This window comes from Hyla sarda, chromosome 9 (genome assembly GCF_029499605.1).
Source record: "Hyla sarda isolate aHylSar1 chromosome 9, aHylSar1.hap1, whole genome shotgun sequence".
Classification (NCBI taxonomy): Eukaryota; Metazoa; Chordata; class Amphibia; order Anura; family Hylidae; genus Hyla; species Hyla sarda.
Window position 1 is genome coordinate 86,340,891 of NC_079197.1, and position 70,128 is coordinate 86,411,018.

At 43.4% G+C, this 70,128-nt stretch overlaps 2 protein-coding genes across 4 annotated transcripts; both read right to left on the reverse strand.

Moving 5' to 3' along the window:
• Positions 1–16,101: 16,101 nt before the first annotated feature.
• LOC130292063 (ankyrin repeat and SOCS box protein 12-like) lies at positions 16,102–43,842 on the reverse strand. 3 transcript variants are annotated; one of them, XM_056541524.1, is made up of 5 exons: positions 43,652–43,730; positions 34,442–34,583; positions 34,036–34,324; positions 31,393–32,237; positions 16,102–16,975 (listed from the first exon to the last, which is right to left on the reverse strand). In XM_056541524.1, exons 4-5 carry the CDS (start codon positions 32,204–32,206, stop codon positions 16,842–16,844), a joined length of 948 nt encoding a protein of 315 aa, XP_056397499.1. In that variant the 5' UTR covers positions 32,207–32,237; positions 34,036–34,324; positions 34,442–34,583; positions 43,652–43,730; the 3' UTR covers positions 16,102–16,841. The 3 variants fall into 3 exon arrangements, with proteins under 3 accessions (XP_056397499.1, XP_056397498.1, XP_056397497.1); XM_056541523.1 differs by lacking the exon at positions 34,442–34,583 and having other exon boundaries at positions 43,698–43,842; XM_056541522.1 differs by lacking the exons at positions 34,036–34,324; positions 34,442–34,583; positions 43,652–43,730 and adding an exon at positions 32,794–32,934 and having other exon boundaries at positions 16,104–16,975.
• Positions 43,843–59,600: 15,758 nt separating this feature from the next.
• LOC130292062 (protein spinster homolog 1-like) lies at positions 59,601–62,431 on the reverse strand. Its single transcript, XM_056541520.1, has 2 exons — positions 62,309–62,431; positions 59,601–61,217 (listed from the first exon to the last, which is right to left on the reverse strand). The coding sequence occupies exon 2, from the start codon at positions 61,190–61,192 to the stop codon at positions 59,678–59,680; it is 1,515 nt and encodes a 504-aa protein (XP_056397495.1). The 5' UTR covers positions 61,193–61,217; positions 62,309–62,431; the 3' UTR covers positions 59,601–59,677.
• Between the last annotated feature and the right edge of the window lie 7,697 nt (positions 62,432–70,128).

Here is a 70,128-nt window from a genome sequence, read left to right on the forward strand (position 1 = left end):
AGTGTCCCCACTTGAGAATCCCGAGACGCTGGCGTGGAGAAACGAAGGTCTTCCCTGGAGGAGTTTGCCTGATGGAAGCTGGAGAAGTGGAGATCAGACAGTCCGGAGGAATGATGTGTTGCGGAGAGGCCTCTACTTCAGAGGCATCAGAAGAACGAGAGAGGGCATCGGCCCTAATGTTTTTGTCAGCAGGGCGAAAATGGATTTCAAAGTTAAAACGGGCAAAGAACAACGACCACCTAGCCTGGCGAGGGTTCAGTCGTTGGGCAGACTGGAGATAGGAGAGATTCTTGTGATTAGTGTATATAGTAACTGGATATTTTGATCCCTCCAGCAGGTGCCTCCATTCCTCAAGCGCCAATTTAATGGCTAGTAGTTCTCGATCACCAATGGAATAGTTTTTCTCCGCCGGAGAGAAGGTCCTAGAAAAAGAACCACAAGTAACAGCATGCCCGGAAGAATTTTTTTGTAGAAGAACTGCTCCAGCTCCCACTGAGGAGACATCTACCTCCAATAGGAAGGGTTTAGATTGGTCAGGTCTGGAGAGCACGGGAGCAGAAGAAAAGGCAGACTTGAGATGTTTAAATGCGTCTTCCGCTTGGGGAGACCAGGACTTAGGATTGGCATTTTTCTTGGTTAGAGCCACGATAGGGGCCACAATAGTGGAGAAGTGTGGAATGAATTGTCTGTAATAATTGGCAAACCCCAAAAAACGTTGGATAGCACGGAGTCCGGAGGGGCGTGGCCAATCTAACACGGCAGATAGTTTATCTGGATCCATTTGTAGTCCCTGGCCAGAGACCAAGTATCCTAGGAAAGGAAGAGATTGACATTCAAAGAGACATTTTTCCATTTTGGCATAAAGTTGATTGTCCCGAAGTCTCTGAAGAACCATGCGGACATGCTGGCGGTGTTCTTCTAAGTTGGCAGAGAAAATCAGAATATCGTCCAGGTAAACCACAACACAGGTATATAGGAGATCACGAAAAATTTAATTAACGAAGTCTTGGAAGACGGCAGGGGCGTTGCACAGGCCAAAGGGCATGACCAGATACTCAAAGTGTCCATCTCTGGTGTTAAATGCAGTCTTCCATTCGTCCCCCTCCCTGATGCGGATGAGATTATAAGCACCTCTTAAGTCCAGCTTGGTAAAGATGTGGGCGCCTTGTAGGCGATCAAAGAGTTCCGAGATAAGAGGTAAGGGGTAGCGTTTTTTTACCGTGATTTTATTAAGTCCGCGGTAATCAATGCAAGGGCGTAGGGAGCCATCTTTTTTGGACACAAAAAAAAATCCAGCTCCGGCAGGAGAGGAGGACTTGCGGATAAACCCCTTTTTTAAATTCTCCTGGATGTACTCCGACATGGCTTGGGTTTCTGGAGCAGACAGAGGATAGATTCTGCCCCGGGGTGGAGTGGTACCCGGGAGGAGGTCAATAGGACAGTCATAAGGCCTGTGAGGAGGTAAAGTCTCTGCTTGTTTTTTGCAAAAAACATCAGCATAGTCCAGATAGGCCTTAGGAAGACCAGATACTGGGGGAACCACAGGGTCACGACTGTGAGTACTGGGAACCGGTTTAAGACAGTCCTTGTGACAAGAAGTACCCCAGTTCTTGATTTCTCCTGTGGACCAATCAAGGGTTGGGGAATGGCGTTGAAGCCACGGTAATCCAAGAAGAATTTCTGAAGTGCAGTTAGAGAGGACCAAAAATTCTATTTTTTCGTGATGGGGTCCGATGCACATTAGGAGAGGTTCCGTGCGGTAACGCACGGTACAGTCCAATCTTTCATTGTTAACAGAATTGATGTAGAGGGGTCTGGCGAGACTGGTCACCGGGATGTTGAACCTGTTGATGAGAGAGGCCAAAATAAAATTTCCTGCAGATCCGGAATCCAAGAAGGCCATGACAGAGAAGGAGAAGGTAGAAGAAGATATCCGCACAGGCACAGTAAGGCGTGGAGAAGCAGAGTTCACATCAAGAGCTGTCTCACCTTTGTGCGGAGTCAGCGTACGTCTTTCCTGGCGGGGAGGATGGATAGGACAATCCTTCAAGAAATGTTCGGTACGGCACAGTACAGGCAAAGATTCTCCATGCGGCGTCGTGTCCTCTCTTGAGGTGTCAAGCAAGACCGGTCAACTTGCATAGCCTCCACGGCGGGAGGCACAGGAACGGATTGCAGAGGACCAGAGGAGAGAGGAGCCGGGGAGAGAAGCCGCCTGGTGCGAACAAAGTCCATATCCTGGCGGAGCTCTTGACGCCTTTCAGAAAAACGCATGTCAATGCGGGTGGCAAGATTAATAAGTTCATGCAGGTTAGCAGGAATTTCTCGTGTGGCCAGCACATCTTTAATGTGACTGGATAGGCCTTTTTTAAAGGTCGCGCAGAGGGCCTCGTTATTCCAGGATAACTCGGAGGCAAGAGTACGGAATTGGATGGCGTACTCGCCGACAGAAGAATTACCCTGGACCAGGTTCAGCAGGGCAGTCTCAGCAGAAGAAGCTCGGGCAGGTTCCTCAAAGACACTTCGAATCTCCGTGAAGAAGGAGTGTACAGAGGCAGTGACAGGGTCATTGCGGTCCCAGAGCGGTGTGGCCCATGACAGAGCTTTCCCAGACAGAAGGCTGACTACGAAAGCCACCTTAGACCTTTCAGTAGGAAACTGGTTCGACATCATCTCCAAGTGCAGGGAACATTGCGAAAGGAAACCACGGCAAAACTTAGAGTCCCCATCAAATTTATCCGGCAAGGATAATCGAAGGCTGGAAGCGGCCACTCGCTGCGGAGGTGGTGCAGGAGCTGGCGGAGAAGAAGCTTGCTGGAGCTGTGGTAATAGCTGCTGTAGCATCACGGTCAGTTGGGATAGCTGGTGGCCTTGTTGCGCTATCTGTTGCGACTGCTGGGCGACCACCGTGGTGAGGTTGGCGACAACTGGCAGTGGGACTTCAGCGGGATCCATGGCCGGATCTACTGTCACGATTCGGCTGGCTGGAGGTGGATCCTCTGTGCCAGAGAGGGATTGGCGTGGACCGTGTTGTGGACCGGTTCTAAGTTGCTACTGGTATTCACCAGAGCCCGCCGCAAAGCGGGATGGTCTTGCAGCGGCGGTAGCAACCAGGACGTATCCACCAGCAACGGCTCAACCTCTCTGACTGCTGAAGATAGGCGCGGTACAAGGGAGTAGACAAGAGCAAGGTCGGACGTAGCAGAAGGTCAGGGCAGGCAGCAAGGATCGTAGTCAGGGGCAACGGCAGGAGGTCTGGAACACAGGCTAGGAACACACAAGGGAACGCTTTCACTGGCACAATGGCAACAAGATCCGGCGAGGGAGTGCAGGGGAAGTGAGGTATAAGTAAGGAGTGCACAGATGATAACACTGATTAGGCCTGCTGCGCCAATCAGTGGCGCAGTGGCCCTTTAAATTGCAGAGACCCGGCGCGCGCGCGCCCTAAGGAGCGGGGCCGCGCGCACCGGGACAAGACAGACGGGGAACGGGTCAGGTACGGGAGCCGGGACGCGCATCGCGAGCGGGCGCCTCCCGCGTCGCGAATCGCATCCCGGCTGGGAGAGATATTGCAGCGCACCCGGTCAGCAGGTCTGACCGGGGCGCTGCGAATGAGAGGATGCTGCGAGCGCTCCGTGGAGGAGCGGGGACCCGGAGCGCTCGGCGTAACACATACACGAAGATTAATACATTTAAAATTGTCCTCTTCTGACCCCTATAAGTTTTTAATTTTTTCACGTACAGGGCTGTATGTGGCTCATATTTTGCGCCGTGATCTGAAGTGTTTATCGGTACCATTTTTGTTTTGATCGGACTTCTTGATCGCTTTTTATTCCTTTTTTATTGTGTAAAAAGTGACCAAAAATTTGCTATTTTGGACTTTGGAATTTTTTTGTGATTATGCGATTGGCTGTACGGTTTGATTAACAATATATTTTTATAGTTTGGACATTTATACACATGGCAATACCACATATGTTTATTTTTATTATGTTTATATATTTTTTATATGGAATTTAGGAAAAGGGGGGTGAATTAAACTTTTAATATGGAAGAGGTTAATATGTGTGTTTTTAAACTTTTTTTTTTTTTTACACTTTTAGTCCCCTTAGGGGAGTTTTAGGAGGAATCATTTGATTCCTCATACAGATCAATGTGGTTCCATAAAACCACATTGATCTGTGTGTTCTGCGCTCGATTGATAAAGCCTGGTCCTGCCGGAGGATGTTAACTTCAGAGTAGTTGCCGTAATGGGCAACCAGCCCCCAGACATAGATACTAGGAGCCAGCCATTCAGTTGGGAGAGTATGTACTTAGCGGGCAGGGAGTGATTGTAACTAATTTGACAGATAAGGGGTCTGCTGAGTTTATATTGGGGATGAACATTATGAAAAACTGCTTTGTTGAAATAGTAAATGCTTTGCACGCCTCTCTTCCCCATATGTCCCCTTCAGGCCAGCGGGCTGCGCAGCACCACTTGAAGGTTCTACAAGCGGAGCGGAAGTTTGCCAAAAAGCAAGGTGAAATCAGCAGGTTGGTGACCTTGCAACCCAACACAGACTTTCACCAACAAGCAAGGTGAAATCAGCAGGTTGGTGACCTTGCAACCCAACACAGAGACCATCATCTGGTGTCGTGCATGACTCGGAGTCAAGAATAGAGACTATCAAGCTCTGTTGGAGCCTCTGCAACTAGAAAACCACCCTCTTGTCCAAGCTGCGAGAAGCTTTGTCACTGTTACCAATTGGAGAGTTCCAGTCCAGTTAGTCAACTTGTCTGATGTTGCTACTGTGTTACCCAAATACTCCCCAGTAGCCCAGTTCTATCTCAAGGAGTCGAAGGACATCTTAATGGAATGTATGGTGGCCCGACAGCGTGCAGTCCAAGTGGCTGAAGGATCCAGTACCAGTCCTCCCGAGCCCTGGTGGCTCAAGTTGGAGACGACACTACCCCAAGGGATCAAATTCAAGGGAGTCTTCAATGCCGCCAAAAGCTACCATGAAGCTTTTAGTAAACACCCCACAGATTTCGGGCATACGTCCATGATCCAACACCGAATCCTCACAGGCGACAGCTCACCTATCAAAGAAAGACACCACCCGGTCGTGCCAGGCATGTATAAGACTGTTAAGAAGATGCTGGCTGACATAAACGAGGCAGACGTCATCCATGAAAGTCAGAGTCCCTGGGCGGTGCCACTTGTCCATCAAGAAGATGGAACTATCCGCTTTTGTGTCGATTACAGGAAACTGAACAATGTCACACATAAGGACGCTTATCCTCTGCCATGGATTGAGGAGTCACTCACAGCCCTCAGGTCTGCTGCTTATTTCTTCGCCCTAGACTTAACCAGCGGATATTGACAAGTGCCCATGGCTGTGGAAGACCAGGAGAAGACCGCCTTCGTGACACCCACGGGACTGTTGGAGTTTAAAGGTATGCCGTTTAGGCGGTGTAATGCCCCTGCTACGTTCCAGCCTTTGATGGAAAGATGTCTGGGCCATCTGCATTTTTTAAGTGTCCTATTGTACCTGGACAATGTCATTGTGTATTCCAAGTCCTACCAGAAGCACCTCAGTCATCTGTCAGACGTCTTCCATGTCCTGATCAAGCATGGGCTGAAGATAAAGCCATCAAAGTTTCACTTGCTTAAACCTCAGGTAGACTACCTGCGTCATGTTGTCAGTGCCGAGGGAGTCCAGCCCAATCCTTAAAAGGTGGAAGTTTTCAAGAACTGACAACGCACGGTGAAAGATGTCAAGAGCTTCCTGGTATTTGCCGGCTACTACCACCGCTTCATTCCCCACTTCGCCCAGATTGCAAAACCCCTTACAGCTCTCTGAAGGAGAACTACAATGGAAGACTACCTGTCGAATGGGCTGAAGAGCATGAGACAGCGTTCTGAGCTCTTAAACGTCTGCTGACAGAGCCACCCATCCTGACGTATCCAGACTACAGTCAACCATTCCGGTTATTTACCGATGCCAGTTTCGAATGTCTGGGAGCCATCCTGTCCCAATTCCAGGAATGACAGGAGCGGGTAGTTGCCTATGCCAGTCGTAACCTGCAAGGAGCTGAAAAGAATGATGCAAACTGCACCCCATTCAAATTGGAACTTCTCGCTTTAGTATGGGCTGTGACTGAAAAGTTCAAAGATTACTTGGCTGCCACACCATTTACTATCTACACAGATAATAACCCGTTGGCCCACCTGAACACCGCCAAATTGGGTGCCATCAAACAACGTTTGGCTTCAAGATTGGCCAATTATAGTTTCACCATCAAGTACAGTAGCGGCAAGTCGAATATCAATGCCGATACTGTCTATACAGACAGATATACTGTCCCGGCGAAGAACCCCCTGTCGAAGACGTGTGGGAAAACGTGGAGATGTCCCCATTTTATCAATGATTCGTGAATCAAAATGTTGTGACCGCCCTCAGGGTCGGCAAGGCCAGGTGCAAAAAGGTTCAAGAAGACGTATACACCTGGAAGACTCTTCAAGTCGAGTCATAAGGGATCTTTTGAAGTACCTGCTGGCAAAAAAGGTACCAACCCATCTATGCCAGACACAGTGTGATTATGAGCTGAAATGTCTGTGGCGACAGAGGAAGCAACTGTTTGTGCACAAGGGACTGTTGTGCCGAAATTCTTTGGATCCGGTCTCTGGTGATCGACTTCATCAGATTCTGGTTCCCCAGAAGAGACGCAACGATGGTCCTCAACGCATACCATGATCAGTCGGGACACTTTGGAGTCCACAAGACAGAAGCTACTGTAAGGAGCAGATTCTACTGGATCAGAATGCGGAACGACATTGAGAAATTGTGCAGTGAATTTGCAGTCTTTAACGTCACCAAGAATGTGCGCAAGGACGCCAGCGCACCCCTCCATTCCATCCAGAGTGAAAGGTCTAACCAGTTAGTCACGCTAGAACATGTCAAGTTATCTCCTACCCGCTCCGGGTACACTTATGCTCTCACTATGGTGGATCACTACTCCAAATGGGTTGTCATTGTACCCATTAAAGACCTCACAGCCAAGACAGCGGCCCAGATGTTCTACTCCAATTGGGTGCAAACCCTTGGGTGTCCGTGGAATGGCCTTTGAGGCCCAACTCTTCCAAGAACTGTGTCAATTCCATGTCTGCAAGAAACTCCGGACTACTGCTTACCACCCCCAGGGGAACAGGCTCTGTGAATGCATCAATCAAGTCTTTATCCTCATGTTGCGAGCAGCTTCTGTGTCTAGACAAGAGTGGCCCCGATTGCTGCCTGAACTATTGGAGATTTATAATAACACAGTCCACTGTTCTACACCCCTTTTTACTTGATGATGGAGCACGATGGAGAGCGGCCTAAGGGCCGAAGATTTGGGCTCCAAGCCCCATTCAACAACTCTCCGCAAGCCTCCCTGGAGTGGGTCTCTGACCACCAGAGAAGAATCCAAGAGGCCAAAGAAATTGTCAGCAAGAAGATGGGCGAGGCCCAGGAGAGACAACAGGAGGATTATCACTGTCATGCTTCTGCCAAACCACTTCAATTGGGTGCTAAAGTGTGGCTGCAGAAGTTTCCAAGAACCCATAAATTGGACTCTATCTGGGAGACTGAACCATACACAGTGATGGCTATACCCTATCCATACTCTGACGTGTACGAAGTACAAAAGCCTGGTATGAGCCACAAGTCATTCATTGCAACCCAATCGAATGTGTCTAAAAGAACATCTGCCAGTGCTCCCCGCACCATCTGCTCCAGCTGTTAGATTTGCAAGAGAGTACGTCCCAGGCAAGGGGATTCATCCATCTATGGACTTCCCTATGTTTTTTTTTAGTCAGTCTGCAGTCTTCTGTGTCTCATCAGCCTTGGGGTCTGTTCCACCAACATTCCTTTCTACTCCAGCACCAGTCCTGTCACCTTTGGTTCCAGTTTATACACCACTTTCCAGAGTGCCAACTCAGTCACCAGTCTCTCCAACACCATAACTAGCGACTCCGAGTCCTGCCAGTCTGGGCCCTGTACCAACTCTAGAATTTGCTGAGGAAGACACCGTCATAGTCCCAACTGTACCGAGATCTCCGGAAGACACAAGTGTTCCAGATTCTCCTGAAGTGGTGTTGCGTAGGTCCCAAAGGTCCACCAAAGAACAACACCCAGCAAGGTACAAATATTAACTCATAAATAAAAGTTAAGTACCACACAGGGTAGTCAGTACACTATTATTACTTTAGTCTAATCCAATGTCAATGATTAGACTGTAGCCTTGTATATTTGTATATTTTCCAGTCCACCCATGTCTATAGTGAGTATGTCTGATGTTTTCTCCTGTCCCAGTGTGCAGGATGCTTTACTGGCCTGAAGGTATTCCTAATAGCTTCACAACACATGTGTAGTGACAAAGTTAACCAAATGTAAATGCAACATGATGTTTGGAGTCTATGTATAGAGTTCTAGGGGGAAGTGTGTTAAACCAAAGGACCCGAGTAGCCAAGGCATTGGGTAGATAGTCTCAGACAGCCCAACCCGAAATGTCTTGTAAAGTTGTTATGTATATAGTTGTTAGAGAGTGTCGATAAAGAGATTACAAGTTCAAAAATCTCCACCCAGGTTTAGAACATGTATGGACTCATTGCTGTTTCCCAGACCTGAAAAGGACATTGTGCAAAAATGCCCCAGGAACTGTCATTGGCCCCAGTGGGTAATTCGGTCTTCCATCCTCCAGGACTGGGCATCAAGGGCGACTGTAATTAAGAGGGCGAGTTTGAGGTGGCCCAGTAAGGGATGGTGTTTCCCCGTACCTTTCCTGCCCTGTCAGGCAGTGTCCCCAGGGCCCCTGCAGTTGTTTCCCTCATGTAAATATGTTGTGTATTATATTGTGTGTTGTATCTTTAATAAATTTACCATGTGATTGTTACCCAGGAGGTACTAGTGACCAGCTGACCCCAAAGGTGACCTATGGGCTTCCTGCTAGTCTCCCCCATATAAACCCTGGGTGAAGCTAGCTACTCTCTCTTGTTCCTGAGGTCCAAGGTAGTCAAGTCGTCTTAGTGTGTGTGTCCAGACCATTGGAGGCCTTCAGCCAAGTCCTGCAGCTACAAGTCAAGTCCTGCAGCCTCAAGTCAAGTCCTGGAGCCACAAGTCAAGTGTAAAGTAAGCTAAAGTCACAGTCCTGTCAAGTCAAGTTTTCTGTCTATCCAGCATGGCCTGCACTAAATTCTCCTGTCTACCACAAGTCCAAGCAAACCTGTGAGGTCTCTGTGTCACTGGTCACCTACTTGGGCCCTGGCTGTACTGCATAGACTGTAACAACTGTCTACCCTCAGTAAAGCTGCCGTTGTCCGTAACTTGGCGTTGGTATCTTCACTGCCCCCGTGCCTAGCCCAGGATATTGTGGTATAACTTTGGGTGGTTAAGTCTAAACCACGCCTTGGCATCACGAACATAAGGGGTTAATACCATCTGCCCCATGGACAACGACATCTGCTCTGCACCACACACCCAAATGCCATTACCACATTACTATGTATGTTGGGGTACATAGGTGTGTGGTTTGAGGCAGCACACATGGCAGGTATATATCTTTTGTTGGGCATTTTTGAGATTTTCTATATATATGTGTATATATATATATATATATATATATATATATATATATATATATAACATGGTATTTTCATAGTCATATACTAACATAGTAACATAGTTCATAAGGTTGAAAAAAGATCAGAGTCCATCTAGTTCAACCTATACCCCTAATAAGTACCTACTGAGTTGATCCAGGGGAAGGCAAAACCCTCATACTAGAGGTAAAAATTCCTTCCCGACTCAAAATATGGCAGTCAGAATAAATCCCTGGATCAATGTTCTGTCCCTTTAAATCTAGTATACATAACAAGCAATGTTATTACTCTTTAAATATGCCTCCAGACCCCTTTAGAACTCTTTTACAGAGTTCACCATGACCACCTCCTCTGGCAGACAGTTCCATAGTCTCACTGCTCTTACAGTAAAGAACCCCCGTCTGTGCTGGTGTAGAAACCTTCTTTCCTCAAGACGTAGAGGATGCCCCCTTGTTATAGATACAGTCCTGGGTATAAATAGATCATGGGAGAGATCTCTGTACGTCCCCTGATATATTTATTCATAGTTATATCTGTGTCCCTTTGTACAGCCATCCTTTTGGACACATTTATTTATTTCTGTGATTTATTTACCTGTATGTTACCATGATGTGTGAATTATCACCATTACCTTATCTTCTGTAAATGTAGTCCTAGTGCCTTATTTTCCGATCATGCCTTTTTATCATCTTTTATTTATTTTTTATGTATGCATAAAGAAAGATTTGTACTATTTTGTATCTTGGTGTCCTTTTTGGTTGACATTGATGTGAATTGTGTCCCAGTTGTAGCTATATTCCGTGCCACTATATTTTGGAGTAATAATTTACAAATATGTTAGAAATCACATGGAGAAAAGATGTTTGTAGTGACATTGCTTATTAAAAGGGGTTCTCCACCCCTAGACATCTTATCCCCTATCCAAAGGATAGGGGATAAGATGTCTGATGGGGGGTCGCTGGGGACCCCCACAATCTCCCTGCTGCACCCAGCATTCGTTTAGAGCTTCGGGTGCAGCTCCGGAGGCTTGTGACATCACGGCCATGCCCCGCTAGTTACTACACGGACACGCCCCCCTCAATGCAAGTCTATGGGATGTCACAAGCCTCATTGCATCACCAGTCATCTGCCAGTCTTCGCTCCGTGCACCGGATGTCTGGGGTGCTGCAGCCGATATCGCAGAGGGACCCCTGCGATTAGACATTTTTTGGCTAAGTTTCCACTTGTTTTTTTTTTATGGCAGTTTTTGGAAAACTGCCACTGCAGTTTTTGAGCCAAAATCAGAAGTGGATCCATAAGGGAGGAGAAGTGTAAGTCCTTCCTTTATATGTCCTATTCCTTATGAATCCATTTCTGGCTTTAGCTCAAAAACTGCAGTGGCAGATATCCAAAAACTGCCAGAGAAAAAACCAAGTGGAAACTTAGCCTTTCTCCTATTCTTTGGATAGGGATAAGATGTCTATAGGCGGAGAACCCCTTTAACATGGTGACTCCTTGCATCGAGGCAGTACGTGACCAGATATTATATCTGTACTATACCAAAGAAAATGCTACTGTGTGTCTAGATGAAAGCTTACCCACCTACATTCAGAAACACGATAATAGAATCTCCTTCCAGCAATCCTCAGGGTAGGGTTATACAGGATTGATATTGCTGCATATTTTCTGCAGCTGATTTTGCTACCCAAATGAAGTCAATGAGTAGGAAAATACGCAGCAGCAAAATACGGCATGTGTGACCCTGTGTTACTCCTATTACTTAACCCCTTAAGGACGCAGGACGTAAATGTACGTCCTGGTGAGGTGGTACTTAACGCACCAGGACGTACATTTACGTCCTGTGCATAACTGTGTCATGCGCGGCTGATCCCGGCTGCTGATCGCAGCAAGGGTCCCACCGGCAATGGCCGACGCCCGCGATCTCGCGGGCGTCCGCCATTAACCCCTCAGGTGCCGGGATCAATACAGATCCCGGCATCTGCGGCAGTGCGCGATTTAGATGAACGATCGGATCACCCGCAGCGCTGCTGCGGGGATCCGATCATTCATAACGCCGGACGGAGGTCCCCTCTCCTTCCTCCGTCCGGCTCCCGGCGTCTCCTGCTCTGGTCTGTGATCGAGCAGACCAGAGCAGAAGATGACCGATAATACTGATCTGTCCTATACAGAGAACAGATCAGTATTAGCAATCATGGTATTGCTATGAATAGTCCCCTATGGGGACTATTCAAGTGTAAAAAAAAATGTAAAAAAATGTAAAAGTAAAAGTAAAAAAAAAGTGAAAAATCCCCTCCCCCAATAAAAAAGTAAAACGTCAGTTTTTTCCTATTTTACCCCCAAAAAGCATAAAAAACATTTTTTATAGACATATTTGGTATCGCCACGTGCGTAAATGTCCGAACTATTAAAATAAAATGTTAATGATCCCGTACGGTGAACGGCGTGAACGGAAAAAAAAAAAAGTCCAAAATTCCTACTTTTTTAATACATTTTATTAAAAAAAAAATTATAAAAAATGTATTAAAAGTTTTTTATATGCAAATGTGGTATCAAAAAAAAGTACAGATCATGGCGCAAAAAATGAGCCCCCATACCGCCGCTTATACGGAAAATTTAAAAAGTTAGAGGTCATCAAAATAAAGGGATTATAAACGTACTAATTTGGTTAAAAAGTTTGTGATTTTTTTTAAGCGCAACAATAATATAAAAGTATACAATAATGGGTATCATTTTAATGGTATTGACCCTCAGAATAAAGAACACACGTCATTTTTACCATAAATTGTACGGCGTGAAAACAAAACCTTCCAAAATTAGCAAAATTGCGTTTTTCGTTTTAATTTCCCCACAAAAATAGTGTTTTTTTGTTGCGCCATACATTTTATGATATAATGAGTGATGTCATTACAAAGGACAACTGGTCGCGCAAAAAACAAGCCCTCATACTAGTCTGTGGATGAAAATATAAAAGAGTTATGATTTTTAGAAGGCGAGGAGGAAAAAATGAAAACGTAAAAATTAAATTGTCTGAGTCCTTAAGGCCAAAATGGGCTGAGTCCTTAAGGGGTTAAAGGACTTAGCCAACATCACAGCCATGTAACAGAAGTCAGACATTGGGTTTGGTCTAAAGAGTGAGAAGAAAGATTGCAGCTGTAGAAACAGCTGCTGTCAAGGATTTCTAGAATTTTTTTGGAATACATTTTTAAAATATCTGGAATACTTTCTTGTGAATTAACAGCCTATGGGCTAAATTTCATTCAAATTGTTCTTGTAACATTCAGATACAATATAGTATAACAATAAGCACATACAGAAGTATTGTTATATTTCATACAAATTAAAGGGAACCTGTCACTAAGTTTTACTCTATATAATGAATGGCGACAAATAATAGAGGTTTACTTGATGTCTGTTGGCACATCTTAAAATGTGAAGTTAACAATTATGTCACACACAGTATGTAAATGAAGCTCAAGTAGGGAGTTGGGTATTCGGCTCCTGTGCCTGCCCCAGGCTATAATCCTATTAACAATAATTGAATTCTGCTGCATCAGAATTTCCAAACGAAATTCTTAAGCAGAATTTTGGTCAGAAATGTAGTAATGTGAACCTAACCTTACTGACAAGTAAGAAGATGCACGGACTTGCAGCAAACATGCCAGGGTGACATCTAAGAAGTTCCTTTGAAAAAGGAGCTGGTACTACAAGTATTGTAGACACTTATAACTAGAATTTAAAATAGTTGGTTTATAAATCATTTAAATTGTGTTGACTTATGCAGGAGACTATTTACCATATAAGTTTGGAGCGTTCTGACTTACAGGGGAAACAAACAACTCAGCATAATATTTCTCAAGGTACCTTCTGAGGAGATTTATATATGGGACTTCCAGCAGTAGCAAGTTTTTGATATGAACTGTAGATATTTTAGTAGTTATGGGAATATATTTAAAGGGGTACTCCGCTGTTAGACATCTTATCCCCTATCCAAAAGATGTCTGATCATGGGGGGCCCGCCGATGGGGCCCCTGCAATCCCCCCTGCAGCAGCCCCGTACTAACTTTTCTCTGAGGCTAATGACGGGCGGTGTAGGGGACGAGGCATTGTGACATCACGGCCCCGCCCCCCTCGTGACATCACATCTGCCTCCCTCAATGCAAGTCTATGGAAGGGGCAACGCCCATCATCAGCCTGAGAGAAAACTTAGCTACGGGCTACTGCAGGGGGGATCACGGGGGTCCTCAGCGGCGGTCCCCCCACAATCAGACATCTTATCTCCTATCCTTCGGATAGGGTATAAGATGTCTAACAGTGGAGTACCCCTTTAATGAGATCTACATATGTATCATTTTATTGTTCATGATTTCCTTTGTTTATTTTATGGTACATGATTCCTAATGCAAAAGCCTAAATGGGAGCTCTCACTAAAACTAATTTTTGCTATTGCACTCCTTGGTAAATAAAAAATCTTTCTAATGTACGTTGTTTAAAAACATTATGTTTTCTATGTTTTATTTGTGTTTAAAAAAGCTGCCACTAGGTGTCTCCCTACTTGTCCAGAGCACATTTCCCCCCCCATCTCTTGCACAGACTTTGGACTCCTGCTGTCCAGGCAGAAGTCCAAAATCAGGAAATGCAGTCTGGAATGCTGAGGGGGGGGGGGGGGTTGCAAAGGAGCAAGGTCAGGTGACTGAGCAAAGGTTATGCGACACGGCAAGGCAATACACAGGAATGCTTTCTTTCAGGTACTAGGGCAACAAAGATCCGGCAGGGAAGTGTGGGAGGAGGAGGAATTTATTAACTGAGCCACACGTGATTATTTATTAATGGCCCTTTAAATCTCGGCGCACCGGCGTGCGCGGGCCCTAGGGGATGGGGACAAGCCTGCCAGAGCACAGAGGCAGACGAAGAGTCAGCAGGAGCAGGGGGTGAGTGAGCAGTCCCGCCAGCAGCAGAGAGAAGCAGGGCCACAGGTCACTGTTGGGCACTAAGTCGGCTGTGTACATGATCCCACAGACTGAAGTCCTTGTATTCCTTTATATCCCTTAGGGTTAATCTGAGCAGATACGTACCACCTAATCTACAAAAGGACTTAAGGCAGGGGAGTAAGCAGCGCAGCCAAGTAGCGAAACTGGAGGCTACACCCATGATAACTCTAGCTTCCGACTCTTCCTAATGAGTCTCACCATGCTCTGGACACTGGGTGAGCTGAAGTAAGAGTAAGTGGTTTTACGTTTTTGCCGGGACATATAATAGACTGTAATCTGAACACAGAGATAAAGTCTACAGCATTTACACTATGCGTGAACTTATCCTAAGGGTGCGTTCACACTGAGTAATTCAAGAGTAATTTACTTAAGTAATTCCTCTTGAATTCTCTGCTCCAAATTAAGCAACATCTCCGCTTCCCATTGACTGTAATGTGTTTTACGCTTTCCTGTTCACACTGCGGAAGTTCCGTTTGTGGAATTCCGATGCAGAATTCCTTTCCACTTGAAGAAAGAACATGTTCATTCCTAATGCGGAATCCACGAGCAGAATCCAACAGAAGTCAATGGTAAAAAAAAATTCCGCCCGACATCGTTTTCGTGCGAAATTTGTACAGAATTTGCTCGTAAATTCCGTGCAAAAAAAAAAAGGGAAATTCTAATTGGTGGTTGTAGGCCAGCAAAAAAAATAAAAAGAAAATAAATAATAATAATTTAGTTGACATTGAAATCTGCAGCATCAAATCTGTGTACGTGTGAATGTACCCTAAATGTCCTAAAAAAAAGGTTTTATCCCCCACACACAGAAGTAATAACAAACAAAAACAAATAAATAATAATAATAATAATATATATATATATATATATATATATGTGTGTGTGTGTGTATGTGGCAGGGTGTGGGTTGGAAGAGGTGTTAATATCACTCAGGGGGTGGTGTGTATACTCACAGACAAGATCCTGAGACAAAATTATCTTCATCTCAATATGTAGGAGTTGCTGAGACAACACCATATTAAAAATAAAATTACTACACAACTTCCTATCATGGGTAATTTAGGCAAAATTATACTGAAGACAGTACAATTTGTGACAACACTATATTAGTAAGTTATATATATATATATTGGGGTGATAGTTTGATTTAAAACAATTTAAATAACCCTTTAAGTCAGTGCCCATATGAGTTAGTCATGATTTAAATAACGACTTCATAGTATCACACAATGTAATTTGTATTTTATCTGTTTATCTGAAGTGAATTACATAAAGAATATATACGAATGACTTATCTAGAGTGCTGGACCTTCCAAAGTGGAGCATCTCTATCTGCATTGTCAGCAGTGTTCAGGCTGCAGTTTTATGTCTGTGCACCTGGAGTCGTATTTAACTGGCTGAGATACACTAGAGGGGGGAGGGGGGGGGCGGGGGGAAGGTTGACCCTAAAAGTTTTTCGTTTATTGAAATTTATTAGGACAATCAATGCTTTAGGGTTGGCAGAGGCCACTAGGTTCCGATTTATAAATAGCTTTACAATTCAGAAATGAGCCAGTCTATTAGATCCCAACACTCCTCTACAAAGGTTACTGGATACAGAGCACTGTTTCTTCCTTGATTTTTTGGTCTGAGACCAGGGGCGTACATAAAAATGTGTAAGTCCCACTCACTGCTGAGAGTTCTGCCAAATCTCCAAATGTACCATGTCTTTATTTGATTAAAAAAACCTCAAAAATATTGTATAATATATTTGTGCTGAAGAGTCTGTTTTCTAACATGATAAATATAACAATTCTTTCTGTAAGAAGACTCCACTGGGTAAAACTGTACATTATATATTTTTTCAGTTATGTCAGTAGGAGCTGGATAAATCTGTGTGCCAATAATTCCCTGTAGTGGTCAGCTTCAGGTCATGGCAAGCAGGGGCAGCGGTTCAGTGCCATGTTTCCTCCCCCCCAAAATCCTCATAGCCGTCAGGTGCCTGTCCTCTTAGTAGTACACCACTGTAGACTACATTAATGATACATTAAAACACAATCACTCTGATCTCTGCATGTCCTTCACTCTTTGGTGGGTCAAACCTCCCCTCTACGCATATAACTGAATGAGACACATGACCAGTTATGTGATGCCCAATTTCATGTTTAGACTTAATAACTGCTGCTGTGCGGTCTTCAGGGTGCGCTCTTCAGAAGTCCAGCTTATCTTCTTGCAGTCTTGATGATTTCTTGCTGTGATTATGTCTTATGCAGGAGATATTTGATCATTGTGTGCGGGATCTCTAACTGGTGGAGATGTTGCATCTTTCCCCCTTGTCTTACCAAGTTCAGGATAGTCAGACGGCACTGGGACATCAGAGACTTTGGATGTACTATATAGTGGAAACAGAAATAAATATATGTTAGATAATTGTAAATCTCTTACTTAACCCCTTGGAGACGTAGCCCATTATGACCCTAAGGACGGGAGCATTTTTTTCAAATCTGACCTAATAACTCTGGGATGGTTTTACTTATAAACTGGATTCCGAGACTGTTTTTTCGTGACATATTCTATTTTATGTAAGTGGTACGTTTTCGTTGATACTTGCATCATTTCTTGGTGAAAAATTCCCAAATTTGATGAAAAAATTGAAAATTTAGCATTTTCAAACTTTGAAGCTCTCTGCTTGTAAGGAAAATAGACATTCCAAATTACGTATATATTGATTCACACAAACAATATGTCTACTTTATGTTTGCATCATAAAATTTACATGTTTTAACTTTTGGAAGACATCAGAGGGCATAAAAGTTCAGCAGCAATTTTCTAATTTTTCACAAAATTTTCTAAATCTGAATTCTTCAGGGACCAGTTCAGTTTTGAAGTGGATTTGAAGGGCCTAGAAATACGCCATAAATGACCCCATTATAAAAACTACACCCCTCAAAGTATTCAAAATTACATTCAGAAAGTTTGTTAACCCTTTAGGTGTTTCACAGGAATAGCAGCAAAGTGAAGGAGAAAATTCAAAATCTTAATTTTTTACACTCGCATGTTCTTGTAAACCCAGTTTTTGAACTTTTACAAGGGGTAATAGGAGGTAAGGAAATACCTCATATGTGTATGTGAAATGCTCGGCAAGCGCAGTAGAGGGCTCAGAAGGGAAGGAGTGACAATGGAATTTTGGATAGTGAGCTTTACTGAAATGGTTGTTGAGGGGCATGTCACATTTAGGAAGCCCCTATGGTGCCAGAATAGAAAAAAAAAAAAAAAAAGGCATACTATTTTGGAAACTACACCCTCAAGGCACATAACAAGGGATACAGTGAGTCTTAAAACCCCACAGGTGTTTGACGACTTTTCGTTAAAATCTGATGTGTAAATGAAAAAAAAAATTTGCACTAAAATGCAGTTTTCCCCCCCAAATTTACAATTTTTACTAAGGGCAATGGGGGAAAATGCCCCCCCTAAATGTGTAACCCCTTATCTCTTCTGAGTATGGAAATACCCCATGTTAGGATGTAAAATGCTCTACAGGCGAACTACAATGTTCAGAAGAGAAGGAGTCACATTTGGCTTTTGGAAAGCAAATTTTGCTGAAATGTTTTTTGGGCGGCATGTTGCATGCTCCGATGGTGCCAGAACAGAAAAAAAACACATGGCATACTATTTTGGAAACTGCACCCCTCAAGGAATGTAACAAGGGGTACAGTGAGCCTTAGAGCCTTTAAACCCCACAGGTGTTTGACATCTTTTGGTTAAAGTCGGATGTGTAAATGAAAAAATACAGTTTTTTTTTATAAAATGCTGGTTTTTCCCAAAATGTAAAATTTTTACAAGGGGTAATAAGAAAAAATGCTCCCAAAATTTGTACTCCATTTCTTCTGAGCATGGAAATACCCCCTGTGTGGCCATCAAGTGCTCTGCTGGCGCACTACAATGCTCAGAAGAGAAGGAGCGCCATTGAGCTTTTACAAAGCCCCCGTGGTGCCAGAACAGTGGACCCCTCCCCCCACATGTGACCCCATTTTGGAAACTACACCCCTCACAGAATTTAATAAGTGGTGCAGTGAGCATTTACACCCCATTGGTGTTTGATAGATCTTTGGAACAGTGGGCTGTGCAAATGAAAAATTACATTTTTCATTTTCACGGACCACTGTTCCAAAAATCTGTCAGACACCTGTGGGGCGTAAATGCTCACTGTACCCCTTATTACATTACGTGAGGGGTGTACTTTCCAAAATGGGGTCACATGTGGGGGGGGGGTCCATTGTCCATAGCTATGGGGGCTTTGTAAACATACGTGGCCTTCAATTCCGGACAAATTTTCTCTTTAAAATCCCAATGGTGCTCCTTCTCTTCTGAGCATTTCTCTTCACCCGCAGAGCACTTTACCTCCACATATGGGGTATGTTCTTACTCAGAAGAAATGGGGTTACAAATTTGATTTATTTTTCCTATTTTCCCTTGTGAAAATGAAAAATTTAGGGTAACACCAACATTTTTGTGAAAAAAAAAATGTTTTCTTCATTTTCCCATCCAACTTTAACAAAAATTTGTCAAATACCTGTGGGGTGTTAAGGCTCACTATACCCTTTGTTATGTTCCCTGAGGCGTGTAGTTTCCAAAATGAGGTCACACGTGTATTTATTTTTTTGCGTTTATGTCAGAACTGCTGTAAATCAGCCACCCCTGTGCAAATCAATTTAGGCATCAACTGTACATAGTGCGCTCTCACTCCTGAGCCTTGTTGTGCGCCCGCAGAGCATTTTACACCCACATATGGTGTATTTCCATACTCAGGAGAAATTGCGTTACAAATTTTGGGGGTCTTTTTTTCCTTTTAACTCTTGTGAAAATAGAAAGTATTGGGCAACACCAGCATTTTAGTGTAAAATGTTTTTTTTTTTTTTTACACTAACAGGCTGGTATAGACCCCCAACTCTTCCTTTTCATAAGGGGTAAAAGGAGAAAAAGCCCCCCAAAATTTGTAGTGCAATTGCTCCCGAGTACGGAAATACCCCATATGTGGCCCTAAACTGTTTCCTTGAAATACGACAGGGCTCCGAAGTAAGAGCGCCATTCCCATTTTAGAACTAAATTAGGGATTGCATAGGGGTGGACATAGGGGTATCCTACGCCGGTGATTCCCAAACAGGGTGCCTCTAGATGTTGCTAAACTCCCAGCATGCCTGGACAGTCAGTGGCTGTCCTGCAATGCTGGGAGTTGTTGTTTTGCAACAGCTGGAGGCTCTGTTTTGGAAACACTGCCGCATGATACGTTTTCATTTTTATTGGGAGAGGGGACAGTGTAAGGGGGTGTATATGTAGTGTTTTACCCTTTATTTTGTGTTAGTGTAGTGTTTTTAGAATACATTTTACAGTTTATGGCGAGTTTCCCGCTAAGAGTTTGCGCTGCGGTGGAAAATTTGCTGCAGCTCAAACTTGAAGCAGGAAACTCAATGTAGTCCTCCAGCTGTTGAAAAACTACAACTCCCAGCATGCACTGACAGACTGTACATGGTGGGAGTTGTTTTCCAACAGCTGGAGGCACACTGGTTGGAAAACCTTCAGTTAGGTTCTGTTACCTAATTCAGTATTTTCCAACCAGTGTGACTCCAGCTGTTGCAAAACTACAACTCCCAGCATGTACTGATCGCTGAAAAGTATGCTGGGAGATGTAGTTATGCAACAGCTGGAGGTATGCAACTAAAACTCCCAGCATGCCGAGACAGCTGTTTGGGCAAGCTGGGAGTTATAGTTTTGCAAGATCTGAATGGTCACAGTTTAGAGACCACTGTATAGTGGTCTCAGACTGTAGCCCTCCAGATGTTGCTAGGCAACTCACCGGCTTCCGTAGGATCCAGGGAGCCGCATCGTCACCCGCTGCCCCCGCCGATTGTCGCCTTCTGCCACCGCCGATGGGTGAGTGGACCTTCAGCGCCGGTCCCTCTCGGTTTCCCCATTCTGCCCAGCCTACTGTGGGTGGGCTGAACGGGGGAACCGAACGATAACCCCCCCGACCCCGATCTGCTATTGGTTGTTGCTTCTGAACGACCAATAGAAGGGATAGGAGCGGTCGCACCCCTGCCACCTCACTCCTATCCTTTTAGGGGGATCGTGGTTGTTTGGACAACCCCGATCCCCCTTGTTTTCACTGGCGATTTGCTGCAATTGCCGATATGGGGGGGGGGGGGTCTGCTCAGTACCCCCCCCTGGGCATTGGCACAGGATGCCTGCTGAATGATCTCAGTAGGCATCCCGTTCCGATCACCGACCGGCGACGCCCTCCGTCCTTAAGTGACCATCCGTAAGTTAAAGGGGTACTCCGGTGGAAATTTTTTTTTTTTTTTTGTTTAAATCAACTGGTGCCAGAAAGTTAAACAGATTTGTAAATTCCTTCTATTAAAAATTCTTAATCCTTCCAGTTCTTATTAGCGGCTGTCACGCCCCCTCCCATAGACTTGCATTGAGGGGGCGGGGTGCTACGTCACACGGAGGCGGAGTCATGACGTCACAATCTTCCGTCCCCATGGTCAGGAGCCAGACCCTCCAGCGCTTCCGGAGCAGTAACAGGTGGGTGCTGTCCCAGTGGCGGGACCCCCGTGATCAGACATCTTATCCCCTATCCAAAGGACCCTAGGGGTTGAGTACCCCTTTAAACATAGCATAGCATATAAACATTCCATTCAGTTTACTCCTGGATGTGGCTGCTCCATCTAAATGGTACATCCTCTTCTATCAGACACTCATGGCATATCCTGTGGGCTCTTTTAAAGGGTACAGCTAATGCTTTTTAGATTGTGCACGATGGTCATTTGTCTAAATCACATGCATTTCAAATTTGGTGCCTAAATCCCTGAATGGGTGTTCTCCCTGCTGTATATTTGTATGAATTATGAGACAGAGCTTCCTGCTCCGTCTCCATGGCAGCAGTCTCCAGCGCAAAACCCAGCACCATAGAATCACATTACACTGGGTCTCGTGCTGGAAAGGGGTGCCATGGAGACAAAGCAGGAATCTTAGTCTCTGACTGCATAGTTACAGTATATGACGGACACAGGGGTGAACAGCGCCTAAATCCCTGAACAGGGTGCCTTTCTCCCCACTCCACGCTGTATATAAAATGCAGGCTGTTTTGAAAAATGACTAGGGTGCACAGTGCTGTACGATTTTCTGAAAATTGAACACATGATTGTAGGTACGCTTTAAAGCATATGTACACCTCTGACCACAGCCCTGGGCGCCCAACAATTTGGGTAACATATCCAGTGATGCTACATTGACAATTTTGCTGATTATTAAAAATAGTCTACAAGTGAGTATGTGGTAAGTAATTTATTTACCAAGATACTAGACTTTTTATTCTAATTAATTTTGTATGTTAACATATGTCACACAGATACGTCAAAAGTTTTGTTCAGTCTCAGTCTGGCTGTTCAGACCTCCATGATCAGAGCACATCTCTCCCAGATTCACTATTCTTCTCATATCACTGTAGAAGGCCGGATTAGGGATGAGCGAATCGAATCTGACAAATCCAAATTCGTTACGAATTTCAGGAAAAATTTGAATAGTAACGAATGCGAATATCGCTGCGATTCGATCGCACAAATCGCTTCATTTGACTCCATTTAGTGCGGTCCAGGCTCCAGAGCATCTAAAATGGTGGAACCATATGTGAGGACCTGGGGCAAGGAATCCTGGGAAGGCGGTAACAAGGGTCGGCTGGATGACCCTGAATCACATGCAGCATGCAGCCTAACAGCAGCCAGCCACTCCTGTGATGTCACAGCCCTATATAATCTGCAGTCATCTTGCGGCCAGTCACATCAGCATTCTATTACACAGAGAGAGACAGACAGACAGCAGTGTGTGTTGCACAGAAAAGCTTTTTTACAGCAGCGACTCACCTCCAGCCCAAATCAAGCCTAGAAGCACTGATAGGTAAGGGAGTGAGATTGAGAGAGAAAGTGCAATTTTGGGTGTAGTACACAGCGACTGTGTGCTGCAGCAATGGTGTGTACAACAACTGAAAAGCAAACAGTAGCGAGCCAGTTAGGGTGAGCAGAGCACTAAAAGTGTATTGTCCTCTTTAAAGTGTAACCTGTGCGTACATCTAAGTGGTGTACCATTTTGTTCATGTTAAAGTCTTAAGGGCCTCGATACTGTGAAAGGCCAGCCAAAAGTACACACCTTCTGGTGTTGTAGACAAATACTGTTTTAAGCGTACTGGAGCGTGTTGTCCTCCCCTCATAAGTGCATACCAGATACGTACATCTAAGTGGTGTACCATTTTGTTCCTGTTAAAGTCTTAAAGGGGTATTCCAGGAAAAAAAATATTTTTTATTTCAACTGGCTCCAGAAAGTTAAACAGATTTATAAATGACTTCTATTAAAAAATTTTAATCCTTCCAATAATTATCAGCTACTGAAGTTGAGTTGTTCTTTTCTGTCTGGCAACATTGCTCTCTGCTGACATCTCTGCTTGTCTCAGGAACTGCACAGAGTAGAAGAGGTTTGCCATGGGGATTTTCTTCTACTCTGGACAGTTCCCGAGACAGACAGTCTGACAGTGTCATAATAGAGCACTTGGACAGAAAAGAGCAACTCAACTTCAGCAGCTTATAAGTACTGAAAGGAATAAGATTTTTTAATAGAAGTAATTTAAAAATCTGTTTAACTTTCTTGAGCCAGTTGATATATTAAAAAAGTTTTTTTTTCCTGGATAAGCCCTTTAAGGGCCTAAATACTGTGAAAGGCCAGCCAAAAGTACACACCTGCTGGTGTTGTAGACAAATACTTTTTTAAGCGTACTGGAGCACATTGTCCTCCCCTCAATAAGTGCATACCACATACGTACATCTAAGTGGTGTACCATTTTGTTCCACTTAAGTCTTAATTGTAAGGGTCACGGCAGGTGGTGGATCCTCTGGGCCTGTGTGGATGATGACGTGAGCAGTGCCAGGGAGCGCAGTCTAAGGTGCCGCTGGTTTTCACCAGAGCCCGCCGCAAAGCGGGATGGTCTTGCTGTGGCAGGTGGCACCCAGGTCGCTACCCCTGGCACGACTCGTCCCCACAGGTTGTTGGGATAAAGCGTGGTAAAGAAGGATAAGGACAAGACGTGTTCAGGAAAGCTGAAGGTCAGGGCAGGCGGCACAGTAGCTGGGTCAGGTCACAGAACAAGGATCAGATAACCAGGAACACAGTAGATTTCTCTCAGGCACTAGGGCAACAAAGATTTGACCCAGGGCTGGGGGAGGTGCACACACTTGTAGGGGAAGAAGACACTAATTAGGGTGTACTGTCCCTTTAAATCACAGAGCTCCGACTGAGAACACGGAAGACCAGGAAGGTGAGTGATGTGCTGGAACTCGCATGCGGGCACGTCCCGCAATGCAAATCCCAGCCCCACCAGCAGCAGGGACATGGGAGGAGAGCGCTCATGGCCAGTGTGTCTGGCCGGAGCGCTGATGTTACAGTAAGGGCCTAGATACTGTGAAAGGCCAGTCAAAAGAACACACCTGCTGGTGTTGTAGACAAATACTGTTTTAAAGGTGTTATCCAGAAAAAAAAACTTTTTTTTTTATATATCAACTGGCTCCAGAAAGTTAAACTTGTAAATTACTTCTAGTAATAAATCTTAATCCTTTCAGTACTTATGAGCTGCTGAAGTTGAGTTGTTCTTTTCTGTCTAAGTGCTCTCTGATGACACCTGTCTCGGGAACTGTCCAGAGTAGAAGCAAATCCCCATAGCAAACCTATTCTGCTCTGTGCAGTTCCTAAGACAAGCAGAGATGTCAGCAGAAAGCACTGTTGCCAGACAGAAAACAACTCAAATTCAGCAGCTGATAATTATTGGAAGGGTTAAGATTTTTTAATAGAAGTAATTTACAAATCTGTTTAACTTTCTGGAGCCAGTTGATATATATAAAAAAGGTTTTTCCTGGAATACCCCTTTAAGAGTAGTAAAGCATATTGTACTCCACTCATATACGCACTTAATATGTCAGGCAGAGAAGTGCCAGAACATGCACAGAGGAGTGGCACAGGCCTAAATTCGTCAGGCAGAGGTTGAGTGGCAGCAGGAGTCGCAACGAGAGGCCTGAGCTCCCGGTATCAGCTAGCGGTCGTGTCTCGACCAGCAACCCATCTGCCGTCATCGATTGGTTAACACTGTCATCCACTTCACAAGTGACATCTGACATTTCCAGTCAACAGTCGGTGGATTCCTCAGACACAACCCTCAGTTGGCATGGCCCAGGAGCAGTTCCTGTCCTCCCATTGCCTCCGTCTCATGCTGTTCCCTCCCCTACAGAAATATATTATGCTGTGGGTTCAGCTCCACTATTTAGTAAGGACGATCTAATAGAGGACAGTCAGCAGCTACTGCCCAGCCAAGAAGTGGAGGACACATCTGCCGCTTCCTCCACTGGGCGGGCAAGTAGTGATGAGGAGAGTGGCGTGGGAGGTGTTGCGAGCATTCAGGCTTCTGAAGCAGACACTGTTGAGGAACCTGAGGAGGACATCAGTGACGTGCAGACACAACTCGATGATGATGAAGCCGATGTGCAGAAGGCGCTTCATAATCATCAGGAGAAGAGGGTTGCAGGTTGCCCGTGAGGCAGCAGCTGAGCCAGCAAGGTGGTAGCATGTTTGGCAGTCAGCATGGTGGCAGAAGTGGAAATTCTGGAGCCAAACAATTCAGGGTTAGACCACCTGCTTCGCGACAGCCTACCTTTCTGGGAGGTAGTGGAACAGGGGTTACTGGAGTCGGCGGCAGTAGCAGTCAATCAGTGCAGACTGTTGATGGGAAAATCAGCTACTCGGGGGTGTGGTAGTTCTTCACCAAGCATCCGGAGGATGTTAACCTGGCCATATGCAAGATGTGTCGGCAGAAAGTGAAGCGTGGCCAGGGTCCCAATGTTGGCACCACGGCCCTGCGTCAATATATGCAGCGTCACCACATAGCGGCCTGGGAGAACCATGGCTCCGATGTGGGGGTCCAGCCTGCTGCATCACCCAGTGGCACGCCGCTCCCTGTTTCAGCCAGCCAAGATTCCACCTCAGCTGAAGGGAGCTGTGTGTCATATCCATCTTTTGTTGTTCCAGATGCTCCTGCTCCTCCTACTTCAAGTCCGTCATTCCGCCAACAAGAGACAACAGTATGCGCCCACTCATCCAATGGCGCAGAAGCTGAATGTGCTCCTGTCCAAGTTGCTGGCACTGCAGTTTCTCCCTTTTCAGGTGGAGGACTCTGCACCTTTCAGAGAACTGACAGCTTGTGCCGAGCGGGGTGGAAAGTCCCAAGCCGTCATTTCTTTGTGAAGAAGGCAGTACCAGCCCTGCACACTTTTGTGGAACAGAAGGTGAGACAGTCCTTGAGCCGGTGGGTGTGTACCAAAGTGCACGGCAGCGCCGACATGTGGAGCTGTAACGACAGTCAGGGACAATGCATGTCCTTTATGGCCCACTGGGTAAATGTGGTTCCTGCATAGCTACAACAGCAACTTGGACAGGTCACGCCGCTTCCGCCTCCATGCTCTCAGACCATCGTTCCTGTGACAGTGTGCAACTCTGCCTCTTCATCCTCCACCGTGTCCTCAGCCTCCACTTCACGGACAAGTCTCAGTGCCCCTCCAGCATACCATGTGTGCAGGGCACGGCGGTGTCACGCTGTTCTTCACATGGTTTGCCTTGGAGAACGGAGTCACACAGGGGACTGCTAAAAGTCATTCTTCAAGAAATCGAATCATGGCTTACTCCACAAAAACTTGAAATGGGAACCATGGTGTCAAACAATGAGAAGAACATCTTGTCTGCACTGCGACAAGGAAGCCTGAGACATGCGCCCTGCATGGCACACATGTTCAATCTGGTTGTCAAGCAGTTCCTGAAGTGTTCTTCCCATCTGCACCCTAACAATGGGAAGAAAACTTTGCATGCACTTCAGCCACTCATATACCTCAAAGCACACCCTCCTTGATCTGCAGTGTCAGAACCGTATCCCCCAACAAAGTCAGATTTGCGACGTTTCCACACATTGGAATTCCACCCTCCATATGTTGGACCGACTATACAAACAGAGAAAAGCCGTCACCAATTTCTTGATGATCCAATCAGATAGGGGGACTCCCCTGTTTAACTTCAATGTCAACCAGTGGCAGCTCATACGTGGAAGCCACATTATTAGTCAGTTGCCAGGATTACGGGATGAGCTACGTCATTCCACTGCTTCATTTACTAAAACACGTGTTGGAAACGATGGCTGGTCAGGGCACTGGAGACGTGGCGCCTACATCTCACAGCCACATGGGCCCTGTGGGGGCTGAACTGGAGGAGGGGGAGTTGAACAATGGAGCACAGTTTAGGTTTCGCGAGATGGGTGGGTTTTTCATGTCATCTGACATGAGAGAAGGAGCAGGAGCAGCTAGGGGGTTATGGGGAAGGCGAGACAGAGGACCCAGACACACTGTAGCAGTATGCAGGGGAGATGGATGCAGGGAGTCCCTCAGAGTCACTTGCACAAATGGCACGATGCATGCTCACTTGCTTGCGTAGTGACCACCAAATTGTCACCATTCGGCAGTGGGATGACTTCTGGATCTCCACCTTATTGGACCCTCGCTACCACCACAAAATGATGGCCTTTTTTACACCCACTGAGAGGGAGGACAAAATGACCTACTACAGAGACATCCTACGTAGTCAGTTGGCCGATGCCTATCTGCGCCATCGTCCATCCTCTCGCAGGTCTGATTCGGGAGGGCCTCTGGGCCTCTGCACTCACCTTCCACTGCCATGGCTGCTGGGAAGGGGTGGGGTGGCAGGAGCAGTACCAGCTCCATCATCAGCAGCCTGAGTTTACAGTCGCTGATGAATAGCTTTCTTCACCCGCAGAGTGAAGCAACTCATCAGCAGCAGGTAGACCTGGAGCAGGACCTGAACCAGCAGCTGGTGGCATACCTTGACATGACCATGCCAACACACCTTGAAGATCCGCTGGACTTCTGGGCAGCCAAACTTGATTTGTGGCCGCCAGTAATGTGCCATCAGAGCGGGGATTTAGTGCGGCAGGAGCCATAGTAACCCCAAGGAGAACTCGTCTGTCCACGAAAAATGGAGAGACTGGCCTTTGTGAAGATGAATCAGGCATGGATCAGCCAGGATTTCCACCCACCAATGTCTGATGCATCAGAGTAGATTGACCATGGTGCCCATGGAGCCCACAGAGTACCGGTATCAGCATTGGAGCAATTGCCTTGATTTGCATTTTAGGAACGCCTTTCTTGTTTGGAGGTGGAACACAGTCCCGATATTTTATGCCCATAACATCAATATATGTTCTGTTTTTGTTTTTACAGGTTAAACATATCGCTAAAATCTTGTTCTATATGCATATGAGTGATCAGGGCTCAAGGTTACAGACATAAGTGCTATATTTTTCATTACAGGTGGCATGAGCTTATAATTGCAGAGTGTATTATTATATACATTAAGTGTGTGTTAAGCCGAAATTGTTGAAACATATGCCTATTTTTATGTAATTGCAAGGGCCCTGCAGAGGTATTTTTAACAGTGATAATTATTCAGCTTTCTCTATATCATATTTTATTAATATTGAAAAGTTTTTTATGGTTAGCTGGCTTCATCCAATCATTTAACCACATATCCGTTACACACACAGCCTTTGAATTGAGTGATATGAACACATAAGGAAAAAGCTGACAACCTAAGTGAATGCACACCAACTACCATATATATGTATAATAAAAAAAATTATCTTTATTGAAAAAACACACATAAGAAGGGGTACAGACACCATTAAAACCACTTAAAAAACATTCAACAAAATTCAGAGAGCCTAGGAATGTAATCCTATCTCTATCCCCTGACTCGTGCAAAATGAGCAGATAAGGTGACCATATTAAATTGCATATATGTAAACAGCTATATAGGCACGCCAGAGCCCCACAATGTGGCAAAAAATTAAGAAGAAAACACAATCCCCATGTGAAGTGCCTAGTGCGTAAAAACTAATCACATCATTATATACCATAAAACAAGGAAAAGTGTGTTTATCTCAAAGCATTACAAAGTGCCTATGTGAAAACCATGCACTGACTGTAAATAATATGTATGACAAAATACATAAACTAGCGGTAATAAGCCCAAATGACCCTGTGAGAAGCTAGGGCATCTGGCTGCAGAAAAAATACCAACTACTGTGATAGACAGTCAAACATAAGGACAGTGTCACCCAGAGTCAGGGGACCGGCTTGCTCGACGCGTTCCGCCACACTAAACGGTGGCTTCCTCCTGAGGAAGCCACAGTTTAGTGTGGCGGAACGCGTCGAGCAAGCCGGTCCCCTGACTCTGGGTGACACTGTCCTTATGTTTCACTGTCTATCACAGTAGTTGGTATTTTTTCTGCAGCTTCTCACAGGGTCATTGAGGCTTATTACCTCTAGTTTATGGGGGGGGGGGGCCTAGGTATTTTGTCATACATATTATTTACAGTTAGTCAGTGCATGGTTTTCACATAGGCACTTTGTAATGCTTTGAGATAAACACACTTTTACTTGTTTTATGGTATATAATGATGTGATTAGTTTTTACGCATTAGGCACTTCACATGGGGATTGTGTTTTCTTCTTAATTTTTTGCCACATTGTGGGGCTCTGGCATGCCTATATAGCTGTTTACATATATGCAATTTAATATGGTCACCTTATCTGCTCATTTTGCACGAGTCAGGGGATAGAGATAGGATTACATTCCTAGGCTCTCTGAATTTTGTTGAATGTTTTGTAAGTGGTTTTTATGGTGTCTGTACCCCTTCTTATGTGTGTTTTTTCAATAAAGATAATTTTTTTTAGTATACATATATATGGTAGTTGGTGTGCATTCACTTAGGTTGTCAGCTTTTTCCTTTTGTGTTCATATTGTCGAGTTTTGACAACTGTGTCGGCACCCACGGTTTACATATTGGCGGTGCCCATCACTTTTTGCGGTATAGTATTTGGATTGAGTGAGTCACTGAGGACTGCTTTGTTCGTATTTGTGAATGCAGCTCTGGACTACATTACAAGCAGGGACAATGGTAAAGAAAACAACTGGTCACTTGCCCAGGGACTTTTGACCACAGATCCTGAATTCATAAGTCCAATTAAAAGCTATCCTTGAGCTTTGCTATTCTCTCACTTGTCTCACATGCTGTTTTAGGCCTGCAGCCTACACAATACCAGAATCACACACAGGATGTCAGGACACTCCAGAAGAAGCATCAACTGGTCCACTTGCCATGGGATTGGGGTATGGTGAGTACAAGTTTAATTTTTTTATTAGGGCAAAAAATAGGATACAATCACATCTTGATTGTGTACAGGCACAAAGGGGTTTCTTACTACTGTTTTGGAGCAGTAGAGGAGCATTGATATTAATACCATCTGCCTCACAATAACAATGTCCACCTTTGCTATCCTCTATGGGCACAAAGGGGCATTACTACTTTCTACAGCTCAAAAAGGGAACATTACTGCTTTGTAAGGGTGACAAAGGATGGCATTTTTCCTGTGTGGTGTAAACAAACTGTGTTGAGAAAGAAAAAGGGCAATATTACTGCCAAACTTTATTATTACTGTCTACAGGGCTTTTGCACTTTTTTTTTCTTTGTAGGGAACATAAAAGAGGGCTTTATTAATGTGTGGGGCACTACTATTTTGTGGGGCAGAAAGGGGAGTACATTTACTGTATGGTATATTATTACTGTCTTGTACACTATATTAGGATTTATCTGGCATTATTGTATTTGGCATAACAGTATTTGGGGGCACTATGAAACAGTCAGTACAGCAATAGGGACAACAACAGACGCAGAATTGGGAGTAGCAACAGGGTAGGAATTTTGTGAAGATTGGTAAAAGAATGCAGAAAAAAGTGATGAGCTAACGATAGCCAGGGAAGCAAACTCTGCAGACTCATGTTGTGGCTGGAAGAAGATTTCAGGGTGGTCTGGGCCAGATCATAAAGAATGACTGCAATCAGTGAGCCTGTGAGCATTGGATTTAATTGAACTTTAGTCACCTATGCGATCTGTAAAGTGCCCGTGTAAAACTAGTATCTTCCACTACATGGTCCCTGTTTAGTGCTATTGATATTAGTATAGTGCTTTTTATTTAGTAACAGTATGATAGTATTATTGAGTCACTCAGCAGTGGTAACAGTAGTATGGTTGTATTATTGGGCTTTATAGTGGTATCATTTGTTTATTGTGTTTTCTTTAATAACAGTATGAAGTAATATGTTATCACTGTAGGATGGCAATATTTAGTCCTGGTATAGTGGTATTATTTGATAACTATACATGTATACACATCATTTTGTGGGGGTTATACTCCTGATCTGTTACCACCCTAATATTCCTGGAAGTGCTAGAGACAGCACTGTAGCAATCTGCATAATGGTATCTCAATGTTGTTGCTACAATATTTTCAGCTTTATAATTTTGGGCTATTATTTATGCTTTTGGAGAAACCTCTTTTTTCCAGTTATTCACTTTTCAGATAACACAAGTGAGTCTGGAGGGGTACAGCAAGAAACTGTTCTTGAGATCTTTTCCAAAATTAATAGTTTTTTTTCCAGACATAATCACCACTCCACCAAAGCTGCCAACACCACTAATCTAACTTTTACGACATGTATGATTGGCGAATATTTAGACAGGTGTATATCTTTACATTTAATATTGATATGGCTATGAATATGAAAAGGTAAGGTACTATTTGCCTCAACTACACTTACCTCTTTCTCTAGCCAGAAGTTCCATTGCTTCATGATTAGGGAATGACTTAGAAATGTGAATGTCAGGCAAGTAGACATTAGCTCCAAAATCGATCAGTAACTTCACAAATGGTGTCTTACATCCATGTTTCAGGCACACATCTAGTACTGTCTTAGGACTCTTTATCCGTTTAAGAAGTTTCTCATCTGTGCAGTTGTAATCTGGATCAGCCCCATAAAGAAGCAATGTCCTAAAACACTCCAGATGCCCATAGACAGCTGAGAGGTACAATGGTCCAGTAGCTGTTGCAATGTTTGTACTCCAGTCAGGCAACTTGCATTTGACATTAGGTTCTGCACCATAATCTAGTAGTTCCCTTAAGATACTGACATTGCCTTCCCTGGCAGCATTCAGTACTGGAGTGCAGTTGTTATAGATGCTTCCTGAAGGACAAGCTCCAGCTTTGAGCAATTCTCTGACGCAGTCCAAATGGCCACTACTGACTGCAGTGAATAAAGGGGTTTGAGCCTTCACATCTAAGATGTCCACTTCTGCCCCATTAGCCAGGAGTATCTTCAAACATTCTAGTGAGCCTTTGGAGGCAGCCAAGCGAAGAGGAGATACTGGGACGCCCCAACCACTTTGACTGTTGACCAATTTCTTATATTTGTCTTGTGACAATAGACATGCTAAGTTCTCGACGTTATCCATTGTCACTGCCAAATGTAATTCACGGCTCTCTTCAGCTGCCTCCTCACCTTCTTTTGGCCTTAGGATGGAAAACATCTTAGTAATATCCATAACACTCATCTTCAGACATCTGCAGGTTACCATTTTCAGCACAAAACGATATTAGATGTTAAAGCTGTAAAAAAAAAAAAGAGCAAAAACGAAATGTGAATTTTGTAGAATTACTGCATGCTAAAGTCTGTGAGATCCATTGGGTCCTATCTAGTACTACCGCAGTGCTGGGTAGTTTTACAGAATTTTTCATGACTAACATCAGAACTTAGTTTTCATCTGTACAAGCTTATGGCCTCGAGACCTTATACAAACCAAAGGGGTGTGATGCTCTGCAGAGTGTCTTGGCCCCTTGTTCTAGCTATTAGTGGAAATCTTTATAGCTGTTAGTATCCTAGGGCTTGCTATGCCTATTACCTAAATGTTGGCAGATCCTGCCAACAGAATCCACCAAAATTTGAAGTGTAGAAGGGCAGCCTGACTGAGTTCAATGGATTGGATTTTAACAAGCCAAAGCCTTTGTTTCCCCTTTCATTATTAACATATATATATATATATATATATATATATATATATATATATATATATTATATACACACACACACACACACACACACATATATATATATATATATGTAATATATATAAAATAAATATGGAAACTATACTGGCTTTTAGACCTTGAAATGAGGGCTTGAATAATCAGAGGCAGACTGGTTATTGAGGATGTGCTGTCTGACATCCCTATCTAAACACTGTAGTAGTGAAGTATTGTTTTCCTAGCAACCATTCTGTCTTCTTTGGTGCAGCAGCTGACCTCACAATTGCTTGGTAAGTGAGATAAGAAGAAAATGCTTGGCAGCAGTCACAGTATGGACCATTGATTTAAAACCACAGTTTTCTATTCTCAGTCACAGTATGGACCATTGATTTAAAGAAATATGAAGGTGAATCAACAGTTAACTCAATTGATTTCTACTATCAAACAATACACATCCTAATCTATTAAATTAAAGGTCTGTATCACCAAAACATAGCCCTAATAAGAGTTGTTCCCACAGTTCCCAGAGACAACCCCTCTAAAGCTGAGCTGTCTTTAGAACACTCATTTGACCTCTCCATAAACATGCATGCTCGGTTCAGCCAACTAAACATGCCTGTTTCAATGTAGAGAGGAATAAGCCACTGCCAGACACCTTTATCTTTATTACAACAGCTTATCTCCTGCAGGGAATAAGAAATCAGGCATGTTAACCTCCAATGCTTCTTTCCCCAACATCCGATGTTGTGAGAGGCATGACAACCCTATACACATTAGTAAGTTGGACAATTCCCTTAACTTTTTACACATACGTAAGGATAGTTTTAGAATTAATTTAACCTGCTTGTCTGCTATAAACAATTCTGTAAATAAATTAACTGTATTTAATGATGATCTCTTTTGGACAGATAGGAAGATATCAAATACAATGTTGTGGTTTACCCTAAAGGTGCGGATAACCCAATTGTATTCCTAATACCTTCTACAATTAAATATAAAAATAACAGGTAATTAAATCTAATGATCTCTACAGTGCAGATGTAAAGATGACATGGTTTGACCTGTACTAGTTACGAAAGGCTAAGAAAAGAAATGCCCACAGAAGATTTTGTGTTTAAGGTTTTGTCATTTTTAACAATCTCAGTTGTTGATAATGTTTTTGATTTCATGAATAGGTTACTAGTCTCTAATGTAATACAGGTTTTATCATTTTTATTATGTATAGATACAATTCTGAACAGCCCTTTATTATAATTATAAAAAAAAGCTAAAAGGAAAATAGGTATTTACTTTACTGGTTAGAAAAACAACTAATCACAGATCTCTCAGGCATCAATGTGATAAACCCTCAAGTTGACCATTTGGGGGTTTTGTCTCTTACCTTTATGACCCGTACGCCGAATCAACACAATTGTCCAGACTGATATACCATCCTAATGCCCTGGTGCCAGCTTTACATTTCTTCCTTCCTCTCTTGCCAAGTGGAACCCAACAATTTCCCAGGCAACTGTGGGACTGTAACTGGAAGACAAACTTTCAACAAATGGATAAGGACTGAGCTAAAAATACTACTGGAGAGGCTCTGCTTGCCATGTCCATTCTTGGATAGCTGACCTCACAGGCTGGGTAAATATAGCTTGGCAGGTGCTCATCTGTTTTAGTGCTAGGATCTGCACAGAGAGACAAGGGGCAGGGTGACAGGTATTGTTATAAACTGCGAACTATGGCAGAACAGACGATTTAACCTTAGATACAAGTATGTAGATCTCATAAGTGAATATACAAACCTAATAATATAGAAACACATTTACAATGCTGTAAGTCACTGGTAGTCAAGGAATGGCACGAGCGGCGTAGAGATTCACTATCCGAGCAGAAACAAATGGGCACAGGGATCAGCTGAGGGCTGCTGTCTGTTCATTTTAGTGACTGAGGGGATCAGAGATCAGCACCTTTAACACAGTGACATTTTTATATTACAGTTTTGGTCATTCAGAATTGAAAAAAAAATTCTTGAAAGTTCTCAAAAAACAATGTAATGGTTATTTAGCACAATGTTTCCTAACCAGGGTGTTGCAAAACTACAAATTACAGCATGCCTGAACAGCCTTTGGCTGTCCAGGCATGCTGGAAGTTGTAGTTTTGCAATACCTGGAGGCACTCTGGTTAGAAAACACTGATTTAGCATATCCATCTGGGCTTTCCATTTATTTATTAAGGTTCACATATTTACCGTATATACTCGAGTATAAGCAGAGTTTTTCAGCACGATTTTTCGTACTGAAAATGCCCCCCTCAGCTTATACTCGAGTGAACTCTCCGCCTGTCAATCCCTTCATCAGTGGTCTTCAACCTGCGGACCTCCAGATGTGCAAAACTACAACTCCCAGCAAGCCCTGACAGCCACCGGCTGTCCAGGCATGCTGGGTGTTGTAGTTCTGAAACCTCTGGAGGTCCGCAGGTTGAAGACCACTGCGGCCTTCGTCATCATTCAGCCCCCCCCCCCCTTTTGTTTTGTACTCACCCCCCCTCGGTGTAAGTTAGGGTGAGCTGGTCCGGGCCATCTATGCTGCAGGGACCATCCGGTGGGGCTGGCTAGTCGTTGCGGGCTGTCCATTTTCACCGGGGGGGGGGGGGAGGGCTCTTCTCCGCGCTTCGGGGCCCGGCCCCGGAGTAGTGACGTTGCCTTGACGACGACGCACAGGGACGTTCATGCGCAACTTCCCTGTGTGTCGTCGCCCTAAGCGAGGAGAAGAGGCCTCCCCAGTGAAAATGGATAGCCCGCAACGACTAACTATCCCCACCCAACGGTCCCTGCAGCATAGATGGCCCGGACCAACTCCCGCCGAGGGGGGGGTGAGTACAAAACAAAAGGGGGGGGGGCAGGATGATGACGAAGGCCGCAGTGGTCTTCAACCTGCGCACCTCCAGAGGTTTCCAAACTACAACTCCCAGCATGCCTGGACAGCTGATGGCTGTCCGGGCATGCTGGGAGTTGTAGTTTTGTAACATCTGGAGGTCCGCAGGTTGAAGACCACTGATGAAGGGATTGACAGGCAGTGATGATGAAGGGGGGGGGATGATGACGGGGGACTGGATGATTACATGGGGGGATAATGTATTTTCCACCCTAGGCTTATAGTCGAGTCAATAACTTTTCCTGGGTTTTTGGGGTAAAATTAGGGGCCTCGGCTTATATTCGGGTCGGCTTATACTCGAGTATATATGGCAGATTTACTCTCAATTTAGATCAGTGAATTATTGAAAAAAATGCTAAATGCTAAAAACGGTAACCTACTATCTCTGTAGGTCAGACCATGGTTTCTCTACTAAATGTAATGCTCCAGCCCTGGGTTAGGATTGTCAGGTACAGCTGATTTTGGTTGTGTGACTGCTAAATGTCACTTTGAATGGATAGCTGATAGCCAAAGAGGAGCACAGCTGTCATCTGCTTTAGCAAGCCTGGGACACTCCCAATTGTCTCTGCAACAAAACTATTTTTGTTGTACTCCGATACATAATGCAATGTTCAGCTTGTTATTAGATATCAGTGACCTCTACTTAAAGGAAACTTTTATTTCTTGACAAATGCTCAAAATAGCGCAAATAAGGCTCAGCTCACTCAATGGGGGAGATTATCAAAAACATCACAGTAAACTCTGGCGGAAACATCTCACTAAATATTCCATGGTTACTAGTGCCCAGATAAGCGATAACTGAATAAATAAAACATTTCTGAGCTTAAATGTAAGTGCAGGTGCAGTGACCAAGAAAAAAAAAAAAAGACATTTAAAAAAAAAACATTTTTTAATAATAATTATTTCTTTTTTAAATAATTACTTAACCCCTTAAGGACGCAGCCCTTTTTCGCAATTCTGACCACCATCATTAATAACTCTAAAACGCTTTTACCAAATATTCTGTATCTGAGATACATATTTTTCGTGACATATTCTACTTTATTTTGGTGGTAAATTTTCGTCGTTACTTGCATCCTTTTTTGGTGAAAAATCCCAAAATGTCATGAAAATTTAGAAAATTTGGCATTTTTCTAACTTTTAAACTCTCTGCTTGTAAGGAAAATTGATATACCAAATACATTTTATATTGATTCACAAATACAATATGTCTACTTTATGTTGGCATCATAAAATGGACTTATTTTTACTTTTTGAAAACATTAGAGGGCTTCAAAGTAGAGCAGCAATTTTCAAAAATGTCATGAAAATTGCAAAATCTGAAGGGACAGATGTTACAGAACTACAACTCCCAGCATGCCTGGGCAGTCTAGGCATGCTGAGAGCTGGAGTTTGGCAACATCTGGAGGGCAACCGTTTGCCCACCACTGTAACAGCCAAAGGCTGTCTGGGCATGCTAGGAGTTGCAGTTTGGCACCCACTAGGAAGGGCAGCAGTAAATATCGCTTACTGCCCCCTTACTTAACCGTCGCCCCCCCCACCGTCGCTTCCCTACCTGTGCCGTGATCTCCACTGTCTCCAGCGACGATCGGTGGTCCCCACTTATCTTCTCCTCCAAGTACCGGCCTCCATCTTCTCCCCCCGTTATGCCCGACATCCAGGGGAGGGCAGAAAGGGGGGTTGCCATGGCAACCCACTGTCCTACGCTGCCATTGCTCAGAGTTCAGTTCTGACCAATGGCAGGGGAAAGGAGGACATCGCAGCACTGCGACCTCGCTCCTATCCCTCAGGATGATCGGGGCTGTCACTGACAGCTCCAATCATCCATATTTTCCGGGTAATCGGGTCACCAGAGACCCGATCAGCACGGAATAGCAGAAAATCGCTGAATTGACATGCGATTTTCTGCAATCACCGACATGGGGGGGGGGGGGGGGGTCCTTACTCGGCAGGCAATATGCCGGGATGCCTGCTGACTGATTCCAGCAGGCATCCCCGTCCGGTCCCCAACCGGCTAGCGGCAGGGACCGGAATTCCCACGGGCATATGACCTACGTCCTTAAGGACTCAGGATGCAGGGCGTATGCATACGCCCCACGTCCTGAAGAGGTTAAATAAAACCTTTTCCCTTCAAAAAACTAAGAAAAACAAAAAAATAAAACTACAACCATTTCTGGGATTTTTACACTATCAAAAAGCTGGTGTTAAATTTTTTTATGTAAACCAAACTCTCAGAAGTTATTAAGCAGGGGAGCGGGCGGCATGCTCTGCTCCCCAGCGATGTACAGTGTACTTTTACTTCCATTTTTAAATTCCCCGTCGGAAGACCTGAATGGCCGGTACTGAGGAGCCATTCAGGGCTCCCGGATGAGTTTTAAAATAGAAGCGCTGCAGTTGGGGGGGTATATGTCTGACCCCCCTCCCCCCGCAGCGCTTCTATATATCTTGCCCCCTTCTGCGCTATATAAGTCTTGCTCCCCACAGCGCATTTATATAGGTATTGTCTCCCACAGCGCAATCATTAGCTCCCCCCCCCCCCGCAGCACATGTGTATATATATATTCTCTACCCGAGCACTATCAAAAGCCCCCGGCAGCGCTATGAATGAAAAGAATGCACTGCTGAGAGAATACTTTTCATTCATAGCGCTGCAGAAGCATATGATTATAGAAGCGCTGTGGGGGCCAGACATATAGCATTATCTGCCCCCCCCCCCCACAGTGCTTCTATGTACATATGCCGCCGCAGCGCTATGAATGACAAGTATTCTTTCAGCAGCGCATCGGGACGGCTTGCTTCCCAGCCAGATGCGCTGCTGTTAGAATACTTTTCATTCATAGCATTGCCGGGGGCTTATGATAGCTCTGCGGGGGCATAAGTGTGTATATATATATATATATATATATATATATATACACACACACACACACACACACACACATATACACACACATGCGCTGCAGAGGGGCATATGATTGCGCTGCGGGGGACAATACCTATATAAATGCACTGTGAGGAGCAAGACTTTTTATAGTGCAGCAGGGGTGGCAAGATATATAGAAGCGCTACGGGGGAGGGGGCAGATATATACCCCCACCCCCAGCGATTCTACACTGCTCAAAAAATAAAGGCAAGTAATCTAAAAGGTAAGCAGAAGGCGCTCCATGTGCGGGATCAGCAGGTCAGGCCTATAGGGAGGGGGAAGAGATCTATCCTACGCCGCTTACCAGAGTTGGTTGTGTGCACACACACAACAATGGGAAGCGCCTGAACATATATGTGTCCTCCTTGGGAACGATAAGTTAGCAGATAGATCGTAGGAGATGTCGGCGCTGGATGAAGGAGCCAGGAGAAGTAGTAGCATAAAATCAAGGCAGGTTTATTGGATGCAATGCGTTTTGCTGCGCATGCGCAGCGAAACGCGTTGCATCCAATAAACCTGCCTTGATTTTATGCTACTACTTCTCCTGGCTCCTTCATCCAGCGCCGACATCTCCAACTGTCTATCTGCTAACTCAAAAAATAAAGGGGACACTAAGATAACACATCCTAGATCTGAATGAATGAACTAATTGTATGAAATACTTTCGTCTTTACATAGTTGAATAGTTGAATGTGCTGACAACAAAATCACACAAAAATGATCAATGGAAATCAAATTTATCAACCCATGGAGGTCTGGATATGGAGTCACACTCAAAATCAAAGTGGAAAACCACACTACAGGTTGATCCAACTTCGATATAATGTCCTTAACGCCTTAAGGAGCGGTTTTCTGTTTTTACATTTTCATTTTTTCCTCATCACCTACTAAAAATCATAACGCTTTCAATTTTGCACATAAAATTCCATATTATGGCTTATTTTTTGCGACACCAATTCTACTTTGCAGTGACATTAGTCATTTTACCAAAAAATCCACGGCAAAATGGAAAAAAAATTCATTGTGCCACAAAATTGAAGAAAAAATGTCATTTTGTAACTTTTGGGGGCTTCCGTTTCTACACAGTGCATTTTTTGGTAAAAATGACACCTTATCTTTATTCTGTAGGTCCATACGATTAAAACCATACCCTACTTATATAGGTGACTTGATTTTGTCATACTTCTGAAAAAAATCATAACTACATGCAGGAAAATTTATACGTTGTCATCTTCTGACGCCAATAACTTTTTTATTTTTCCGTATACGGGCCGGTATGAGGGCTCATTTTTTGCGCCGTGTTCTGAAGTTTTTATCGGTACCATTTTTGCATTGATCAGACTTTTTTATCGCTTTTTATTCATTTTTTTATGATATAAAAAGTGACCAAAAATACTTTAATAATATATAATATTTTTATAGTTTGGACATTTACACACACCGCAATCCCACATATTTTTATTTACACATTTTTTTTTTTATGGTGGTGAACACAGACCACTCCTTTATTGGGGGTGTCTTGCTAATTGCCTATAATTTCCACCTGTTCCATTTGCACAATAGCATGTGAAATTGATTGTCAATCAGTGTTGCTTCCTCAGTGGACAGTGTGATTTCACAGAAGTGGGATTGACTTGGAGTTACATTGTGTTGTTTAAGTGTTCCCTTTCTGTTCTTTGAGCAGTGTGTATATATCTTTCCCCACCACTTTCTATTTGAAAACCCTGACGGGAGGCCTGAATGGCTCCTCAGTACCGGCCATTCAGGGCTCCCGGCGGGGAATTTAAAAATGAAAGTAAAAGTACCCTGTACATCGCTGGGGAGGAGCATGCCACCTGCTCCCCTGCTTAATAACTTCTGATCGGGTCGGGTCTCAGAAGTGAGACCCAGTGCGATCAATCCCTCAGCCTCTGGAATAGATCCTGTTTTATGATGGGGGTAGTAGTAGTACAAGTACTAATGTAGTCTGAAATTACAGACCCAGATGGCTGTGTGAATGCAGCCTTTCAACATGTTACATTGTACAACTTTTTAAAATTATTTTTGACCCATATATCTTAACCCCTTAATGACTTAGGACGTACCTGTACGTCCTTAGCCCGCTCCCGGTGTTAAAAACGGGGTCACGCCATGACCCCGCATCACACCGGGTCGGTCCCAGCTGCTAATCATAGCCGGGACCCTGGGCTAACAGCGTGCGGCACCGATCGTTGGTGCCTCGCGCTGTTAACCCTTCAGATGCGGCGATCAAAGCTATGGCTCTGCAGGAATCAGCATAGGAGATCAGTGTGTGCAGTGCTATGGGAGCTATAGCACTGCAAAAAAAAAAGTGAAAAAAAAAAAAAACTAACAAAAGGTTATTTAACCCCTTCCCTAATAAAAGTTCAAATCGCCCCCCTTTTCCCATGAAAAAAAAACTGTGAATAAAAATAAACATATGTGGTATCGCCGCGTGCGTAAATGTCCGAACTATAAAAATATATAATTCATTAAACCGCACGGTCAATGGTGTACGTGCAAAGAAATTCCAAAGTCCAAAATAACGTATTTTTGGTCGCTTTTTAATATCATGAAAAAATTAATAAAAAGTGATCAAAAAGTCCGATCAATACAAAAATTGTACTGCTAAAAATGTCAGATCACGGCACAAAAAATTTGCCCTCATACCGCCCCATACGCAGAAAAAAAAAATAAGTTATAGGGTTCAGAAGATGGCAATTTTAAACGTATAAATTTCCGTGCATGTAGTTACGATTTTTTCCAGAAGTACGACAAAATTAAACCGATATAAGCAGGGTATCATTTTAACCGTATGGACCTACAGAATAAAGATCAGGTGTCATTTTACTGAAATATGCACTGCATAGAAATGGAAGCCCCCAAAAGTTACAAAATGGCGTTTTCTCTTCAATTTCATCTCACAATGATTTTTTTTTCCGTTTCGCTGTAGATTTTTGGGTAAAATGACTGATGTCACTGCAAAGTAGAATTGGTGGTGCAAAAGATAAGCCATCATATGGATTTTTAGGTGCAAAATTGAAAAATGTAAAGGGTTATGATTTTTAAAAGGAGAGGAGGAAAAAAACGAAAGTGCAAAAACCGAAAACCCCTCAGTCCTTAAGAAGTTAATTTGTTCTGTGTGATTGCTTCTCACTTTCCTATCTTTAATTGGATGTAAGCATCTTGGATGTTGGATGTAAGCATCTTGGCAATACTGCCTGTCAGAGCAGGATACATTTTGTGCGACAGATTTAAACCCATGCAACAGGAAAAAAAAAAAAAGAGACAGGCGACAGATTACTAAATGGGGGGGGGGGGGGCAGTAAAAAGAAACACTCCACATTAAGCACTCCAGTTTTAGTAAATCAGGGCCAATGTGTGATCCTGCCCTTACACAGTATGTTTGTATCTATCTAAGAACAAAAGAGCTAAGAAGTGCCAACAGTCTTTTTTGACACATCTGTCCGAAAAAATATACCGTTATATCCATGTTTTAGTATATGGCTCTTATCAGTAAAAAAAATCCCCAAAAATCTAGGCCGTACATTCCCTCTAAAGTAATGCACGTTTCATATTGAGTCTAATCTCAGGAATAGAAACTGAACTGACATATTGTGGGCTCACTTATAACTGTGTATACAGATTGATGAAATAATAATAAAATGTGACTGTATGTTCCGAGAAAAAGGTAATAACTTCTCAAAATAATCCTGAAATAATGATTACATTAATAGCATAAAATGGCTATTGTACAGTACATAATACAATTACCTAATGGATTTTGAAACTACTTATGTTTAATCCCATAAAATAGCAAATACACTTTCATGCAATTATTGCATTTCATGCATGTTGCAGCGTTTATATTACCAGGCAAAATTGACTATGCTGTGAAATATAAAAGTGAGCACCTTTTTTTGTTTTTGGTTTGTAAGTCTTCAGTTTTTTTTTTTAATTAACTAGTTTTTACTTAGTGTGGTGTAGAAATCCATTTCCTGTAGGTCCCTGGAAACGGTCAATAACCTGCTGTTGATGGATCTCACATTTTTATTACTGTAAGGGTTTTACTATTTGGTTAACTATCTGCACTTTTCCCTAAGTAGTCAGAAGGGTGAAACATTATTTGAAAAAGGTGTAACCGATAAGCTCAGGGGGATGTGAATTAGCCTGCAGGGGTGTGAATTAGACTGTAGCGGGGCCCATGGGAATATGAGATTGAGGGAATGTGAATGAGATTCAGGGGGGGATAAATATGAGGCGAAGGGAATGAAAGTCAAGCTCAAGAGGGTGCGACTACGATGCTAAGGGTCATAGCTTAGAATTCACATCACTTTCTGAAATAAATTTCCTGCCCATCTGATTATTCAGGGACAGGCTAATAATATACTTAAAGGGTACCTCTCATCAAAAAAAACTTTTGATATATTATATATTAATGTATGCAGAATAACTTTACAATTGCATGTTATTAAAAAATATGCTTCTTTCTATTTAATTTTCCACTTTGAAGAAATGACCACTAGGGGTCTCCCTACCAGTCCTGGCAGCAAGCATTTCAGACTCATGCTGGAGTCCTAAACACTACGAGCTGCCAGTCTGCTTTGTTCACAAAGGAGAACACTCAGAGCTGCCAGCCTGCTTTGGTCACAGCCTGTTTGGCTGTGAACAAAGCAGGCTGGCAGCTCTGAGTGTTTAGGACTCCAGCATGAGTCAGAAATGCTTGCTGACAGGACTGATCGGGAAAAATACAATAAAAAGAGGCATATTTTTCATTAACATGCTATTGGAAAGTTATTCAACATTCATTAATCTAAAATATATCAAAAGTTTATTTGATGAGAGGTACCCTTTAAGTAAATATGAAAATTCCTACATCTGGGGACCATTGGTAGCAGATAAATATAATCACCACAGGCTCTCTTTCAGTTTCAGGTAATCCATGTGCACAAGCTTAAAAAAACTGAAAGATAATTCAATAAACAAAAAACCATGTAATGAGGATATATTACTATATATAACAAAGTTAATAAAATCTGCAGCTTTTTAACAGCTGTTATGTCTGTACATTATATAAATGCTTTGGATTTTATACAGGGTTAAATCCATTTTATAACTGGTAAAACAGGTGCAAAACACTTCTTAAATAACTGGCGTACTTGGCATAGCCGAAGAGAATTTGTATAAGTGGGACAGATCATTTACTGAGGGGGTATGCTCTACTCTTCATTCTCTATCCCCTGCTGTGTATAAAGCCAGGGCTCGGCTTCTTATAAAGAGGTCAGTCTCTTGCTTCACAGACAAGGATGCACATGGCCTAGAAGACTATGGGGGAGATTTATCAAAACCTGTGCAAGGGAAAAGTTGGCCAGTTGCCCATAGCAACCAATCCGATTGCTTCTTTCATTTTGCAGAGGCCTTGTTAAAAATGAAAGGAGCAATCTGATTGGTTGCTATGGGTAACTTTTCCTGGACGGGTTTTGATAAATCTCCCCCTTTGTGGCTACTACAGGGTAGAGAACTGCAAAGGGATTGGGAATCCAGTCTCTCTCTAAAAGTTGTGACTAAGGGGAGTATTTATCAAAGGATTTGTGTGTGTTTTTTCACGTAACTTTGGCGCAATACTTTGGCGCAGTGTCTTTTTGCGCATCTTCTCCACTGTCATTTTTACAACTTTCTCAAAATCACAAGGTCCTGTGTGTGATTTTAACTTTATTCAGTAATTCATCATTTGGGCCAATCGGTCTTTGGCGCAATTTTGCGCCTTTAGGGTTTTTTTTCGGCGCAAATCACCGGCAAGAAATTTTGCACATGGAAAACACACTTAGCAATGTCAGAAAATGTAAAGGCGTCAAAATACATTAAAACATTTTTTTGTGAAAGCAGCGACGCCTCCAGGGCTGCTCAATACTATCCTGCAAGGGACCTTCACCCTCCGTTGAGCCAGCATTGGACATGGCCACACAGGTTCAGGAAAGGTAAGCACTAAAGCAGTGGTCTCCAACCTGCGGACCTCCAGATGTTGCAAAACTACAACTCCCAGTATGCCCGGACAGCCAACGGCTGTCCGGGCATGCTGGGAATTGTAGTTTTGCAACATCTGGAGGTCCGCAGGTTGAAGACCACTGCACTAAAGTAATAAAAAAAAAAATTAAAAAACACTCAAATTGAAAATAAAATCCATTTCTCATGGTGGCTATAAACCCCACAAAAGAAAATAACTCATGTCGCTTGTTGATATACAGCAGGAGGGACCCCGAAATGGCTGCTCTACAGGGTAAAATACGCGTCCTCTGTGGGGGGTAAGTTCTGTGTAAAAGGCGCTGTGAACAGCTGATTTCAACATTTCACCAAAATTACTAACAACTTGCACCAAATGATAAATCTGGTGCATGTCCACGAAAACCAAAGTGAGAAAAAGAAGGGTAAAAAGAAACTGTTGCAAAATTGATAAAATTGATAAATACCCCCCTAAATGTTTGCAGGAACAAGCGGTAATTGTTAGAAATTGAGCGGTTAAGGAAACAGTCCTGTGCAGGGCTCTACTACAAGGCGCTTAGAGAATAGTGATGGAAACCTGCAGAAGGCTTGTCTCTATGAAGAGCTGCTATTGAGAAAGTGGGAAGATGGTTCAAGGGTCATTGGGGGAAAAAATAAATAATAAAAAAACACCAGCCCTTCCTGTCTGACCTACATCATTGAATTATAAGCATCTTATAGTATAATTCCCAAATAACTGCACTGTACATTTGCTAAATAACACTTCAATAATATTGGTAATATAAATAAAATATATGGAAAATAGTATTGGGACACTCATGCATTGCATCAACACCCCATTCTAAATCCATTAGTATTAAAGGGGTACTCCGGTGAAAACCTTTTTTCTTTTAAATCAACTGGTGGCAGAAAGTTAAACATATTTGTAAATGACTTCTATTAAAAAATCTTAATCCTTCCTGTACTTATTAGCTGCTGAATACTACAGAGGAAATTCTTTGTTTTTTGGAATGCTCTCTGCTGAAGTTATTATAAAAATAATAATGCTTTTTTTATTGTCCTTAGTGGGATTTGAACCCAAGTCCCCAGCACTTCAAGGCAGCATTGCTAACCACTGAGCCACCATGCTGCCCATTGAATACATCTGCTATGGACGGTTGCTAAAATGGACAGAGATGTCAGCAGAGAGCACTGTGCTCGTGATGTCATCAGTGTTCCAAAAATAAAGGCATTTCATCTGTAGCATTCAGCAGCTAATAAGTACTGGAAGGATTAAAATTTTATAATAGAAGTAATTTACAAATATGTTTAACTTTCTGCCACCAGTTGATTTAAAAGATAAAAGGTTTTCACCGGAGTACCCCTTTAACCCCTTCATGACCCAGCCCATTTTCACCTTCAGGACCTGGGCATTTTTTGAAAATCTGACCACTGTCACTTTAAACATTAATAACTCTGGAATGCTTTTACTTATCATTCTGATTCCGAGATTGTTTTTTCGTGACATATTCTACTTTATGTTATTGGTAAAATTTCACTGATATTTGCATCCTTTCTTGGTAAAAAGTCTAAAAATTTCATGAAAATTTTGAAAATTTAGCATTTTTCTAACTTTGAAAGTCTCTGCTTGAAAGGAAAATGGATATTGCAAATAAATTACATATTGATTCACATATACAATATATCTACTTTATGTTTGCATCAAAAAATTGACAAGTTTTTACTTTTGGAGGACACCAGAGGGCTTCAAAGTTCCGCAGCAATTTTCCAATTTTTCTCAAGATTTTCAAAATCGTAATTTTTCAGGGCCCAGTTCAGGTTGGAAGTGGATTTTAAGGGTCTTCATATTAGAAATACCCCATAAATGACCCCATTATAAAAACTGCACCCCCCAAAGTATTCAAAATGACATTCAGTAAGTGTTTTAACCCTTTAGGTGTTTCACAGGAATAGCAGCAAAGTGAAGGAGAAAATGCTAAATCTTCATTTTTTACACTCGCATTTTCTTGTAGACCCAATTTTTGAATTTTTACAACGGGTAAAAGGAGAGAAATCACCATAAAATTTGTAACCCAATTTCTCTCAAGTAAGGAAATACCTCATATGTGTATGCAAAGTGTTCGGCGGGCGCAGTAGAGGGCTCAGAAGGGAAGGAGCGACAATGGGATTTTGGAGAGTGAGTTTTTCTGAAAGGGTTTTTGGGGGGCATGTCCCATTTAAGAAGCCCCTATGGTGCCAGAACAGTGGACCCCCCCCCACATGTGACCCCATTTTGGAAACTATACCCCTCATGGAATTTAATAAGGGGTGCAGTGAGCATTTACACCCCACTGGCGTTTGACAGATATTTGAAACAGTGGACTGTGCAAATCAAAAATTTTATTTTTCATTTTCACAGACCACTGTTCCAAAAATCTGTCATACACCAGTGGGGTGTAAATTCTCACTGCACCCCTTATTACATTCCGTGAGGGATGTAGTTTCCAAAATGGGGTCACATATGGATATTTATTGTTTTGCGTTTGTCAGAACTGCTGTAACAATCAGCCACCCCTGTGCAAATCGCCTCAAATGTACATGGTGCACTCTCCCTTCTGGGCCTTGTTGTGCGCCCCCAGAGCACTTTGCGCCCACATATGGGGTATCTCCGTACTCACGAGAAATTGCGTTACAAATTTAGAGGGTCTTTTTTCCCTTTTACCTCTTGTGAAAATGAAAAGTATAGGGCAACACCAGCATGTCAGTGTAAAAAATTTATTTTTTTACACTAACATGCTGGTGTAGACCCCAACTTCACCTTTTCATAAGGGGTTAAAGAAGAAAAAGCCCCCCAAAATTTGTAAGGCAATTTCTCCTGAGTACAGCGATACCCCATATGTGTCCCAAAACTGTTGCCCTGAAATACGACAGGGCTCCAAAGTGAGAGAGCGCCATGTGCATTTGGGGCCTGAATTAGGGATTTGCATAGGGGTGGACATAGGGGTATTCTATGCCAATGATTCCCAAACAGGGTGCCTCCAGCTGTTGCAAAACTCCCAGCATGCCTGGACAGTCAATGGCTGTCCGGCAATACTGGGAGTTATTATTTTGCAACAGCTGGAGGCTCCATTTTGGAAACAGTAGCGTACCAGACGTTTTTCATTTTTTTGGGGAGGGGGGGCTGTGTAGGGATATGTGTATATGTAGTGTTTTTTACTTTTTATTTTAGGTTAGTGTTAGTGTAGTGTAGTGTTTTTAGGGTACAGTCACACGGGAAGAGGTTCACAGCAAGTTTGCCGCTGGAAGTTTGAGCTGCAGCGCAAAATTTGCGCCATCTCAAACTTGCAGCACTCACTGTAAACCTCCGCCCATGTGAGTGTACCCTATACATTCACATTGGGGGGAGGGGGCAAACATCCAGCTGTTGCAAACTCTGAGCATGCCCTTTGGCTGTCTGTGCATGCTGGGAGTTGTAGTTTTGCAACAGCTTGAGGAACACTGGTTTGGAAACACTAAGTTAAGTAATAAACTTTCAAGTGTTTTGCAACCAAACTTAGTGTTTCCAAACCAGTGTGCCTCCAGCTGTTGCAAAACTACAACTCCCAGCATGCATGGTCTGTCAGTGCATGCTGGGAGTTATAGTTTTGCAACAATTGCAACAGCTGGAGGCACTGAGGAAGGAAACGGACAATGTTTCCCAACTAGTGTGCCTTCAGTTGTTGCAAAACTACAACTCCCAGCATGCCCAGACTGCCCAGGCATGCTGGAAGTTGTAGTTCGGCAATATCTGAAGGATCAGATGTTGCGGAACTACAACTTCCAGCATGCTTGGGCAGTCTGGGCATGCTGGGAGTTGTAGTTTTGCAACATCTGGAGGTCCACAGTTTGGAGACCACTGTATAATGGTCTCCAATCTGTGCTCTTCCAGATGTTAGAGAACTACAACTCCCAGCATGCCTGGACAGACTGAGCATGCTGAGATTTGTAGTTTTGCAACATCTGGAAGAGCACAGATTGGAGACCATTATACAGTGGTCTCCAAACTGTAGGCCTCCAGATGTTGCAAAACTACAACTCCCAGCATGCCCAGAAAGCAAAAGGCTGTCTGGGCATGCTGGGAGTTGCAGTTTTGAAACTCTCAGAGGCAGCAGTGAGATCGCTTTACGGCGATCTCACTGCTGCCAATGAAGATGCCGCACTGCTGCTGCAAACTCACCGCTGGGACGCAGCGCAGCCGGGACCGCATGGAGGACGTCGCTCGCGCCGGGACCGCTCGGGACACCGCTCGGACAGGTAAGTGACGCCGGGGGACGGGTCAGGGACACTTAGCAGAGCGGTGTGTGTCCCGATCCCCGTGATCCGGACTCACACACCGCGCTGCTAAGTATTTTCATAGCGAAACGCTGCTATCAGCTAGTCAGATTTGACCAGCTGATAGCAGCGATCGCTGGGGGGTGGGGGATGAAACCCCCCCCGTGGTCGCACGGTAAGATGGCTGGCTATCAGTGATAGCCACCATCTTTCCGGGCGCTGCGGGATGCCGCGAGTAGCGGCAGTAATGTTCATGACGTACCTGTATGTCATGGGTCGGGAACAGCCGTTGGCTGTCCGGGCATGCTGGGAGTTGTAGTTTTGCAACATCTGGAGGTCTGCAGGTTGAAGACCACTGTTGTACAAGATTCCTGAGTGTGTCTGTGAAGGTGCTTTCACACCACGTTTTGAATACGGCTGGGAGGAGGGGGGCGGGGCTTAATCGCGGCGCCCGCACTCAGCCGTATTCGGGAACCGTATTTAATGCATGTCTATGAGCCGACCGGAGTGAACCGCAGCCTCCGGTCGACTGCGTTTTGGACCGTATGCGGTTTCTCGACCGTAGGCAAAAACGTGGTTGACTGCGGTTCACTCCAATCGGCTCATAGACATGCATTAAATACGGTTCCCGAATACGGCTGAGTGCGGGCGCCGCGATTAAGCCCCCCCCCCCTCCTCCTCCCAGCCGTATTCGGGAACCGTAAGTATCCTGAGAATTGTTTGCTCACAAATCCAGAAGAGCATCTCTGTTCTAGTTTATCCCAAAGATGTCTTATAAGTTTGAGGTCAGAGTTTTGGGCTAGCCGGTCAAGTTCCTCCACATCATTCTCACCCAACTATGGCCCACATTTATCATTGTCTTTAGACTGTTTTTGTGTCTAAAAAAGGGGCAAAAGGGGCGCCTTTTTTTTTGCCCCTTTTTGTTTACACATTTCTGCTGATTTTGAGTTGCAATCCACTGATTTTGAGTTGCAATCCACTGATTTCGGCAATAGACATGATATGGAAGGGATTTATCATTGCGCCTTTTTTTGTAAAAAGGAGCAAAAAAAAAAGGCGCAAAGCCACTGAAAAATCTCTAAAACTACACCAGCCCAGACATGGTGTAGCTTTTTGGTGTATGTGTAGACAGAAATTTCAGAAAATGTGCACAAAATTTATCAAAGCTCTTTTACCTCTTAATAAATGTGGTGCTCCTACACATTATCAGCGCACAAAAAAAAAAGGTGTAAAAAATGCTTCACTTGCACTGCAATGATAAATGTGGGCCAATGTCTTTATAAAGTTTGTTGTGTCCACTGGGGCACAGTCATGCTGGAAAAGACTTTTTTTCCCCACCTGGTCTTACAAAGATGGAAGCATACAATCGTCTAGAACAGGCAATGGCAGCCTCCAACACTGCAGATGTTTTGGACTACATTTCACGTGATGCTCTTAGGGTATGTTCACACTACGTAATTCCCGCGGAATTCCGTGCTGTGAACATAAACATCAGTGTGAATGGGTTTCCGCGAGACCCGTTAACACTGCAGAATTTCAGCGGCGGACAATTACGCCGCTGAAATTGTTCCGCGCAAAGAAAGAACATGTTCATTCTTTGCACGGAAGTCCGTGAACACTGCATAACCGTCAATGGTGACGGCGCAGTGCCGCGCGGTCCTACCGTCGAAGTATTGCAGCGGCGGCCGCCAGAATGGAATCTCCGCTCGCGGAATTCTGCGAGCAGAGATTCCGTTCATAATCCGTAGTGTGAACATTCCCTTATAGCCAAAATCTTGCAAAAGCATCATGGGAAATGTAGTCCAAAACATCTGCAGTGGCGGAGGTTGCCTTTGTCTGGTCTAGAACATCTTGCTATGCTAAAGCATTATATAATTTGTACAGTATTACAGAAAGAAGAAAAAAAAACATTTCCTACCCTCTTTCGGAAACACCACATCACTTGTCCACAGATTGTGACTTGGTTTCCTAAAAGTCTTTCAAAGTGAATAGAACTGACCTGCAAAACAATATGACCATTGGGCAGGAATGGCTTTTTTTTTTTTTTTTTTATAACAAATCAGCCATGTGCTTCTAGTACTGTACAAGCCAATTTCCCTTAAAGGGGTACTCTGCCCTTAGGCATCTTATACCATATACGAAGGATAGGGGATAAGATGTCTGATTGCAGGGGTCCCACTGCTGCCCCCCACAATCTCCCTGCTGCACCCAGAGTTCGATTAGAGCATTGGGTGCAGCGCCTGAAGCTTGTGACGTCACGGCCACGCCATGCCCTTTTATTATATGTCATGAAGCTCCCCTCAGTTTTCATTCCAGATGAGGCTTGGAAGTCTTTAAAAGGAGTACTCCAGTGGATAACTTTTTTTTTATTTTTTATTTTTTTTTATCAACTGGTACCAGAAAGTTAAACAGATTTGTAAATTAATTCAATAAAAATAAAAATCTTAATTCTTCCAGTACTTATTAGCTGCTGAATACTACAGAAGAAATGATTTTCTTTTTGGAACACAGAGATCTCTGCTGACAAAACGGCACAATGCTCTCTGCTGACATCTCTGTCCATTTTAAGAACATAGTCTGTTTCCTAACTCAGTGTTTCCCAACCCGTGTGCCTCCAGCTGTTGCAAAACTATAACTCCCAGCATGAACTGACAGACCGTACATGTTGGGAGTTGTAGTTTTGCAACAGCTGGAGGTTTGCCCCCCCCCATGTGAGTGTACAGGAGTTTCTCGCTGCAAGTTTGAGATGCAGCACATTTTCCGCTGTGAACCCCCGCTCATGTGAATGTACCCTAAAAACACTACACTACATCAACACATAAGAGTAAAACACTACATATACACCCCCTACACAGTTACCCCCCCCCCCCCACCCAAATAAAAAACATCTGGTACAGCACTGTTTCCAAAACGGAGCCTCCAGCTGTTGCAAAACAACAACTCCCAGCATTGCCATTGACTGTCCAGGCATGCTGGGAGTTTTGAAACAGCTGGAGGCACCCTGTTTGGGAATCACTGGCGTAGAATACCCCTATGTCCACCCCTATGCAAATCCCTAATTTAGGCCTCAAATGCGCAAGGCGCTCTCTCATTTCAGAGCCCTGTTGTATTTTGAGGCAACAGTTTAGGGCCACAAGAGGTAAAAGGGAAAAAAGACCCCCAAAATTTACGGAAAGTTTATGGAGTACGGAAATACCCCATATGTGGATGTAAAATGCTCTGTGGGCTCACACCATGGCTCAGGAGTGAGAACGCCATGTATATTTGAGGTGATTTGCACAGGGGTGGCTGATCGTTACAGTGGTTCTGACATAAAAAAAACACCCACATGTGACCACACTTTGGAAACTACACCCCTTAAGGAACGTAGGAAAGGGGTATAGTGAGCCTTAAAGGGGTACTCCGGTGCTTAGGCATCTTATCCCCTATCCTTTGGAAGTGCCGGAGTACCCCTTTCACTACCCACAGGTGTATGAAGAGTTTTCGTTGAAAATGATTTTTTTTTTTTTTTCACTAAAATGCTGGTGTTATCCCAAATTTGTCAGTTTCACAAGGGGTAATAGGAACCAAAAAAAAATTTATAACACCATTTCTTCTGAGTATATAAAATACTTCACGTGTGGACACAAAGTGCTCTGCGGACGCACTACAGGGCTCAGAAGAGAAGAAGCGCCATTGGGCTTTTGGAGAGAGAATTTGGCTGGAATTGAAGGCCATTTACAAAGGCCATTTACAAAGCCCCCCCCCCCGTGCGTTCACAAAGCCCCCCATGGTACCAGAACGGTGGACTCCCCCCCCCCCCCCACATGGGACCCCATTTTGGAACTACACCCCTCACGGAATGTAATAAGGTGTGCAGTGAGAATTTATACCCCACAGGTGTCTGACAGATTTTTGGAACAGTGGTCCGTGAAAATGAAAAATTTTATTTTTCATTTGCACAGCCCGCTGTTCCAAAAGTCTGTCAGACACCTGTGGGGTATAAATTCTCACTGCACACCTTATTACATTCCGTGAGGGGTTTAGTTTCCAAAATGGGGTCAGGTGTGGTGTATTAAGGCTCACTGCAGGGGCGGACATATCGCCTGTGCAGCCGGTTCAGCTGCACAGGGGCCCAGCGTGAGAGGGGGCCCGGTGCCCTCTCCAGGTCCGGCCCCAGAGGCGAGCATTAAGCCACATACCACCGCATACTCCCCGACCACAGCAAGTTTGACAGCACCCGGATGGACGCTGCGTTCAACCACCCCTGCAGCCAGTGGCGTCTCTGGGGGGGGGGGGGGGTTAGGGGGCCAGAGGGGGCCACGGCCCCCCCTACATTATGATTGCCCCCCTTGTGCCCCCCCTGGCAGCAGTAGGTCACTTTCATGGCCACCAGTAAGGGGCCCAAGCCCCTGCTGCACCCGACGCCCCCCGAAGCCATCTACTCCGCCATCCTTTTTTTAGATAAATCTTCAGCCAGCAGCCCTGTCACCACGCAGGGGCCGCGCTATGCAGACTGGGAAGAGCAGACAGGAAGCTCCTCCCCCTCTCTCACTCCCCTGTATACTGGACCTTGTGGAGCAGGCCCGCTGTGTGTATACAGGCCCGGACACCACCAGTATGGAAGACTTACCTGCCCAGTGCCCACTGCTGATGCTGCCCTTTTAAAGTAAGTAACTTGCTTGGGGGAGAGGGGGAAAGTTGTAAGAGACAGTGGGAGGTAGTTCAGTGTTTCTCAACCAGGGGGCCTCCAGCTGTTGCAAAACTACAACTCCCAGCATTCCTTTGGCTTTATGAGCATACTGGGAGTTGTAGTTTTGCAACAGCTGGAGGCCCCCAGGTTGGGAAACACTGATCTATCTATCTATCTATCTATCTATCTATCTATCTATCTATCTATCATATATCTATCTCCTATCTATCTATCTATCTATCTATCTATCTATCTCATATCTATCTATCTATCAATCTATCTCATATCTATCCATCCATCCATCCATCTATATCCATCTATTTATCTATCTATCTCATATCTATCTATCTATCTATCTATCTCATATCTATCTATCTAACTCAGATAGATGAGAGATAGATAGATAAATAGATATGAGAGATAGATAGGTAGATGGATGATATATAGATAGATACATAAATATATATATATATATATATATATATATATATATATATATATATGAGATAGATAGAAAGATAGATAAATAGATGATATATAGATAGAGAGATGATATATAGAAAGATACATAAATAGATGGATAGATAGATGATAGACAGATCGATAGATAGATGATAGATACATGGATATGATATAGATAGATGATAGATATGATATAGACAGATAGATAGATAGATAGATAGGAGATAGATGGATATGATATAGATACATTTATATGATATAGATACATTTATATGATATAGATAGATCAGTTTCCCAACCAGGGGGCCTCCAGCTGTTGCAAAACTACAACTCCCAGCATTCCTTTGGCTTTATGAGCATACTGGGAGTTGTAGTTTTGCAACAGCTGGAGGCCCCCCTAGTTGGGAAACACTGATCTATATCAATCATCTATCTATTATCTATCTATCCAAAAAAAAAAAAAAAAAAAAAAAATCAAGAGACCAGCAGCACACAGAAAAATTAGTGCAAAAAAAAGTGGAGATTTATTGCATTATCCCAGTGTACAAGCTCCTTGAGAACGGCGACGAGAGGTCGCTGAAACGTCGCTTCTTTTGTACACTGGGATAATGCAATAAATCTCCACCTTTTTTGCACAAATTTTTCTGTGTGCTGCTGGTCTCTTGCTTTTTTTCTAGTACAAGTGAACCTCTCACCAAGGTCCACACCCAGCGTGCACCATTGCATTGGTTTTCTTAATTTTGTTGTGCTGCTCTTCTGGAGTTTTTTTTATTATCTATCTATCCATCTATCTCCTATCTATCCATCTATCTCATATCTATCTATCTCATATCTATCTATCTATATCATATCTATCTATCCATCTATCTATATCCATCTATTTATGTATCTATCTATCTTTCTATTTATCTATCTCATATCTATCTCAGATAGATGAGAGATAGATGAAAGATAGATAGATATGAGAGATAGATAGATAGATAATATATAGATATATAGATAGATATGAGATAGATAGAAAGATAGATTAATAGATGATAGATAGATATGATATAGATAGATGATAGATAGATATGATATAGATAGATAGGAGATAGATGGATAGATAGATGATTGATTGATAGATAGATAGATAGATAGATAGATAGAGCATTGTTTCCCAGTATGCTCATAAAGCCAAAGACATGCTGGGAGTTGTCGTTTTGGAATAGCTAGAGGCCCCCTGGTTGGGATACACTGATCTATCTATCTCATATCTATCTATCTATCTATCTATCTCATATCTATCTATCTATCTATCTATCTATCTACAAAACTAAAGATCCAGTGGCACTCCCAGATAAGGTGCAAAAACAAAGTGTTTTATTCCCCCATGTATATGTGATGTTTTGATAGCATCCCGCCATCTTTATCATACATACAGTTGTACATTCTGTAGTCTCTGTGACATCACTGTGCTCCATAATAAACTGTGACATCACTGTGCTTCATGATAACCTGTGACGTCACTGTGCTTCATGATAAACTGTGACGTCACTGTGCTTCATGATAAACTGTGACGTCACTGTGCTTCATGATAAACTGTGACGTCACTGTGCTTCATGATAAACTGTGACGTCACTGTGCTTCGTGATAAACTGTGACGTCACTGTGCTTCGTGATAAACTGTGACGTCACTGTGCTTCGTGATAAACGGTGACGTCACTGTGCTTCGTGATAAACGGTGACGTCACTGTGCTTCATGATAAACTGTGCCGTCACTGTGCTTCATGATAAACTGTGCCGTCACTGTGCTTCATGATAAACTGTGCCGTCACTGTGCTTCATGATAAACTGTGCCGTCACTGTGCTTCATGATAAACTGTGCCGTCACTGTGCTTCATGATAAACTGTGCCGTCACTGTGCTTCATGATAAACTGTGCCGTCACTGTGCTTCATGATAAACTGTGACGTCACAGTGCTTCATATTAAACTGTGACGTCACTGTGCTTCATAATAAACTGTGACATCACTGTGCTTCATAATAAACTGTGACATCACTGTGCTTCATAATAATCTGTGACATCACTGTGCTTCATAATAAACTGTGACATCACTGTGCTTCATAATAAACTGTGACATCACTGTGCTTCATAATAAACTGTGACATCACTGTGCTTCATAATAAACTGTGACATCACTGTGCTTCATAATAAACTGTGACATCACTGTGCTTCATAATAAACTGACATCACTGTGCTTCATAATAAACTGTGACATCACTGTGCTTCATAATAAACTGACATCACTGTGCTTCATAATAAACTGTGACATCACTGTGCTTCATAATAAACTGTGACATCACTGTGCTTCATAATAAACTGTGACATCACTGTGCTTCATAATAAACTGTGACATCACTGTGCTTCATAATAAACTGACATCACTGTGCTTCATAATAAACTGACATCACTGTGCTTCATAATAAACTGTGACATCACTGTGCTTCATAATAAACTGTGACATCACTGTGCTTCATAATAAACTGTGACATCACTGTGCTTCATAATAAACTGTGACATCACTGTGCTTCAGAATAAACTGTGACATCACTGTGCTTCATAATAAACTGTGACATCACTGTGCTTCATAATAAACTGTGACATCACTGTGCTTCATAATAAACTGTGACATCACTGTGCTTCATAATAAACTGTGACATCACTGTGCTTCATAATAAACTGTGACATCACTGTGCTTCATAATAAACTGTGACATCACTGTGCTTCATAATAAACTGTGACATCACTGTGCTTCAGAATAAACTGTGACATCACTGTGCTTCATAGTAAACTGTGACATCACTGTGCTTCATAGTAAACTGTGACATCACTGTGCTTCATAATAAACTGTGACATCACTGTGCTTCATAATAAACTGTGACATCACTGTGCTTCATAATAAACTGTGACATCACTGTGCTTCATCCTGTAATTTGATGTCACTGTGTATAACAACCCTGTAGTGACATCACATTTTATTATTCTTGAATGCTGACTTCACTGTGTATATTTTCCCGGTACAATGACATCACTGTATAGTTACCCTCTACTGTGACAACACTGCGTTTATTAACCCTGTAGTGGCAAAACTGTTTATTGTCCCAGTACAGAGACATTACTGTTTATATTAACTCTGAACTGTGATGTCACTGTGCATATTTACCCTGTATTGTCACTCGCAGTGCAAGGTAAATATGTACAGTGGCATTAGGGTATACAGGCTTAATATATACAGTGATGTCACAGTGCAGTGTAAGTATCAACAGTGATGTTGCAGTATAGAGATAACACACAGTGATGTTATAGTTCAGAGATAATATACACAGTGATGTCACAGTACAGGGATAATACACACAGTGATGGATAATACACACAGTGATGTCACAGTACAGGTATAATATACACAGTGATGTCACAGTACAGGGATAATACACACAGTGATGTCACAGTACAGGGATAATACACACAGTGATGTCACAGTACAGGGATAATACACACAGTGATGTCACAGTACAGAGATAATACACAGTGATGTCACAGTACAGAGATAATACACACAGTGATGTCACAGTACAGGGATAATATACAGAGTGATGTCACAGTACAGGGATAATATACAGAGTGATGTCACAGTGCAGGGATAATACACAGTGATGTCACATTACAGGGATAATACACACAGTGATGTCACAGTACAGAGATAATACACAGTGATGTCACAGTACAGGGATAATATACAGAGTGATGTCACAGTACAGGGATAATATACAGAGTGATGTCACAGTACAGGGATAATACACAGTGATGTCACAGTACAGAGATAATACACAGTGATGTCACAGTACAGGGATAATACACAGTGATGTCACAGTACAGGGAAAATACACAGTGATGTCACAGTACAGGGATAATACACACAGTGATGTCACAGTACAGGGATAATATACAGAGTGATGTCACAGTACAGGGATAATATACAGAGTGATGTCACAGTGCAGGGATAATACACAGTGATGTCACATTACAGGGATAATACACACAGTGATGTCACAGTACAGGGACAATACACAGTGATGTCACAGTACAGAGATAATACACAGTGATGTCACAGTACAGGGATAATACACAGTGATGTCACAGTACAGGGATAATACACAGTGATGTCACAGTACAGGGATAATACACACAGTGATGTCACAGTACAGGGATAATACACAGAGTGATGGCACAGTACAGAGATAATACACAGTGACGTCACAGTACAGGGATAATACACAGTGATGGCACAGTACAGAGTTAATACACAGTGATGTCACATTACAGGGATAATACACAGAGTGATGGCACAGTACAGAGATAATACACAGTGATGTCACAGTACAGGTATAATACACAGTGATGTCACAGTATAACCATCTCACAGCCGGACCACCATGTAATTTCAGCAGAAAATAAAGCAGGGCCTCATGTTCAAGTTTCGCCTAAGGCCTCACAAAGTCTAGAGCCGCCTCTGGTCGGCCCTACCATGGGACCCGGTGGGACCATAAGTCCCAGGTGGCACTTTTCAGGGGCGGCATTTTGCTGCCCCTTTTTTTTTGTGCCTAGTAGGTTCAGGGTAGTGTTGGCACTGCCGCTGCTCACTGTTCTAAAGCAGCTGCGGGGTATAATAGTGCAGCGGGCACTTTAGACAGTGAGTCTGCCTCCGGGGGTCTGACGAGGGACGTCGCACAAGTGACGTACTTCTGCAGACCCGCTCAGGAGGACGTCAGTGACGTCACTCGTCAGGCCGCTGCCGGAGAGGAGAAGCGCTGTGCAGGGCAGATAAGTGTGTCTCTGTGTGTGCCTGTGTCTGTCTGTGTGTTTGGGGGGGGGGGGGCTATGGCTACCTAATGTGAGGAATCTATGCTACCTAATGTGGGGAAACTATGTTACCAAATGTGGGGAATCTGTGCTACCTAATGTGGGGAAACTATGCTACCTAATGTGGGAAAAGTATGCTACCTAATGTGGGAAAAGGATGCTACCTAATGTGGGGAAGCTATTCTACCTAATTTGGGGAAACTATGTTACCTAATGTGGGGAATCTGTGCTACCTAATGTGGGGAAACTATGCTACCTAATGTGGGGAAACTATGTTACCTAATGTGGGGAATCTGTGCTACCTAATGTGGGGAAACTATGCTACCTAATGTGGGAAAAGTATGCTACCTAATGTGGGGAAGCTATGTTACCTGATGTGGGGAATCTGTGCTACCTAATGTGGGGAAACTATGCTACCTAATGTGGGGAAACTATGCTACCTAATGTAGGGAATCTATGCTACCTAATGTGGGGAAACTATGCTACCTAATGTGAGGAAACTATGCTACCTAATGTGGGGAATCTATGCTACCTAATGTTGGGAATCTATGCTACCTAATGTGGGGGGCTTGAATGAGCTGCGGCATATGGGAGGCCTTAATAAATAATTAGAAACTTATACAGCAAGTGACATATGGGGGTCCACCTGAGTAAGTGACACATGGAGGGGGGGTGCTGAACAATTGATGTTTTGGGGGGGGGGGAACAGGCACATTCTTTGCACAAGGGCCCTCTGCTGTCTGTGTCCGCCCCTGGGTAGAGAATAAGGGGTAAAGTGGAACATAGAACAAATGCAGTTATTTTTTTCTTAATTTTTTTTAATGAAGTAAACGAGATAAAGGTAAGCAATGACTTTTCCTCAGTCTGAAGCGCGGTCCTCATCGGCAGGAAGCAGTGAGGAGGAGGAGGATGACGGAGGTTCTGATTCCATCTCTGCTTCTTTTTCGTCCCTCTCTATATATAGGGCCGTGGCCATGAAGAAGGCCCCTCCGATGACTGCCATTATGGTGCAGGTCATGAGGGCATACTCCAGGCTGCGGTATTTCAGAAGAGGGGATTTGGCATATCCTCGTTCGTAGGTGTCAGATATCAGGCCGATGAGGTACGGGCTGCCGGCGTCACCTAGGAGGTGATAGATTGTCATCTGCACGGCCAGGGCTGAAGATCTCCTCCACGGAGTTACTACTTTTAGTATAATGTCAGATATGAGGGTGAAATTTACTGACAGAAGCGTCTCTCCGAGGAAGATGAAGATGTTGGTGGCAACGAGGCTGATGTTGCCAAAAGTCAATGCCAACAGAAGAAAAGGGGCGGAGAGCATCATCGCGCATCCACACACAAGCGGGTCCGCCCGTGGGTTGGATTTGCGATATCTTTTACTTATCTCCGTCCCTGCTACAACTCCCAGAATGCCGGAAACGACTGTAACCACACCAAATATTAGGATGTCGTGATAGTCACATGGTTCAGCACGGCAAGGGTCCTTCTCTTGTAGGAGTGTTCGTGCGTGGGTCAGGTATGACGGACCCCATACACCTATGGCTCCCACTATGAAGGATACAGCCGTCGATCCCATGGTGGTTAACATGAAGCTTCGATTTTTAAATAGTTTTTTCAGATCTGTCGCCCATTTGGCAAACTTCTGGGATTTGTTGTTCTTCTTCCCGTTTGTAGTCGTTCTTGGAAGCTCCTTTGTGACCAAAATCATCAAAGCCACAGCTATGAGGCCCAGGCCAGGGGTGACCCGAAATGCCCAGTGCCAATCGCCCCTTGCTGCATCAGTCACTTTGGGCCCGATGATGTATCCTAGTCCGCAGCCTACAGGTATGACGGAGTAAAACACGTTCAGCATGCGGGTCCGCTGGTCACTTGTAAAAAGGTCTGCAATGATGGAGGGGGCAATGGTGCAGAAAGTCGCCTCTCCGGCTCCAACCAGTCCACTCGTCAGCAGGAAGAGCAGGAAGTACCCGTCAGGGATGAATGACAGGGTAAGTGTCATGCTCAGCCAAATGATGACTCCTGCGCAAACGGTATATTTCTTATTACAGTGGTCGCCCAAATATCCGGCAATTGGTGCGACCAGCACGTAGCTTCCAATGAACAATGTATTCAATAAGCCGGACAGACTAGCATTGGTGTCATATGCTTTCTGTATATAAGGCAGCACCCCCGCCACGCTGGAGCGATTTGCATAGATGAGCAAATTAACAAAGGCGAGGAGCACTGCGGTGATGATGGAACGTGCGGTGGACATCACGCTTAGAGATGGCAGGTTCTGCCTCTCAGGGATATCGCCCTTTTCTACATCCATATCACTATGGTCCTCCATTGCTTCTTCCTCCTCCTTTAGCAATGGGTCTTGTGGAGAGGCCATGGTCACAGGTCAGAGCCTGAAAACACTAGAGAGAGATAAGTGAACACATTAGACAACATGTCATCATTCCTGTCATTATACAATAGATCCTTCATACAGAGCAGAAATATCCAGCACAGAACCACAAGATAACACTAAGACCATCGCAGCCTCAGAAGAAGACACTTCTCTATAAGTGTTTTATATGGAGACGTCTTCCCTGAGGTTACCAATGTCTGATAACCCTGAACCTGTCCGGTCCTAGTAATATCTGATAGCCCTGAACCTGTCCGGTCCTAGTAATATCTGATAACCCTGAACCTGTCCGGTCCTAGTAATATCTGATAACCCTGAACCTGCCCGGTCCTATAATATCTGATAACCCTGAACCTGTCTGGTCCTAGTAATATCTGATAACCCTAAACCTGTCCGGTCCTAGTAATATCTGATAACCCTGAACCTGTCCGGTCCAAGTAATATCTGATAAACCTGAACCTCTCCGGTCATAGTAATATCTGATAACCCTGAATCTGTCCTAGTAATGGCGGATTATAAGGGCTTGGCTGTATGGTCACTGGGCCATGTGAACTTCATACTGTAGATACAATTGGGCTATCCTGCTATATACATTTACTAATAATGAACCTACCCCACCTCATTGGGATCTATCCGTCCCCTATATGACTTTCTGCCACTAGTTGATTTGAAAATTTTCCCTTTCGGAGTACCCGGAGTATTTCTATTGTTAGTACACAAAAAATACTATTATATACTATTATATTTCTGCCCTAATCTTTCTGTCATTCTTTTACTACACCACCAAATCTTTCTCATAGACTTATATCTTTTAGAACTTCATGAATTAGGACTCTTTTTCTTGGGGGCTTTTTGGGCATAATTGCATTTTAGCAGTTTTGCAAGAAAAATCTCTGGTCATGATACTATCTGTGCGTTTTATTATGTTTAATGCCTAAGCCAAGTATTGTCACAATGCTATGAGAAATATAACTTTTGTTATTTCTTTTGGAAATTAATTTCTTGTTTTTTTTTTGCTAAAAAAAAAAAGCAACAGCAATAAAACAAAACTGTCAAACAAAAAGCCCTGTGTATGTATGAATAGAAGAGGCTGAGACTTACCTTGTGGTTCTCTCTTCAGAAAAGGAATGGTCAAAATCTTGAATTCTCTATCGCAAATAGAAACTCTCTAACAAACACTTTGCACCACAGGTTGTGAATGCAAAACACACTGAAGAGACTGCAGCCGGCGCGCACCTCCTTGTACAGCTTACGGTGACATCATCACAAGCATGTGTGACATCACAAGGTTCTAAACCATCTTCAGGTATGTGTATATCTGTATAGTAAATGTGAGTAGCCCTATTAGTCCAGTGATGCAGATTGTAATACCTTTTTTATTGGACTAACAGAATTTTGTAGAGACAAACTTTTGGGATTCCTCCCTGATAATTTATAAAGTCCTTTGATCATTAGTCCTTGACTATTGGACTTGATAAAGGGAGGAATCCTGAAAGCTTGTCTCTACAAAATTCTGTTAGTCCAATAAAAAAGGTATTACAAGAGACTGCAACATATTTTTTGATTTGTGTATGTGTGTGTATATATATATATATATATATTTCCAAGGAAAATGCTGTGGCACTCAAGGTATGGTGAAAAAATGAAAACTATTTATTCATCCCAAATGTGCAAAGAGCAACGTTTCAATGGTCTCACACCATCATTATCAAGCCACTTGATAATGATGGTGTGAGACCATTGAAACATCGCTCTTTGCACATTTGGGATGAATAAATAGTTTTCATTTTTTCACCATACCTTGAGTGCCACAGCATTTTCCTTGGAACTACGTATGTAGGATCCTGGACCCGGATCCTAGCTGGAGGCACCTACTCACGCTTTAGGAGTGCTGCTTTCTTCTTTGACACACACATATATATATATATATATATATATATATATATATATTTATATTAATATACACCTAGAAATACATCAAGTACATAAAAACATCTTTTAGAAAAATATTTCTCCAGGCCTGCCGAGTATATCCCCGTACTTCACAGTGTCTTCTTAGTTTATATATTTTAATCTTTTGACCTTTTAACCCCACTAGGACCAAGGGCATTAAAGGGGTATTCCAGTCCAAAACTTTTTTTTATATATCAACTGGCTCCAGAAAGTTAAACAGATTTGTAAATTACTTCTATTAAAAAATCTTAATCCTTTCAGTAATTATGACCTTCTGAAGTTAAGGTTGTTTTTTTCTGTCTAAGTCCTCTCTGATGACACCTGTCTCGGGCAACGCCCAGTTTAGCAGCAAATCCCCATAGCAAACCTCTTCTAAACTGGGCGTTTCCCGAGACAGGTGTCATCAGAGAGCACTTAGACAGAAAAAACAACCTTAACTTCAGAAGCTCATAAGTACTGAAAGGGTTAAGATTTTTTAATAGAAGTAATTTACAAATCTGTTTAACTTTCTGGAGCCAGTTGATATATATAAAAAAGTTTTTGCCTGGAATACCCCTTTAAGATTGAACAGATTATTATTGATATATGTCATGAATGCATCAACGGTCAGATGGTCAGACGACCAAATGATGACCACATCGTCTACATACCTCCCATACCATGCGAGGCATGTGGAAAATGGATTGGTGTCAGAAAAAATAAACTGCTCCTCCCACCAAAAAACAAAAAGGTTAGCCCGAGCTGGTGATGACTTTGCTCCCATTGAAGCACCCGTGCGCTGCAAATAAAAATTGTTACCAAACATAAAATAATTGTGTTTTAACACAAAATCTACCACCTCAATAATGTAATGTCTCAAATCCACAGAATATTTAGAAAATCTCATCAGTACAGGGATGTGGAAATCCTATAGCCCGACGCCCGGGACAAGTAGTTTTGGGCACCGGGCAGGTAAATTGTTTATAGATTTAGCCCTGTATCGAGCAGGGACAGACAGATGTCCCCCTTATTTTTCTTTAATGCCGGTGTGAGGTGCAGGAGCGGATGGAAGTCTACACCTCACACCAACTCTGAGTGTATGGAGGGGGCGGCGGCCTCCAGCTGACTGCAGAGCCCCCTTATCTCCCCTCCCGGAGGATGGACGGAGCTCAGAAGACACAGCAGGGTGAGAGAGAAAGGACGTAGACAGCTCCGTGCACAGCTCCATCCCCCGCACACAGCTCTATCCCCCGCACACAGCTCCCTCCCCCGCACACAGCTCCATCCCCCGCACACAGCTCTACACCTCCCCCTCCCCCTGATCTGTCTCCATAGGACCTAATCCACCACGGGGAGGCTGCATGTTTGCACGGGGAAAACACAGAGCAGGGGGGGGAGGGGGAGGACGGAAATCTCACCTCACACCGGCGGTGACTACAGCTCTGATGTCCACTCATGGCGGCTCAGGTGAGGAGACCGAGAATACAGGCGGCGGCAGGAAGGGTGGTTGTATATGTAGGGTGTGAGTGTATGTGTGATGTGTGTATGTAATGTATGATGGGGGGGCAGCGGCAGGTGTATGTATGATGTGTGCATATGTATGGTGTATATCAGTGTTTCCCAACCAGGGTGCCTCCAGCTGTTGCAAAACTACAACTCCCAGCATGCTCTGGGCATGCTGGGAGTTGTAGTTTTGCAACAGCTGGAGGCACCCTGGTTGGGAAACACTGGTGGATATGTATGGTGTGAGTGTATGTGTGTATGATGTCTATGTGAGATGTGTATGTAATGTATGATGTGTGTATAATGTCTAAGTGTGATGTGTGTGTATGTGATGTATGATGGGGGGGCAGCGGCAGGTGTATGTATGATGTGTGCATATGTATGGTGTATATGTATGGTGTGAGTGTATGTGTGTATAATGTCTGTGTGTGATGTGTATGTAATGTATGATGTGTGTATAATGTCCAAGTGTGATGTGTGTGTATGTGATGTATGATGTGGGGTGGGCAGCGGCAGGTGTATGTATGATGTGTGCATATGTATGGTGTATATGTATGGTGTGAGTGTATGTGTGTATAATGTCTGTGTGTGATGTGTATGTAATGTATGATGTGTGTATAATGTCTAAGTGTGATGTGTGTGTATGTGATGCATGATGTGGGGTGGGCAGCGGCAGGTGTATGTATGGTGTGAGTGTATGTGTGTATGTAATGTATGATGTGGGGGGGCAGTGGCGGGGGTGTGTGTGTGGGTGTGTGTGTGTGTGTGTGTGTGTATATGTATATGGGGGCAGTGGCTGGTGCATGTATGATATGTGTGTGTATATGGGGGCAGTGGCTGGTGCATGTATGATATGTGTATGCATAAATGTTTTGTATAGGAGCAGACGGGCATTAGGGCAGTTGTGCCATCTAATTTTATTTATTTTTAGTGGCACCCGCACTATATTACACCCCCAGAATCCCACCCCCTTCATACTCACCCGCCAACCAAGAGCCCCACGGATGCAGACAAACACGCCCGAACCAAAACTACAACTCCCAGCATGTTGGACCATAACCTGATCTATAGAACTATAAAGTGTAACATGCTGGGAGTTGTAGTTTTGGTTCGGGTCAGCTGCAGAGCTATAGGCTGCATCAGGGCATGCTGGGTGTTTTAGTTACTAACTGTAATTCCCAGTATTCCTTGACATAGACTATGGCTCTGCAGCTGACACAAACCAAAACTACAACTCCCAGCATGTTACACAATAACCTTAACTGTAATACTATACAGTGCAACATGCTGCAACACCCACACAACCATAGGCTGTATCAGGGCATGCTGGGAGTTGTAGTTATCTACTAACTAAATGCAACTTCCAGCATTTTCTGACACAAAATGCACCATATAAACTGGAGAAGCAGAACACCCCCCCCCCCCCGTAACACCTAAGTCCCTATTGAGACTGAAAAATAGTGATTCAAATATTGTAAAAAGTGCGTATACATGTGAATAAGCCCCTTTCCTAATAAGTTTCCAATTTTCTTTAAATAAAAATAATGTACAAAAATAAACATAAGTGGTATCGCTGCATGTGGAAATGTCCAGACTATTAAAATATGATGTTAATTAAACCGTACGGTGAACGGTGTAAATGTAAATAATAGTCCAGAATTGCTCATTTTTGGTCACTTCATATTAGAAATTTTTTATAAGGTGATCAAAAAGTTACATGTAGACTTTTCTGGGCTTGTCTGGGGTGTAAGAGGAGCTACAGCTCTCCCCCGCTAATATCCTGGCATGCTGCGATCACCTATTAACCATTAGATCATCGCTGTCAGCAGTGTCTAAAGGATCTTATATCCATCCGTGGTGGTCTAGTGGGGGGGATCAGACTATTTTGGTTGAAATTATTTTATCTACCAGGACAAGTGGATTTTCTTGAGGGACAAGTAGATTGTGTTTCGCTTTAGTCCCTTGGACAAGTAGTTTCTTTAAAAATTTCCACACCCCTGTCAGTATATCCGAGATAGCTGATAATGCCAGGTTTTTCGGAATACTGGAATAGAGCGATTCAATGTCACAAGTAAGCCACGACAGAGAATCGCTCCATGTGAATATAGTTCTTCTGACCAGGAGTTTACTGAAAATTCAGATTGTTCAGATACCACGGACACTAGCGGGGACTCAGAACCGCAATATGTGAACACTCACAAGAATCGCAATGTGAGAAGACAGTCAAAAAACGAGGAAGGCGCGGTGGCAGAAAACATAGGAAGAAGAGCTTCGGAGCGTAACAAGGACAAACGGAAAAAGTAATAAAAGAGGATTTTCAAGTCATTAACATTTCTGCACAAATCATTACAGATGAAGAAACCTCGGTCCTGTGGAAAGGACTGAGTTTCTCTCCTACACATCATTTTGATGTTTATCGGACAATTTTGGATATAAATAAATTTGTGAGAACTTTAACAGTTAAGAAACATTTTTTTGTGGAAAATGCTGATGAACCATCGGACCCACCTCAACTTTCTACAAACCCTGATTTACCACTAATGCATACATTAGCAGAACAAATTGCTTTTAGAGATCTCTGTCTCCTTGAAAATAGTGGGATATCAATTTGTGATGAAGTGAATACTGCACATACCTTCTCCACTAAAAACCAAAATTTTTACCCCATACAGACCAGACCAGCAATTTTTAATTGGTTCCAGGACCTTATCATGAAAGATTTGGTTAATCTACAATCAAAAGTAATGTCCAATACAACTCGTCCTAATTTGAATAAAAAGGAGGCTGCTGCCATAAAGAAATGAAAGAAAAACAAAAATTTGACGATCCGATCCGCCGATAAAGGCGACTCGATAGTATGTATGGACACGGGACTGTATATCAATTTAAATGAAAATCTACTATCTGATGATAAAACTTACCTTAAACTTTGTGGGGATCCCATTGAACCTTTTAAAAAAGAACTGTTGACTCTGTTGGAAGAGGGGAAAGACAGATCTATTTTGACCCAAAAAGAAGTGGATTATATTTTCGTGCCTGTCCAATTATTCCTATCTTCCACTCACTACCCAAGCTGCATAAGGACCGATTCTCGCTGCCGATGCGTCCGATCGTGGCGGGGATCGGATCCCTTAACGAGCACCTGTTGGTTGGACTCAGTACTGCAACCTCTGGTTATGCAATGCCCAAGTTATATCAAGGACACTAAGCACTTGCTAAAAATCATGGCTGAATTCACATGGAGCGATTCTCTGTCGTGGCTTACTTGCGACATTGAATTGCTCTATTCCAGTATTCCGCAAAACCTGGCATTATCAGCTATCTCGGATATACTGATGAGATTTTCTAAATATTCTGTGGATTTGAGACATTACATTATTGAGGTGGTAGATTTTGTGTTAGTTCTTCCGCCGAGGTGTACCGCAGGGAAGCTGATGCAGCATGCACACGCCTGGCGGCTTGAGGTTACCCTGGATGGCTCTTGAAAAAAGCTCGGTCAAGAGTGGATCCTATGGATCGAAAATCCCTTTTTACAAGTAAGCAACCAACTGAATCACAAGATTGTCCTACATTTGTCACCACGTACAGTCCAGAATTTAATGACATCAAACGCATTGTAATTAAACACTTACCTTTTCTATCAACAGATCCCACGGTAGGGGACATTATAAAGTCAGGTGTGAGATTTGCAGCGAGGCGGGCACCTACTCTATCCAATCTCCTTGTTCCCAGTATGGTGGACACGGCTAGTGTTACCACCCGGTGGATTAGCACCAAGGGCTTCCACAAATGCGGTAAATCGCGGTGTGTGGTATGTCCCTTTGCCGAAAAATGCCAGAAAATAGAAGGTACGGTGGATGGTAAATGCCATGTCATTCACAACTTTATAAACTGTGATAGCACTTTTGTTTTATATAAAATCATGTGCACACAATGTCACTTAACATATGTGGGTTCCACCAAAAGGTCCCTTAAAAAACGCATGCAAGAGCACATTAGACATGCTGCTGGCCCTTTAAGCTCGAACATTTCTAACATATCTAAACATTTTCTAATATGTCATAATTCAGACACCACTTCCCTCAGGTTCTCAGGCATTGAGAAGGTGAAGCTAAATTAAAGGGGAGGTGACCATATTCGATCCCTCCACAATAGGGAAATCATGTGGATTTATCTTTTGAATTGCATTCAACCCCATGGTCTAAATAGCAAAACAGATTTAATATTACATTACGGATATGTCTCCGAATAATTTATCTGTGTTTGGTCCCATGTTTTTGTTTTAATCACGCGCACATGTGATGTGGACCTGTCCCTCCCCTTCCTGTGGGAATGGGGAATATGCCCTGGAGTATATAAGGGTGCCTCATTTGAGGATCTACAGGCTATGAGTAAGGATCGATAGATCAGAAACGCGTCAGCCATGCTTGGGACCCCCCTCTGTTTGTGCAATATTTCATATTTTTGAAATGCCACCGTGAAGGCTTTTAAAGGAAGAACCCTGAATAAACAGGGACGTTTTACTTCTACTTGCTGGCTTTTTTAGTATTTTATTTTAGTTTTATCCACTGTGCCAGGGATGAAAATTATTCCAAAAGAAACTAACTCAACTGCCTATGCTCCCCAGTTGCTCCAATATTGGTGTCCCGTTCTCTGTTCGCCGCCTTCTGCTTTTCCTGCAGGTCAGTGAATCACGGTGCGCTCAGTGTCATCATTGTTTCAGTACCAGTTTTACAAATCAGTGTGCCTCCAGTGTTACACCAGTGTTTAAAAATAAGTGTGCCTCCAGCTGTTGCAAAACTATAACTTCCAGCATGCCTTGACAGCTAGAGACTGTCCGGGAATGCTGGGAGTTGTAGTTTTGGACCACCTGGAGAGACACTGTTTTGAAACCACTGCCTTAGTCAGTATTTTCCAACCTGGGGACTTCCAGCTGTTGCAAAACTACAACTCCCAGCTTAAGACTGTCCGGGCATGCTGGGAGTTGTAGTTTTGCAACAGCTGGAGGCCCCCAGGTTGGGAAACACTAACTACGGCAGTGTTTTCGAAACATTGTCTCTCCATCTGTTGCAAAACTACAACTCCCAGCATGCTCGGACAGTCTTAAGCTGGAAGTTAGAGTTTTGGTGGGTAGTTGGGCCCTTAGTGCAGTGTTTCCCAACCTGAGTGCCTCCAGCTGTTGCAAAACCATTTCAGCTAAATTCACTCTCCAAAATCCCATTGTTGCTCCTTCCCTTCTGAGCCCTCTAGTGCACCCACAGAGCACTTAACGTTCACATATGAGGTATTTCCTTACTCAGAGAAATTGGGTTACACATTTTGGGGGGCATTTCCTCCTTTTACCCCTTGTAAAAATTCTAAAACTGGGTCTACAAGAACATGTTAGTGTGAAAAATTGAGATTTTGAATTTTCTCCTTCACTTTGCTGCTATTCCTGTGAAACACCTAAAGGGTTAACAAACATTCTGAATATCATTTTGTATACT

Excerpts from the sequence above, each read along its gene's own strand:
- LOC130292063 (XM_056541523.1), bottom strand. The coding sequence starts at position 32,206 with ATGGTAACCTGCAGATGTCTGAAGATGAGTGTTATGGATATTACTAAG. Across the intron at positions 16,976-31,392 it reads ACTTCTGGCTAGAGAAAGAG|TACATCCAAAGTCTCTGATG; the intron begins GTAAGTGTAGTT and ends TCCACTATATAG.
- LOC130292062 (XM_056541520.1), bottom strand. The coding sequence starts at position 61,192 with ATGGCCTCTCCACAAGACCCATTGCTAAAGGAGGAGGAAGAAGCAATG.